Source organism: Strix uralensis, chromosome 28 (assembly GCF_047716275.1).
Source record: "Strix uralensis isolate ZFMK-TIS-50842 chromosome 28, bStrUra1, whole genome shotgun sequence".
Classification (NCBI taxonomy): Eukaryota; Metazoa; Chordata; class Aves; order Strigiformes; family Strigidae; genus Strix; species Strix uralensis.
The window spans coordinates 3160886-3232500 of record NC_133999.1 but is presented as its reverse complement, the minus strand read 5'-3'; the positions used below and the strand labels follow the sequence as shown (position 1 = coordinate 3232500).

Sequence of the window (71615 nt, the reverse complement as noted above, 5' to 3'; positions counted from 1 at the left end):
TGGAGTAAATGTCATTGCTGGGTTGTATCTCATTTTAGTTTAAAGTGGAAGTTTCTGTGTCTGAGAGAAAAAATAGCTGTCAGTAGGGTTGTATGTGGCTTTGAACTTGCTGGCTTGTCATTTATGGACTGAGATGTCTCATAATTTCAGATAGTTCTAGCTCAATAAATGAAGTTTATTACTCTTGACTACTGATTTGGAGACCCTTATTTGGGAAATGTCAAAGATTTTCTGAGTTTCTTGATGTGGCCTATATAGCAAATTTACTGCAGTTGCCCTTCGGGTGACATTCCCTAACTTTACAAATGTGTCTAGTACAACTGAGTTTTACAGCACTAATATATTTAAAGCGGTTTAATAAAATAATCAGATAAGTAAATAATCTTCTATTGCTTATAGAATATAATCTAAAATTGGTTAAACCAAATAATCAGTAAAATCAGAACCTGGTATTTAAATTCTTTCATTCAGTCCATCGACCTAAAAGGAAACCAGAGATCCAGGTGGTATTTCCTTATCTGGATCCCGGTTCAGACAAACCCTAATGAATTGGTGGAAGTGGTTCTAACTGTTCAGAACAGGTTTTTTAAGTTTTCTAGTATCATCAATTGCAGTAAATTCAGATCTCAATCTCTACTAAGAAAGACAAAACATTAGAAGGATAATTTGCAATCATGTTTTGTTAAGGAAATGAGTACATCTTATTCTTCCCCACCTATACCACCCTTAGCAGGAAATTAGCAAGGCACAGTTAGACTTACTGGATTCCAGTCTGCTTTGCCTTTTAAAGCTCTGCTCCTGCAAGTTGCTTGCCAAAACCTGCTCTGAAAGGGTGATAAGTTCTCACTCTATGCAGTCTGTCCTGCGCTGTTTCATCTTAACACATAATTTTGGCAACTTGGTTTCACAGAAAGCCAGTGAGACTTGAAGCATTTTGGTTAAGTTACTTTTGAACCAAGACTTGGAGCACAGGAGCTCGTTGTAACTGGGTAAGCGAAGATGTGGATTTTGCCACGTGCTGGGACAGGTGAATATGAGGTAGTTGGCAATGGGTGAAGGATGTCACTGTCTCCCAGAGGAGAGGCACTAGAAAGTACCTCCTACAACTTGCTTATGCATTTTTTGAACATGCATCCTGTTCCCTAAAATCAGCAGGACACTTGTCATTGACCTTAATGGGAGTCTGTCTCTTATCTGTATCGGTGCTGGGCCAAAGTGCGTCATAATGCAAATGTAAGGACCAAAAATCCAGGGCTTGATCTGGTAACTCAAGCCCTCATTCAGTGGCCTGGTCCTTTATTGCAGGTGTTTTTGCTGAAGATACCAGCATCTATGACAGCCCACTTTGTCAGGTATCAAGAGGAAAATGGTAAAAACCACCCAGAGGATCAATGACATGATGATTTAACACTGAGCACTCTGCTGCTCCCATGTATTTGCCCAAGCTGATGGCAAGACAGCTCGTAACCAGCTTGACAGGGAAGTCCAGTAGTGGTTTGACCCCAGCATAAACCATTAGCGTGTCTGACAGCAAACATCCATTTCAAACATAAAAAGTCAAAGGGCAGCTGCAAGTCCAGAAGTGACTGCAGGAGACAGACAATTGGGATCTCGATACCTGAGTGTCTCAGTGCAGAGTGTGTGTGCTGGCTGCCAAAGCAGATCTGATTTCCAGAGACCCAGGGAAGAAGGGGACCTGTACATTGCTGCTCTGCCAAGTTCAGTGTGTGCTGTCACAACGTCTGTGCAAGTCCGTACAACTGCATCACTCTGTTGTTGGCAGCACAGGTATTGCTTTGTGCTTATTGAAGTTCAACTGAGCTTTTTGCCCCTTGAGCGGGGAGGAGAGAGATCAATTCCCAGCTCTCTCATCAGCTTGTGACTTCTGTATGGCAGCAACTGTCATTTTCGGTGAGTCCGTGGAATTGCTTTGTGCAGCAGTCCCTTGCCAGGTCGCCTCTAGGCGTGACGCCAGTTTAAATGGTGAGGGAGACAGAAGACAGAGGCTTTTCTGTCTGGTTTGCTTTACCCTGGTCAGAGAGACAGAAACTTGGCACCTGAGGGCTCCTTGGCTCCACATCTCACGTGCATGCAGGGAAGATGTGACAGTGTCCAGTGCTAGTGCTTGACCCCCATTTGTATTTCTTGTAGTTTGTGAATTGTCTGGAAATAACTGGAGAGGGACTTGGAGGTTTTGTTAGTAATTCAGAATATGCTCCTATTTAAGGTGTATTTGGTAAATAAAGTTAATTTTGCCCTGAAACTACATAAGATCAACTGTTCATAGCATTTCTCATCCCAGTGAGTCCAGGAACGGTTAAGAGAAGGGGAAGAGGCCATCCCCTTTGGGGACACAAAGGCAAGCCAAGGGCAGCTAGAGCTGGTCCCACATGGAGCAGGTAAAAGGCAGAGCCAGAGGTGCAGTGGGGTTGTCTGCTTCAGCCTGATTGATTTTCCCACTTTACTGGGAAAATAGGTGATAATGGTAGTAGCTTTATAGCTTTATATATATAATTAAATAACATTATTGTGTATACATATATATATGTACATGAAAGAATACTTTCACAATGTATGCGGATCCACAGTGAAAAAGTCTTCTTAAAAATAAATTTAAACCTTAAAATTTGTAAACAATACCCCTTTTTATACAATCCAAACCATTGTCATAATGCGCCTTCCATGCTTATGTTTTCTCCCACACATCTTTCCATGCCTTTCAATGTCTTCAGTGTTGCAGCTTTTAATATATTCCTCATGAGCGTTTATTTTCAGTATAGTAAATATTGATGTAAATATGATGTGCACATGAAAGATGAAACAGGAAAGAAGTCTAATCTAGGAGGAAATATTTAGGTAGAGACTCAATGTGTAAAGATTTAATGAACACGCAGACACTCATTTTGGAATCGTGCCTTTTACAGCAAGTGAGACTAGACTGTACGGTTCTTGTAGAGCACTTTCATTTGGTAGGACCCCAGGCCCTGCACAGAGGGGTGATGATGTTCAATCCCTACTTAGAGAAGAGCATTTAGAAGGTAAATGTTGATTTTTGTCCTGTAGACCTCACTGTCTGTTCTCCAGCTTTCTGGAGTATATAGTACAGCTGATTCATGAACTTTAAAATATTTTTGTGTATTTTTCAGAATTAATACTTGGTTGTTCATAATTGACCTCTAATTAAAATGCGTTGTTTCTAAATCCCATTAAGAATATTATTAATTAAATGAACAGGTGGAGTGGGCTGCCTGGAGTTGCAGGCAGCAATGTAATGAGTTATAGCAAGGATTCAACTGCAGTGCAGAAGAAAGAAAATTCAGTGGTGGAGGAAAATCCATGATTCATGATATATTATTCAGAATTAATTTACATCTGTATCTTCCTCTATAAAGCAGAGTATTTTATATTAATGCATGATTTGACATCAGTAGGTTTCTTTCCCCCCCGCCCTGGGAGAAGGAAATGCTGTTCTAGGTATTTGAGAATATTAAGTAGTTTAGGACGGTCAGGCACTGAAAATTATGTCATTTGTCTTATTGCTATGAGACAAATACTGATGCCATCGTTTAGCTGGTGCTTTTCTATCTCTGCATTGCTGAGATGGAGTAGGAGAAATGCAGTAAGATGAGGAGTATCTGAGGGTGGGTGAGGCAAGATACTGGTTAATTAAAAGCTGAATCCATGCTAAGATACTACACTGACTCTAGAAGTTTCAATTTAAGACTAAACTGACCTCAGTCTGTTTTCAAGGTTAGGATGTGGTCAGGAGAGAACCAGAGAGCCCAAGGAAAAGGGTGTCTTCAAAGAGTCAGTTAGCATTAAGAATGAATCGCACTGTCAAGCATTTTCAGGGAACTGGGACAATATTCACCACCAGTGCTTTGGATTTACAAGCCCAACACAGGTAAAGCCCTAATCACCTCTGGTGGAGAGTGAAGTTAGGCCGGGTATTTCTCATGGCCTAGGCAAGGAAAAGCACGTGTCATTCAGCAAGTGACTTGTTTCCAGTCCCCTGCACTCTGCTCTAGAGTCCCATGAGTTTCTGCATCGGGCCCTTTTGTTTTACTGCCCTGTGCTGCCACGTTGGATAAACGTGTTCCCAGTGGATCAGCCTGGGCAGGCTGCCCTCTGCTTGCAGGCCCTGCTTACGGGACACAGGTGCCCATTTAGGGGGGAAAATGAGGTCCCACTGTCTTAAAAGAGACGAGGAGGCAGTTCCAGGGCAGGGGGAAGCAATTCCAGACCATTCATATACTACAGGTTACCGTTATGTTGTAAACAAAGAAGCAAGTGGCTTTTAAATTGTGGCTCAGTTGAAAGAGGTTTGCAGTAAAATTGCTGCCAATTAAGTATGTCTTTTAAATAGAAATGTTGGGAAACATTTCCATTTGTCAGCTGAGTGTCCACATGCTTTTGATTAATGCATAAAACAAAACAAATATTATGGGAAAATAAGCCTGCTGTGTTTATCTGTGTAATTCTTCATCTATCACTCTGCACTGTGAAGTCAAGTACCATAAATTCTCTAAATGAAGTAATTGGAGTGTGGTTCCATTTAATCCATCCATTATTTTTAACCTTGACATGAAGTTTCTTGATGCTGCTTTTCTCCCTTTTTCTGTTAGTTTTTCTTAATTGCTTGTCTTGGCAGCAGGACATTTCAGCTGTCCCAGTGTAATCTACAATACCCTCTGGGAATGTTTCAACAAAGGTTTCTGCAGAGTCAGCCTTTCTGAAAATAAAGCAGATACTGAGGTTAACATAAGAGGTGCATGCCTTGAGGTCACATTGTAATTTTTCTTTCTTTTTTTTTTTTTTTTTTTACTGCATATAGGAAGGACAAGATTGCCTTGAAATCCTGTCTCTCCCTGGGTGCCTTGAAAAGAAAATTATCTTAGATGGCCTTAAAGGGTTGCTTGGTTATTTGGACCCTACTTTTTGTTTCTGAAGTTATAATACTCATGTAATCTTGTAAAATGATCAAAGATTTCACCTTAAGTCTTGAATTATATGCCAAGAAGAAATACTTTTGTCCTATTTGTTGCATATCACTCTTTCTTGTAAAAAATCCTGTTTAAAAGGTAAAACTGTTTTTAAGAGGAATGAGGGGTGAACCACATAACCTTTGAGCAGCACAAACATCTTCAGCTTTGACACACAACATGATAAATTTCAGAAAGATTCATTCTTTGAAGCAGCTGCTGTTCTCAATGGTTTCCAATCCCTGCTGTGGAAGGATTCTCATCAATCATGCTGTTTTGAGACATTAATAAAGAGGCTTAAGGTGCTGGATTTAAGCAGGGGACATTTCATCTCAGACCTGGAGCAGCCTAAGGTGTACACATGCCCCTTCTGCAGCCGGCATTTCATTAAAGACAAACCTTCTTATTAAGATTTATAGGGCATACACTCAGCCTATTTGTTACAGATGTACTTGTAAGATAATAGCAATTACTCTATCTCCTTGTTTCACTGAAGCACTGAGAATTAGCTCTAGTATATCTCCACTTTAACATCTCTGGCTTTGCCAACGCTGAAGTTCTTTATGTGTAGGATTTATTCGGCATCAATTTTGCTTCTACTGAGATTTGCCACGAGATATTGTAGAGATCAAGAGCTGCTTGTAGAATGGACATTTATTTTAAATAATGAACATACCTGGAATTAAAATAATACGAAGATTTTAAGTTTGGAGTGCTGCTTGGAATTTAAACCCATGTGTGTTGGCTGCAAACCAGTCAGGAACTGGAAGAGGTTTTTTCTTTGTCAGCGTGTTACTCCATCGCTGCCTGCAGCAGGGCTCCTTGCTGCTTCTGGAGATGCAGGGCTTGGCCATTGCACGTGGCAACATTCCAGGCTGGATAATTTGATCGAGGTAGCGGCTCCCACCACACCGACACACTGAGAGTGACACTGAGATGGGTGGGTGGAACATCATGTCAGACAAAGCACTGTGTTTTAAATTCTGTGTAGGGAAGCTGTGGGATTCACTGCTGTGTGAAATTAAACACACTTGTTTTCCTGAGTGTGATCGATCATGCTATGTATGATAATTGAATGCTTCAGGAAGTTTAGGAATTCTTTGCAGTGAAATGACCCCTCGTTATCCCCATGCACAGCTTCATAGAGGTTTCTAATTTACCAGATTTAATATTTCTCTCTGACTGACCTGATGTTTATAGTATTTTTGGCTACAACCTCCTTCGAGGATTGAGACTCGATCTACGTTGACAAACCTTATATTTCTAAACCATCTGTTTGGAGCCTTTTCCTTCCTGCTGTGACTGATGTGTTATTTCTGTAGAAGTTGAAACATCTGCCAGGAGAGAGGTGTAAGGCTGCCTGTGAAACCTCTATTTTGAGGTGTCCCTGAGCTAAGTGCTTTTCGCTGGAGCAACCCCCTCATCCCAGGATTGTTTCGCTACTCGTACTCCTCTTTCTGACAATATAATCAGTGAAAAGGTGGAAGGAAGTTATATCAAATTATGCAGTAATGTAGTAAGGTTTTGCAAGCTGGGAAATAGATTCTGTAGTCAAGTGAGTCCTGTTATGCAAAGTAAAGTTGGCGTGTGCAGTCCCAAATTTGAATAACAGCAGGAGATTCATTTGGTCGGAGGCATTCAGAAATGGTTCAGGCTGCATCAGCGTGACCTGCTGCTGATTGACACGAGTGTCTTTGAGAGGATCTAGTCCTGTGCAGGCTGTAAGGCTGTTCCTGGGCATGATTACCAGACTGAATAAAGGCTGTAATAATCAGGGAGTTGCAGAAAAAGCTGGTGTCATGCTGGGACATCTCTCTATTGTCAGCAAAGCTCTTAAGCTTTGTGAACTGAGTCCATCCTCAAGTGCGCTGACAAACGGGGGTCACCAGGAGGGTGCCTCTGCACTTATTTTGGAAACATCCAAGGTTGGTTCCCTGCAGTGTGACACCCTCAGCTTAGCTCTGACTGCGGATAACGCCTGGGAGTTCAGTGCAATGGCACAGTATCTCCTTGGGCGCTGCAGAGCCTCTGCCCTTTTGTCCATATGGTGATATTTACAGCTTGAGCTTTACACGTATTTCCTTTACTTCCATTGCAAGAGCGGGCTGCAGAGCAAGAGGATGGCGGATGGCACGTTGTGTATTTTAATTTAAATACATCATTACTTAACTCATAACATTTACTAATGCCTGCAGATAAGATCATTTACTAATATCATACAAAATAAATGAATACCAGCAGCTCCCTAGGGTAACTGATTGGAAAACAATACTCATTCTGTTGCTCAGTTCCTTTTCTGTCAGACTCCGATCAAAAATCCACTGCAGCCTTTTCTACTGATTTAAATATTTTTTAGATCAGCTCCACAGTGAGACATAAATTCTTTTTTTCCAGGCAAGGAAATGCTGTTGATATCTTGTTCGAAAGCTGATGTCACAGAAAATTACCCCCTTAATTGACAGTATAGGCAGCCTGTTGGTGGTTTAACTGATGGCTTGAAAGGTCACGCCACTGCTACTGTGCAGTTCAGCATTTCTCCAAAGAGCTGACCTTACTGAAAAGCACCCTCTTGTCCTGTGCTTGCAGGTGAACACAACACCAGGCAAATACCCAACTCGGCATTTCTTTCTCGCAAAGTAAAGGTTTTTTCTCAGAGGCTAATGTTAATAGCTCTAAATCAAACTCAAAAAGCTAGCAGCAGCAAATAGCACCCTTCCTGCTCTTACCAGATGTGTAGATTTGGGAACAGACTCTAATTTCCCATGGGCCAAAGGACCAAGAATTTGGGATTGTGTATGAAAGAGGAGAGGAGATGGTCTTGTGAGCACGGATTTCATTGGCATTGAAAGGTTTCTTCCTCAGGTTGCACAGGGCATAGTTGTATAAACCTGGGTTTTAACAAGTCCCTATTTTGCCTTGAACAGCTGCTTCCTTTGTAATTTTGGAAAGATTGCATAAAGTTGCTGCCTAGCTTTCCCCATCTGGAAGACTAAACCACTAAACTCTTAACATGCTGACTATGCAGGCCTATTTGGAGGATTAGGTAATGTTTTTGAAGTGTTTTGTAAATCCCATGCACTAGTCAGTGCAAAAGCAAGCAGTAGTCTTGTGATTTCTTCAGTCTGTGCTACTCCATCCATTATTGAGTTGTTCTTTCATAACTTTTTACGTATGCCAAGATGCACAGTAGTTTCTACTTCTCTCTTCACACGCCCAGTTTACACTGATGTTTGTAGGATATAACAGTTCAGGACTAAGATGAGTTTTGATAGCTTCCTCTTCCTAAATCATCACTTAATTTCTGGAGTCTGCGGTCTTGATCGGGTTCCAGCTTGTGTGTGAAGAAGCCCATGTTGCTATCACATGTGACTGAGAAAAACAGTGCTGGGCCACTTTATTTCTTAGAGTGGAATAAGTTGAGGATCAGAAAATTGTGTGATAAAATCCTTGTGATACGGTTTTAATTGAATTTTTGTGGTGGGACTGGAACAGAACATCCCCTAGATAATAGCATCCTTCCTAAGAAGCCGTGCCTGGCAGACTGCAAGGGTTAATCTTAACCAAGCGGAGACACCCCTCCATATGCAGGGTCCAACAGGTTTTCTACATGCCATGGGGCCACACTTGCATCTTGCAGCAGGAACTGTCTCTCTTCCACAGACCAAGAAACAGCCTTGTACGATGGCTGCTGCTGCTGCATTAGTCAGCAACGGCTCCGTAAAGAGGGTTGGTTCACAAGTTCCCATGAAGACATCCCTGTTTTTAAACAGCAAATGTCTTGTCAAGTAAATCGAAGCTGGCACGGATTATCCTTATTCACTTACAAAACTGGTTTTCAGAGATTAAAAACTGTGAGATGAGTGTGAAGTGCTTTGAATTTTTGAGTTGCTGGGTTTGGATTTTTTTTTTTTGGCAAACTGACAGGAGAAAATGAGGGGATTGCTTTCTGCCAAAGAAGGAAATAAAATGTAATTTTGTAACAAAATCTGTCTTTTCTTTTTAACTAATAGTCTTAAACAATACAAAGCAAAGCATCAGTGAAAAGAGATTGATGCTATTTAATTGCATTTTCTGAATGGAGATATTTTCCTGAAGATCAGTCTGTAGTCACAAGTGCAATTACTGGCTCACGCAGCAAATGCTGAAATTTATGGGCAGGCGAACCTTCGTGTGTGTCAGATGTGGACAAACTCGGGTAGGGGCAAGCTCTTTTGCCCAGGCAACAAGTCATCGAAATACGGAGCGGCTCTGTTCTCAGAATTGTATCTCTGAGTTAAAATGACAGAGAATAGATTCTGCTCCTTAGACTTGTGTTATATCAGTGCATTTGTGATTTTCAGATTGAATCCAGCCGGTGTGAAGCTCAGTGCCGTCCCATCTCCCTGCACCCCTTGAAGCAGCCATCAGCTAGTGAAATTCCCATGGTTGCTCCAAGTCAAACGCTGAAAATTTGGAGTGGTGGCATGTACATGTTGCCTAGAGGTCAGTCCTGAGATCATTCAGGTGACATCCACATGCAGAGTGTTTCCTTCCTGGTAAAGCCCCAGTGCTGCAGGAGGGCTCTGCAGCACAGCCCCAGTTCCCTGACTCTGGGAATTATGTGCTCCACTGATTCACAGCACCAGTGTGAGGGACTGAGGTCTCCCAAGGCTCCGTGTGAGGCAGGAGTGGCAGAGAGGACACGCTGGCTTGTGCAGAGAAAGCAGCTGTCCTCAGGATGCTGCAGCTTGTGTTCTTCTCTTCCAAGCTGGGGTTAGATCAGGTGCTTGCAGAGAGATGTTACCTTACCCGCACCGAAGGCTTTTAACTTGAACGTAAACATGCAGAATTTAAAGCTGCACAGGAAAAACTAAATAAAGCTTTGGACTAGTCTTAATGTCTTAAAGCCAAGTGTCTGCCTATGCCTATGGGAGCTCGGGAGTGGAAGGTCAGGTTTCTCCTAATCTCTCTCCTGTCTTTCCCTCTACGTGGACAGACTAACAACCATGCAGACGTGGGCAGTTTGAAGCTGTAAGAAGTCAGGTTTTAGCTTTTGGAGTCACAAAGGCATGTAGAAAATGATCTATGTGATTCAGGAGGAGTTTCTATTGCTTGAACACCCTTAACCCCAGCCAAAGTGTTTCAGATCAGTAGCATCTCTGAAGCCTTGAAAACTGTGCCTTTGTATGTCCCAAAATGAAACGCTCAAAACAGGACTATAGTCTGAGGTCATCAAAACTTTTTATTTTCTCTATGCCCCAACCACGGCTCGTAAAGCTGGCATAGCATGGCGAGGGTAGGTGAATTTTTGGTGCAGCCATCCGTTTCGCTCAACTCATGTAGCTGTCCTGAGAAATTCTGGGGGCCTGTTGATGCGCAGTAGTTTGTGGAGTTGGAAGCTGCTTATAACCAGTGTGCTGTGGTCAGATATTCAGACATCTAATGTTTAACTGTCATATTCACCTAAATACCTTTGATTTGGGTTTTGTAAGACTTTATAGTTTTGGGGTTTTTTTGCTAAAATAGGTCATTTCTTCTTACTCTTTTCACAATAATCCCCCCACATGCTTTGAATTATTAATTTCTCTTCATTTTGCATGTCCTTTTGAGATCCTTTTTACAGAGGGTTTTTGAACATTTTTTTTTTTCAGGAGTCTGTGTCCCCACCTGCTAACGTGATTAATATAAATTCACTGTCTGTCCTTGCAGATTACATTATGCAGTCTGGGGTTGATGGACTTTTTAACAAAGTGAATATTGGAGACAGATTTGATAAAAGACATGCCACATCTAATGATGTTTAATGAAAATAAAAGCTTTTGGGTTTGGTGTCCTGCCCATTAACTTAAGTGTGATTATATTTATTGTCTGTCAGGCAGCTCAACACAAGCTCAGTCAGAAAATGGAATTTTAGTGTTACAGTAAAAATAGAAAACAGGAGGAATGCTTTGGTTGGGGAACAAAGAGGGTTTATGAAGGTCACGGTAAATCTATGGAAACATTGCCACTGACATCAACAGGGATCGAACTGGGTTGCAAATTTGGCCAGGGAAGAAACAGGAATAACACTGCAAATACTTCTGATTGTGGTTGAAGTTGTATGTTTGATGTGTTCTTTGCCTTTTCCAGTGACTGTTTCTGGAGATACTGGAGTATCTGAACATGGCTTGTTCCACTTCTCATGTAGCTTTCCTGGCTGTGAAGACCACCATGGGCTTGGCAGGATACAGTCCCAGCTGAAGGTGCTCTGCAAAACAAGCAAAAAGAAGTAAGACAAGTGAAAGCAATGATACTATAGAGAATGAGAAGACTTTCTTATAAGATCTAAGTATGTGCTCAAAACTACACATATATTAAGATGCAAGGGCATTGGCTTCATTGGAGTCCCCGTAACGTGGGGCAGGGATGGACACCCTGTGCTGGTTTTCTACTAGTGGGTTTGTGCTTTAATGCCAGATCAAGTTTCCTCCCTGATCTCTGCTTTCCTGTTAATAATGTGAAACCAGACCTGTGTTAGACAGTTTCTAGAGCTGGTTGCAAAAGCATAAAAGACTTAGGAAATGTAGTTTTTAGGAACTTCAGCACAAAAATATTTATGGAGTTTTCCAACTGATCTAATGAAAAGTGATCATTTTGGGGAGGAGGTAAGAGTTCTATTTTTTTTCTTTCCTCCCTTCTACTTTCATTCTCTGTGTAAAAGATATAATAAAGCAGAAATACAGACACCAAGGAAAGGGAAATAGAGGAGCCTGGGAAACTGGGACTAAAACTGTTCTTGTTCTCCCCTCAAAATAGAGAAAATCTGCAATAGTTGAAAAAAAATTTTTCACTGGACAAAAATCAGTAGCCATATTAATTTCAGAAATACCACAAGATGAAGTAAGATTTGTCCAGCTGAATACAGTGAGCCAAAGCATACACACAGGGAAGATAAGTAAAGAAAACCTTCTGACCATTTTCTATTAAGTGTAACAATTACTTCAGTTGTTCATCAGGTTTAGAACTGATTATAGATCTTGTTTTTCAGACAATTCAAATGCAGAATAATTTAAAATAAATTCTATTGAAGAGTTTTTATAAAAAGTCATGTGCAAAACGCACCAGGTCCCACTGGCCAGATTTCGAAGGCTGGAAGAAATAGTAGCTGGTTGTAAAGGAGGAATTAACGACTTGAATAATACATGTGATCAAAATAAATAAGGTTGACACAAAACCATAGCACTATAAAAACATCCTGAAATGAAGATTTCCGTGTTATGTTAAATATTTTCTAAATTATCTTCTATAGATAGCGATGGCATTAAATACCCGGTGTGCTGTACTTTCATGTGCAGTTCCATATGGTTTATAGAGGCGTGTTTGTGTCTGTAGCAGTTGTACATGTGTATGTCACAGTTAACACATGCAGCAGCTTTTATCTTCCTGTACCAAAGTGTTCTCTGAGTGAACACAGCGTTCTTTTCATGGTCTGCACATTCATACATAAATATGAATATGTATTCCACGGGAATATGTAAAGCACCTTTGAACCTTTCGAACCTTGGGCATACACAGCACCCTCCAGAACAGAGTAATACTTATGAATAACAAGAGCAGCACTTCTTGCTTTATTCCCGGAGCAGAGACAGCAGCCAGCATCTCTGGGTGTGTTCTAGCCCTTGGGTGAGCTGAGCTGGTACCTCAGGGCAGGCAGGTCCCGGTGGAGGGATGAAGTTCCCCCAGAGGTGCCCAGGAAGGAGAGGAGACGGGAGCTGGGGACTGGCACCGGCAGCCTGCTCAGCTGGGGCTGCCTCCTGCCACCCCATTTTGGGGAATACCACAGCTCGTGGGGAGCCCTGTGCTGTTCAATGCTTCGTGTATCACAGCGTGTCAGCTTAAAGCTCACTTGTGTGCAGGGAGGGCACAGCATGGTCAAAGGTTGAATCCTGCACAGGGAGAGGAAAACTTGCCGGAGAATGGACAGGCATTTATTTCTCTTTTGTCACTACCGATTTCAGCTAGGAAGATGGGTCATGTCAAAGTCTTAGATTAGAACTGTTCCAAAATTGGGTGGATTTGCAAAACCCCGGCTGGAGGGGATGGGATCTGCCCTTAGTGGTAGCCACAGCTCCCTGGAAAGTGAGCAGTGTTGGCATTGCCAGCTGGGGTTTCTTTCTTCTGAGATTCGCAGTGACAGGACCCACTGCACCACCCACACTTCACAGCAGGGTCAAGCACCAGCAGCTCTCACTTTACAGAGCAAGGGTGGTCCAAATCCCCAGCTTTTGCAAAACCTCCCACTATCTGCCTTCCTCTGCAGCTCCTGAGATACGGTTTGCATAAATACAGTTTGCTAAACATGTCAGAATCAATCCAAACGAACGATGCTATGCAACTTGGAGACAGTTTCCTCTACCCAGGGTCATATCATGACTTTTCTAACAAGACATGATGTATAAACTCAGCAGGCCAAATATTACCACCTTTTTTTTTTTTATTCTGAGTAACACTTACTAACAGGTTTATTTCTGGTGTAGAGAAGCAACTGCTGGCCCATGAATTTTTTTTAAACTAATATTGAAGCTTCTATGCTACTCCTACGAGCCAGGGGGTACTCTGCAGATGCTCAGAAGTTGTATATATGTAACTGTTTTTTTTTTTCCTTTTCCTTTGGGCATAATTTGGCATGTATTTCACATGAGTCTATGCTGCTTGGCACACTTTAAATAAGTAATGAGAAGGCACAATTCTTCTGATTGCAGCATTCCTAATGATGGCAGTGATTAAATAAATGACTCTAACCCCATGGCAGGATGGCTTTTAAGGCAAGGAAATGGTGACATGAATAAGGAATAGGTGTGAAATTAGTAACATAATCATTCAAGGGAAACAAAAAACATGATGTTGGGATGAATTAGAGCTCTTGCTTGTTTCTGACAGAGGTCTTGTGTTTCCACTGGTTAAATTTACAGAGTTTTGGGTCAGGTCTTATCAGTGAGAGAGGGAGGTCAGTCTGCTGGTTTATAGTGTCTAGACAGCTGCTGAGATATATTGATAAGTGCACAATTGGATCCCTCTCCCCTTCCCCTTTTCTGTGGGCTTTGTCTGCCTTGTGACTTGTGCTGCTCAGGCCCCTGGTTAGGAAGGAGACTTCTGGCACACAGGGTGCTAATCCAGGCCAAACCATGGTTGAGAAGCTCCGGTGACAACCCAGAAGATTTAGCTAACGTGGGTTCCTGTTGTGGCACAGAAACCAACTGCAGAACACCCCAAAACCTGGAATCCAGCAGTGGTCTTCCCAGTGCCTCTGGGACGGTGCGTGTTTGTTTTAACCCACCTGTGTTTTGGACAAAAAGGGAGCAATTCCACCAGGCTATCTAAGGTTCCCTGTCCTCATTTGTAGATCTTTTCTTTCCTGCACTCCGCAGTGGATCATTAATATTTCAGGTTTATTTTCCATTCGGCTACGTGCCTGCAGCACACAGCTGATTCTAGCATGAAAAATTCATAGCAACTTACAGTTATCCGGAGGTCCGGTAGTTGCCGGAGGAGCCAGGCCCAGGGTCCCACTGAGGTTTCTCCCTCTCCCCTCTTTTTGGGTGCTGGGCTGCTGCAGTGTACTTGGACATGTACAGGGTTATTTGTTTTTCTTTGCAGGGCTTCAGCATAGGGATTGTCAAACTAAGGTCAATCCCAGCAGAGCAGTGCATTGGGAGATTGTGTGTTAAGAGAGGCAGTGGCATCAGAAGCTTTTAATATATGCTTTAGTGTTGTTACTGCAAATTGTTCTTGCTATTATAGCCTAGAAAAGGCCAACACAGGCCCCTTTGGGTGGGCTACCTTAAACACACAAAAAAGAGTGGGGATCCGGGAAGGTACACAGAGTGTGGAGGTTAGATAACTGGTCCCAAAGGGCTCAGCCCAGAAGTGGGGCTGGGCATCCCCCCTGCAGCCAACAGAGGCACGTGAGGGCCCCTGAGTTTTGAGAGATGGGGCAGATGGGGAGAGGAGAGAGGAGCTAGCGTCTTTAGTTTGAACATAAGGCTGGAATCGCGTTTCCAGGTGAGTGAGCTTAACGTGCTGGGTGTGTGGAAAATGCTAAACTCTTCTAAAAAGCCAATCCTTGATTGCAGCTGCTAAGTGGCAAGAAATCTGACCACTGGTGTGGGAGTCAGTCCTGTAGCACCATCTGAGAATCAAAGAGGGACTGTTGCCTTGAAATCTGGCTCAAAGCTGCATGAGCAGTGTCACCTAGGCAGTGGGAATTTTCTTGCTCTTCTCAGGTGTGTGTGTCGGGAGCAAAGGTGTCAGAAGCAGGGAATGGGGAGGGGTGGACTCGTAACAGAGTTAGATGCCTGCAGCAAAGCAGTAGGCGCTCAGTCGGCGTCTCTGAAGGGGGTGAATCACATCCATCTGTTTCAGTACCTTGACGGGGAGACTACACTATGTTTTTTTGGTTTTCTCCTCTCCAAGTCATCCCATGGGTTTTCTACTGTTAGGAAGTCTCATCACAGAATAGGGCTGGGTAGCAGGGATTTTTGGATGAGCTGATTTATAAAACATGTTCAGCAATTCACTGCAGCACTTTAACAGGACGTACCCACTGATGGGATTCAGGGACTCTCAGTGATAGCTTCAAAAAGTAACATGGAAAATACATTACTCCAGTGCACTTAAGGACAGGAAAAAATAGATTCAGTGCATGGCAGAGAGAAGCTCATTTCTCTCTCCATGCATGAACAGATGTAAGAGAGAGTGCTCTGCTGTATCTGCAGCACGGAGTAAGTGCACCTGAGCTTGGTCCTCACCCGTACTGAGGCCTGCTAGAAAAGTGCTCCAGACTTTCACAGTGGTTTCTGCCTGCTGAAGGGGGATGCCTCCATTTCTGAAGTCCTGCTGAAGTTGTGTTATTCTTTTCATTTCTCCTGTTGCTTGGTGCTGTGCGCTCGGATCGATTTTGTCAGGCATGTGACCAAGGCTTCCCTCTAGTCCTGGGTGCGGTGGCTTAGACCAGTCCCATGGAGACTGCTTTCCCTTTTTTAATAGCTTTAGCAGACACATCTATCAATATCTTAGCCTCTACTTTTTTTTCCTCTAGACCTTCTAAAGGCCGGGGCTATGCATTATGTGGAATTATTTATGGATCTAATGTCAGTAACAGCCTGTTAATATCTGTGCCACTTTTCTGAAGATTGCTTTAAAGTGATCTGGGGGCCAGGGCAATTGCTGGCAACCTGAGAGCCACCCCTGCTCCCTTCCCAGGGCCTCCCATTTCCTCAGCACCAGAGGAAGATTAGAAGCATCCAGCAATGCTGTATGCAGGAAGTCATCAATAAACTGATGATTAAAGACTGGCACATCTCAGCCACTGGTAAATAACACTAAATAGCTGATGTCTGAGGTTCACATTTACCGATATTATCAGCCAGTGGCAAGGGCTATCATAGTAAAAGCCATTTGTTTTGTAGCACTGGAGAGCCATTAGGCCCAGTTGGGTGGTAGACAGACAGTAAGGTCTGAATTCTTAGGGTCTGTCAGCTAGGAAATCTTAAGTATTTCCATGAGTTTTCACTGATTTGCACATCAGTGGATTCAACCTGCAGCCTTATATTCCCTTACTTGTTAAGATGGTAGTGAGTTATGCAGTACTAGGAGTCTATGAAAGATCTGCTGGCATAAAGAAAAAAAAAGGGGAAGAAAATTCTTAACTTCAAGTTCCAAGTGGCATTTATTATTCATTTTGATAAGGGCTGGTAGGACAACATTTTGCTTTCTGGTCAGTAAAACCTGAATCAATTAAGACTGCCTCTTGCTGTGTAGAGCTTAAAGCATGTACTGTCTGTGGTGTCATGTTTGAAGGGTTGGGTTTAGCCTATTTATTAGTTGTCTGGTGCCTCTGTGTCTGAAAATCTGAATGTGCTCCAACCTCCCCACTCTTCCCGGCTGAGGACGTCCTTGTTAATGTCTCCCGAATCTATAGCCCAAGGTCAGAGGATGCAGTAAATTCAGAATTGATTCGTTCGAGGTGATAGCAGTCATCTGATAGCAAGCAAAAGAAACTTCTTTTCCATGCCCCATTGCCCTCTAATGGCCAGTGTTGAATTTGCACAGCAAAGTGGACAATTCAGAGGGCCAGACGGGAACTACTGAGGAAATTGGTCTGTTGTGGTGGTCCAGTGTGTGCCTTATTTTCAAGAACCCCCCAAAAGTGTTCACAGTGAAGATTGGTTTGGGGGTGCATGGAGCAAAAGGTTTGCTCTCTCTTGGTAGCACCATCCCTTAGAGACAGACAGAGGGAGGGAAAAGAGGGGTGAAAGAGGGTGGTAAAGTCAGAGATCAACAAGAAATGAAAAAAGACATTTTTGTTTTGCACTGTGCCAAAATCCCTTCGTTATCTTACGATCTACTGGCAGCGGGTGAGCTTGCTGCTCCGCTGTACCGTGTGTGTGGCAAATCATGAGGAGCAAGGGACCCCGAACCAGCAATAAGGGAACAGCTGGACCCGGATCAAACTATCGCAACTCGGTGAAAAGTGTGAGACTAGAGGGAAGTGCGTGTGATGGTGTGTGCTAGCCCTCTGGGGCTACCTACTGCAGCTCTGGGCAGTTGGAGCACTGAAGATGTCTTCAGTTTTCTCGGGTTCCCTTTCCTCCTGCAGTAAAGGCTTTTGGGCAGTAGATGTCACGTTTGCATAACGGAACAATGGATTGTACCCACAGACGAGCCCTTTGTGCAAGGCCCGGCTGGACAGACAGACATGCTCCATCGCAGGAGATACCATCACCTGTCCTACGGATGTGGGGCCAAGAAAAGCTGTAAATCACGCACTGCTCTAGGGGTGTGTTCTTATATATTTTTCTTGGGTTTCTACAGCGAGTCACTGCTGAAGATGGATGCTTGCTCTCAGCACAGCCCTCGCACTCTGCCTGGGTGCTGGGGTGCAGGCTGTGCTTATCGAAAGTGTTCAGATATTAAGGAGGTTTGAGCCTGTACAGGTCAGACAGAATACTGACTTTCTCCTGCAGAAAACAAGCCCAAGCTCCGTGGTTTGGGAGCTGAATCTTAGAAAGGTAACTAACAATGTTAAAATGCAAGTGCCTAGACTTCAGCTTGCTTCAAATCTCTATATCCTTGGAAAATATCTTGAGTGCTCATGAAGTGGAAGAGGTTGGAAACCATGAAGAAATAGATTTCAAGGGGGCAGAAAAATTGTGATGTAGTAACTTTTCAACCCTTATTATAAATTTAATTCAGCTTTACTGGCTAAATTGGCAGGGTTTGACAATACCTGTGAATGATCTTTTTGGTCCAAATGGGGAGTTTTAGGGATTTGGCAATGTTATAAATAATCCCACTTTACACTATTGTCATGTGTTTCATGTGCAAATGATGACCTTTAAAAAACAAAATAACTACCTCCAGTTTAGATAGAATACTTCTAATACAGAAATCTTTGTAAATACATTAATTACAGTTAATAAAAAATAAATTCTGAATCTTTACACCATAGTCAAACACAGATAGATTAAAATCCATTTCTCACTCAAAGAAGCAGTTATGCAAAGTGGAAGAGAGCTATGCTCTTCCATTAAAAATCTATCCCAAAACAAAAAGCCCACCTCAAACTGAAGACTGTAATTTCATCACATCTGTGTTTTGCAGAGCACACAGTACTTGATTTGCAACCTCGAAGCAAGCCTAGCCCAAAAGAAGTGGGGTTTTGAGATGCGTTTCTGTATCGCAGACAATGGATCTGCAGCGTGCAGTGCAGTAACGGCCACCGAAATAACGGGCTCTGCATTTGAAAAGTGACTGTACAGTTACGTGTTCCGTACCCAAACAAGGTTTTGTGGATCAGGATTTCAGCAGGTGTGAGCTGGTTCACAAACTGGAGTAGAAGGCTTCAGGGCCTCTGAGGATCGGGCTTTTTAAAAGTCCTGATAGCGCTGGTCAGCCCCAAGTACAGGTAGAGGTTAGTACGCACGATGCTGGCCCCAGAGCTTGCTTTGGTTCTCTGGCAGCCACGTGGTCTTCTCTAGCAAAGCCACTATGCCCAAGGGCTGGAAACTGCCTTCCTGAGCCACAGCGTAATCGATTTGGATCTGTGTTCCGATGCTGATCCTGAGCCAAACCCAAATCCAGTTCAAACTGGAACCTCTATAAAATCTTGAGTACTTTGGGTCCAGGGCAATTTTGTTTCTCTCTCTCTCTCTTTTTCTTTTATTTTTTGTTTTCCTTCCCTGGTAAAATTTTTGTTCCTTGAAAAACACTTCTGTGTGCTTTAACTTAAAAATATTGATGCCAACCACATGAATAATATCAGTGCCAACGGTAACAATAGCATCAGTGCCAGCACCCTCACAGTATTATTACCATCAATGCCAACAGTATCATGCAGATCTATGCCAGCAGGCCAACAGTGTCAACAATGCTGGTGCCAACAGGCCAGAACGAATGAAGAACCCCTCAGTAATAAACCGGTGTGCAAAGCCTCATGCTGCGCTGCTGTCCCACAATAACAAACCCCTGTGCCCAGCCTAGTTCTCATTAGCAACTTTACAATAACACACCCCGGTGCAAGAGCAATTAAACAAAAACACCAAGGCGTGTATGTCCTGGAAGGGAGAAATACTCAGATATTTCTGGAGCTGAGGGGCAAATGAAATAAATGATTAAGGATTTTGTTGACTGTGCTTTTCTAAATTTTTCTGTCCAAGTGCAATGGTGGCAGCTGGAGCTCTTTTTAAACTGGCACAGCCTGAGCTCTGGGAGCACTTGCAAGCAGCAAGTGGTTTGACTTCTGTGTACTTTGCTTTTGAGTGTATCTCCAGTTCTACCTACTCAACAGAGGAATCTTGTTTAACAGGTAATCTAAGGATTAATGAGAGAATCCGATCCAAACGGATCTTTCCAGAATCAATGCATTTCCAGTGTGTCATCTTACTATTCCAAGGCTAGTTCAGGCCTTGAGGACACAAACTTTTCTCCAAAGGGCAGGAAGGATTTTTCTTTTTCCAGAATTTGCAACTTGCACATGAAGGAAAAGGTCTGGTCTGTTGCTGAAGAGAGGGGCTGGCAAAGATCCAGAAAGGGAACAGGAAGTTTACAATTTACAACCATGCAGTAGCCGTACTTCCCCTGATCTTCGCAGGTCTGCACCCAGAAAAGCAGAGCAGATGCAGGGCATCCCAGTGCAGCCACGTCTTATGGTGGTGGCCTAGGAGTTAGGATGTGTTAAGCAGCTTTCAAAACTTACTCCCAGCCTACACCTCAGTGCAAGTAGCGATTCTGCTTTGTTTCCTTTCGGGCAGTAGCTTGATGTCATCACCAAAGAGTTCCTTGCTGTTTGAAAACCAAACTTTTTCTTTCAAAGCAGCTGTCAGTTAGTTGCTCTTTTCTTAAAAAGAACAGGAAGACTATCTTGGTTGCCTTTGCCAAAAGTGGAGGAATCAAGGGACAAACAAATTGTCCCTGAAAATTTCAGGTGTCTCGATCAGCCCTACTTCAGAAGCTTCATACTCTGGGATTAACTGGAGGTTTTAAAGCCTACATGAAAAAGAAAGAGTTGAATCACAGTGTGCCTGGTGCAGTTTCAACGAGTTACATCCCAAAAGAATTGCTATTCACATTTGAACTCGGGTTACCTTTGGTGGAGGTGGAGGTTTGCCTTTGGGAACTGGGAAATGAGCAGGTTTTCTCTCTGGTGCCTATAACAAAAATGTAGTTTAAACGTCATTAGGCTTTCCTGTCTGAGCAGCTGCAGAACCTCCGCAGACCTCAGCTGCTGCTACTGTTATTTCATGTATTTACTACAGCATCTTCCTCATGGAAAAACCAGGCATGAATTAGATTAATCTGCCCCCATACAAGAAGGCACAATAACACAAACACACGAGGGTATAAATCTCCTGTTTCAGAAGAGCACTGAACTATTCTCAATGTTTAAATTCTTCTCTATCGAATATCCATGCTCAGGTAGACTGCTTAGGAAGCTAAAGCTGATCACATGCATCTTGAGGATGTAAGGACAGTGGGATTTAAGTGTGGTTTTTATAATCAAGCTGATAGGTGGGGGTTTGGTTTTGTTTTTTATTTAGTCCTGATCCCTCATTCTTTATGCAGGCAGTACCATGCACTTATGTTGCTAGCGTGAGGATGGTTTCTACACCCTTGTATCAGGGGGCTCAAGTGCTGAGATGGTAAATATTTGAGGGAGATACTTTCATTTAAGTAGGATGCTTTGGGTTTATTAATGGCAAATATTCCTACTCTTCTGGTTTCCAAAATTTTTTTAAGAATTCAAAATATATATTTATATGCACATGGGTGGAGATCCCCTCACAGGTGGCATCTTTAGAGACTGCCACACCTCCACAATGCAGGGACCATTGCAGACATCTGTAGTAGCGCATCATTTGCTTTGTGCTTACACCTGGAGTCCCCGTTGGTGTGGACTCCATGTACTATTGCTAATGAGATGTGCTTGTGATGGCTTACAGGGCTCCTTGGCACAGATTAAGAGTATTTTGTGCAGTGTAGGATTGCACAGCAAAAAAAAGGTGATTCCTACCCTACCGGGGTTTGAATCTCTTGATGTACTTTTTTTCAATCATAGCCAGAAACTGAAAATACTAATTGGCATCTGAGAGTCATTTGCAACTCAGATGAAGGATGTGAAAAGTTGCAGGGTTATACTTACAAAAATCTCTTCTCTGTGGGAAGAGACTGGTTTGATAGAAGGAACAGGCGGTGGGGGACCTTTTGGCCTTATGACAGGCTGTAAAAGAAGAGAATATAAACCATATTGACCCTATATACATACTATGTATGCATCCACATGTTCCCATGGGAACCTGCAGGCTTGTGTTCTATATATAAGGTGCATTAATAGGGGTAAAAGGATGCATTCATTTCAGAAGCAAGGATGCTTTATGCTGTCTGGTCCTGAGAAAACATGCAGGGCCTTATCTGGAGCACAGTCATTTCCCCAGCCTTTGGGATCAGATTGTCACTGCTGGTCTCCACCACGGTGTGAACTGGTCTGTGCTGTCTTCCCCAAAGCCAACATGAAAACAAAGAAATTATCTAGAAGTGCTTACGCTTTGAAACTGTGGTTTGTTCTCTTGCAGCGGAGGTACAGGAAGGAGAAGTTTCTTATCATTCATCTGAAAACAGGGAACAGTTAAATCAGATGGAGTCCTTGTGCATTTGTATGCCCCTTTACTGCAGACAGATTACACAGGGACTTAGTGCCATGTGCTTTCCCCACTCCCTCCCCATGCTGGGATTCGCAGCACTGTCCTCTCAGCTCCAGACAAGTGTTTTGAAAGCCCCGTGGAAGTGTAGTGCACTTTGGCTGGTGAATTTTATGTTTCCACCCCTCGGTTACAGTCTCAGGGAGACTGTAGCTGACCCAGCACCTCCCTGCTCTTACCTTCTGGGCAGGTGCCACCAGGACAGGGTGTTCTCTGTGTCTTTGTTCTTGATCCACAAAGACTTGGTTTGTGGCTCCAGGTCCCCTTCTGGTCTGGAGGCTGTGCAAATTTTAGATACAACTATAAATCTTACCCTGACTGCAGTAAAAAAAAAACTTGCTGAAGATAAATGCCTGCCTTACTCCTCTTGTTGTGTTACATAGCCATGTCCTTTATTTCTTTCTTTCTCCCCTTATTTTAATTTTTTAAGATTAATCCTGAGAGCTACAGTTTCAAGTCTTTAGTCCTCTCCCAACTATGGGATATCTGAAACAGCTCAACAAAGGTCATGGACCAACTTTCTTGGCTTTCCAGTGTCTGATTCCCTCCACCCCCTTTGAAAACCCCAGCTTAAAACCTATTTAGAAGTTGCTTTGCTTTAGGGGTAGTTTTTCCTCAATGGGGGTAAGAATTTTACCTCTTCTTGAATACTTGGAAGCGAATAAGCAACACTGCTGCAGTTGTGGTGACAGCGAGGACAACCAGCACACTGGCAACAATAGCGAAGCCTGTCAGGGAGAGAGAACACAAGTTGCTATTTCTTAAAAGATTCACTATTCCTAAGAAGTTTCTCATCACCACCATTGGCAAAGTAATTTTTTTCACAAGGTCTAGACCCTATTTGTTCTCACTATTGCTCAAGCTTATGGCTGCTTCTCCTGCCACAAATGGTGACGGAAAGGAATGTATTCCTGTCATTTTTGCCATCTTTGAAGACTGTGGTTATTGCCCGAGCTGTCCTTGGGCTAAACAAACCTAGCCCTTTCCTTCTATCCTCAAAGATCATTTCATTGTCATTCTTCTCCTCTTTCTCAAAGGGTGTTACCCAAAACTGGGTGCAGGCCTTTGGCATTGTATACAAGTAAGGCTTCATAATTTTCCTTCAACAAAGCTATTCTGAAGCCTCAACCAAGCCACAATGTTGAGAGCTGATGGTGCTCTAGTGAGTGTGGGAAGAGGACAGAAATATTTAATAACAAAGGCTTAAATTTTTTTTTTTCCCCCAAACACATGGAAATCTGTACACAAAGTATTTTCCCTCAGAGGTAGATCAGTTAAAGGCCAGCCTTGTGCAGATGAGAAAGAAATGAACTTGCCTGCCTCTCTCACATGAAAACCTCTGGGAGCTTGCCTCCACTCAAATTTGACAGTGAGCTAATAGGGTGTGCTCATTACCACAGGATGGAGAAAGGAAAAGCCTATTACTCTAAATAATCTCCTGGGTGCATCACTTCTGTCAGGTTAGAAAGAAAAATAGCTTGCTCTAGTCATTCATACAAGCTGCAGCGACTTAAAGGCGTGCAGAAATCCAAGACCTAGATATGCAATATTTGAAACACTCTGGCACCCGGTGCAAGTCGGGGCTGTTTCACTGGAGCTAAGGCACCCGTGTCCACCAGCGGGTGCCAGTGCCCAGTGTGTGGCCATGCAGCACTTACTGGTAAGTGCTGAGGAGCTGTCACAGGTCGGTGGTGCCCAGCCTTCTTCACACTGGCACTGCAACTCGTGGTCGCACACCTAGGGAAGCACAAAGCCGGGAATATCTTCAGGTTGGAAAAATGAGTGAAGCTGTGATGCCATAAAGTTTCAGCAGCTCTGGACCAGGGTCCTGATAAGCTTATTGAAGTCTGGTCGGGAAACCCTCTCTCATTTTACTTGGACAAAAATTTAGCAGAGTGAGGAGCAGTTTTGTACAGTAAAGGCCAGACCTGATTGTCTGCCATCGTGTGCCTTTTGCAGGTGTTTCTGCAGTGAAAGCTTCAGTACAAGGCACAAAGCAGCAGAGTTAGTCTTTACATCTGTAGGTCTCTGTTCAAATAAGATGAGCACAATTATCTTCCCAAAACAGGAGATGACCCGAAAGAGAATAGCTGTGATACTGTGGCTCAGAGGCAGGGCCAGACAGAATCTGTGTCCATCTCCTGTGACCTCCTTAGCAAAAATATGGATGCGATATCAGATTAGATTTACTTTCATAAAAATACAGGAAGCTTCTGACTCCACAGTTCCTGCAAATTCCTATCCCAATGACTTAAATACTGTCACCGATAAGGTCTGTAGCTGATATGCATAATTTTTTTTGAGTTAATAGTATCAAATGCTTGTGTCTTACAGCATGTCCAGTACACTTGGCAGAGCAGTTGGTTGATCTAAAGACATCTTCAGCATAGACACATTCTCCATTGCTGCACACCTGAAATGTACAGGGCAAATGTTAACAAAACATACAGGGCAAATGTTAACAAAGTGATTTACAAGCTTTCCAAGCGTGCAGAGCTTGCACACTATTGTGTAAAGGGATGAAGAGTAAAAGGAGACATAGAAACAGGTCTGCAAATCACTTAAACCTCCATTAGGAGTTTGATATGTGGGTATAATTTTTCATTCGACCTTTGGGTATTTTATAGCAAAGGGGAATGACAAAGATGTACAGACATGACTCCTTTCCGCTCCTCTTCAATCCTCCATCCTTCTCTCCCCCCCCAGGTAGAAATATATAGCAAAGAAATTGGAAATAGCACTCCGTGATGCCTAGCACATCCATTATGGAAATAATTAAAAATAGTAATATATGTATGATCTTTTAACCCTTCATATGAAGGTAAGTTTCCATTGCCACATATAAAAAATAGTAAGACAGCAGTCAAGCATAAGGAAATCGGAACGATAGCTGTTTGTGTTTGCTTTGCTACTGCTTTGTAATAAGTGTAAGGCAGAAGGTATGGCAAATCAGATCAGCGGAAGTTTAGTGTCAAGTTCAGTTTCTCTGGTTTAAAATCTTGCTTGTCTGGTGAAAGAACTAACGGTATAAACAAGACTGAAAGGGGGGAAAAAATGAGAAAAGCTGTTCTCTACTAACCATCCCATTCCCGCACTTGGTTCCATTGAGAATCATCCCTGGGTCTGCTCCTCCATTTCTAGGAAAACTCGCTTTGCAGGACTCAAAAGTCACCAGGCTCCCCTCCCGAGGCATCTCCTTCCCCCCAGTACAGAACAACTTCCCGCACATGATATCTCTGGAAGGAGAACAAGAGCTGCTAGAACAATGGCACGGCACAGCAAAGCGATCTGAGCTGCTCTGTCCTCCAGCTTGAATTTGTTGTGTACAGGAACTCCAAAGAAAAGGATTTTTGGTTTGTGGTGTTTTCAGGGTTTGTGAGTAGAAGATGTCAGGTTCTTAATTTCTCTTGAGCTTATTAGGGAACCCACAGATATGTGCAGAAATTAGTATTTAACTGACGTGCCTTCAACTTCTGAGGTTCACCTGAGGTTCAAGTTCCCTATCCAAAAATCCCTTCCCTGTACTTACCTGCACATGCATGCATGCACACGCAGTCATCCTCACAAGCAGGCTTGCACATATATATGTACACACTTGCTCTTTCTCAGACTCATCTCATAGTTTGGAAGCTAGTTTTCTTAGAATTGGCTTTACCACAACATTCAGACTGAACAAGAAGGGACACATGGAGCTATGGGCCATCTAAAAAAGTGTGCTCTTTGCTTCTCTCTCTTAATTTGAATAGGAATGGTCTCTCTTCCCAAATCCCAGGAAATTCTGTAACACAGTGCTTACTTTTTTTTACACGGGACGTGACTACCTTTTTCTGTTCTGCAGTATCCATAATATACCCCTTTCTCGTTCATCCGGTAACAGGAAGCTGGACCTTCAGTAGCCTCTGTGAAAGAGAAAAATGCAACGGGATTAGTTTAGATTCTCTGCCTGTGAGAACTCACAATATTCCGTTTCCTTTACCTATTTAGGAAATGGCCTTTCCCAGTGAAGTTACCCGTGGGCCTAAATGATTCTCTCTGACACTTCATGAATTAATTCTGCAATGTCACTGTGTACACCCAGCAGAACCTATCCTGTGTGTTCTCTCTATCCAGTACAAACCAGTAGACCTTGCCTAAGAGAAGGGATATAATCAGGAATGGAGATGGTTTAGGACTGGGAAGAGGATAAGCCATCACACACATTCAGAAACATGAAGGCATGCTACATCTGGACATTAATTTGAAATACAGACACTTCCTCTTGCTATCAAATAAATAATACTCACCCAGCTCCATTTCAAAGTTATCTTAAAAGCATTGTGCAAAAGAGGAACACACTTACCACTTCCCATTTTTCTAGAAATATATTGCCTTGTGTGCTCTGAGCTTCAGCTTGCACGATCATAATCACAGTGTAAATATAAAAATAATCAAATGTATGCTACAAGCTAGAACTCACTCATATAGATATTCTGTTCATGATTTACAAAAGGTCTTTGATTTTCTAGCAGACCAAGTCTGCCTCTGCCTCTCTCCTTCGTCATAGGCAACTTTATTTTGTCAATGCCAACTTGTACTCACGTGGTCCAAAAGCAGCTTTGCACTGGTTTTCTCGGGTGGGACAGCTTCCCATGTAGCAGTAGCCTTCCCCGTAGTTGCAGGGATATCCGTTCACCCGGAATCGATCCGCTGGACAATTCGCAGAAAAGCCGGTGCACATCTCGGCCAGGTCACAGTCATGCTTAACTGCTCGGCAAATAGCTCCTGATTTTTTATACTGAAGTGGGGGGAAAGCAATGCCACACTTAGCACACCGCTCCTCCATGCCATTTAAAAATCACTCTGAACTAGAGAGCTAAAGGTAGGGGAGACAAATCCCATCCTCACTGTACAAGTTGCAGGAGGGGCCAGATCGGTATCGAATTTAAAGTTGATTTTGTCAATTGACAAGATTTTGGCCTGGTTGTGTCTCAGCTTTTTTTTCCAGGAGGAAATGGGTAATCAAAATGTTCGTTTCTCCAGGATGTTGAAAGATTGAGTGAATTGGTAGTTGTGCTGTAGTTTGGGAGGGACAAAGTGCGCTTGTCATTACAGTGCCGTGTCAGTAATTACAAGGAAAGAGGGATGGTTCTTTGGAAAGGTGTATTACTGCTTTTTCACAGGCAAAAAAAGATATACCCCAGAAAATGAGAAGCTAGAGATTAAAAGGAGTCTTACTTGGCAGTTTTCACAGCACTCTCCGTGGGCACAGGTGGAACCCTCTGTCAGTTTGCAGGTCTCGGGGTCGCAGCAGTCGTTGGTGCACTCCTGGGACAGAAGCGGCAATCAGAGCTGTGGTGCTGCCTGCGGCCTCACCCCGCCGCCCTGCACTGGGTTATCGAGGGACAGAGGGATGTCTTGGACCTGCACTTTGCCTTTCTGAAAACCATTTTCACTAGAAGCCATGCAGCCGGTGTGAGTGAGGGCATACAGGACACAAAGTGTGTTTGATTATGAAAGCGCTGATAGAAGTTGTGCGGGAACTCACTTATTTCTCTGCTGAGATGGTTTTGTACTTATGGCTCTTCCCCATTCCCAGTTCTCTGTCAGCACAGCATGACAAACCATCCAGTCCTCTTTCCCACCATCTGACATGCACTTTATAGAGGTGACTATATTTCAGATCAGCAATTTGATGACCACAGTTTCCACAGAAATATTTCAGCTACCTTTGAACTGGCCACCTCAGACACTAACAGAAACCAGATACTGTAAAGCCTGAATAAAACTCTTTGCCTCTTCCAAGTATTGTTTATTCCCACTTATGCAGATACCTCAGGAGTACCACAGTCGCATTCCTCTCCTTTTTCCACAAAGCCGTTTCCACAGGATGGAGGTGCAATGATGCTGCTTATATCTGGGATGTTTGTTAAGCATTTTGGCATGTCACTCAACATGTATTTCTCAAAACTCTGGAGGCTGCAAGAGCTGAATTTTTTGGGGACGATAGAACTGTTTGAGAAAACAGGAGGATTTACGTGAGGATTGGCATAGGCAAGGAGAAGCAATACCCTTTACAGGTGACCACCCCCCAAACTATTGGATGCAACCATTTTTCCAAATACATATATTAATAAATACAATGGCTATCTCCTACTTATAGCAGAAAAAAAAAAATAGTGGAAACAAACAGATCAGAAAAAATTAATGTACTAAATGTAAACACTGCATATAATACATCCCACATCTCAAAGATTTAAGCCTGGTCTACACGATTTCTGCCTGGATGCTTCAGGCATTAGGGCTTTTCCACTGGGCTGTCCAGCAGAGACTCAGGGTGTTCAACTAGAGATGAAAATGGAACTAAATTCCTATCTAATGGGTGTTTATTGAAAGTGTGAGCACTTTGTGTGCTTTTCACAGGATACATCTTCAGGGTAGAGAACAAAAATATACTTTAGGTAAATCTTGGTGGGGAAGCTCTCTCATCTGAGATACCACGGCAGTTCCATGCTGTTGTCATTGTAAGGAAGAAGTTATGGTTTAATGTGATAGCCCCCACCAGACATGCAAAGCTGATGTTATGCAAAAGTGAATAAAGTGGGGTTTTTTGTTTGGTTTGGGGTGGTTTTTGGGGGGGGTGGACATCTGGGTGTGCATGTATCTGTCTGAGAATATCTTACAAGGGCCTGGAATTTCTCCATTTTTCTCTTCTTTATCTATAATTTGAATGGAATAATTTCAGAGAACAAAAATAATTCCTACTCCATTTTGGACACTGACAGCTTATCCAAAGCCCATCCTTAACTGCCCCGTGCATTAACGCTCTCACCTTTTTATCTAAACTCCTACCTGACAGTATCTGTCATGATACAGACTTCAGCGTTACACGTGCAGGCTTCGGTGTCATGACTCATGCCAAGGTTGTGTCCCATCTCATGTGCCATGGTGGCTGCAACTGCAATTTCATTTCTGTTATGGTCCTGTAGAGGTAAGAACAGGTTATTAATTCTATGAGTATTTTAGAACAAGTAAGAACATCAGAGGAGCCATGTGGCTAAGAAATAGAACAATTTTTCTTCTAGAGAAATGATCCTCACTGCCATGTAAGGATTGATATGTTGTTCAATCCATGCATGCATCTATTCCACAGTTTATGTTGGATTATATTATAATAGCAATGAGATGATGCCACTAACGAACATGAGTAAATTGCTATAATTAGTTTTTAAATAAACATGAGGAAGTTAGGCTGCCAAGTAACAACTGAGCGTTAAGGGGAACTGAACATCTGAAACTCTTAATCCTTTCTCTGGATAGCTGTCTCTGTGCTTAGGGTAATTACGTGGGTGCGATATAATTATTACTCATTACACCAAGGTAACTATTGTGTAGTGTTGTACGTGCACAGAAAGGAAAGGCAGATGCTGTGCTCCATCTTCATTCTTAGCTGGATGGTTTGTGCTGCTTGGTGGGAGGGAGGAAAAGTCCTGCTCTTTGGAGTGAAATCCAGATGGATAAATAGCAGGTGGTAGTGGAAATGCATGAAGCATGAGACACAGCGTACTGGTCATACTCTTCCAGCACAGCATTGCAAATTCTGCTGGTACAAAATGCATCCCCCCACCTCGAAAAGCATTCTGGTTTTACGATCATCCTCGGATTTCCTTGTGGTGTGGGAAAGCTGGAATAACGTGGGTTATTCCTCTTACCAACAAGCCCGGCCTCTGAAGCTGGATGTTTTTTTGTTTTGTTCCTGGTGTTGTTGGTAAAGCTTTGGATCTGTGTTCCTCTTTAGGCTGAAGTTTAAGTACAGTAGTTTAGACAGCTATGGCTAAACTGATGATATGTGTTATGACAGAACCAATTCCCTGCTCGAAACAGGGAACTTTATGATACTTATCACTCATTTCTCTCTTTTTGACTCTGTTGGGGCCTGGTACTCCAAATACAGGTGTCAGAGTTTGATGTTGGCATTTAGATAACACAGATAACATGCTTTGTGTGTGCTTTCTTTACCCTCTGCACTTCATTTAAACTAAAATCTCTGACTGTGAATTTCTACAGTCTAATAAAATAATGATATGAACCAGACAGAGAACTGAAAGTGTCGTACACCCCAAAATTTTCATAAATCTTCTTTGCTAGTTGAGTAAAAAATATAGCAAAGCCTTTAAAAAATAAAATAAATCAGACCTGAATAATACCTGCAGAATATGTATCACTGCATATGGATTTTAGGAAGGCTAATCCAATCGTTGTCCCCTGAAAGTCGTAGCCTCTGCAAGGAAGAAGAAAGGCACAGTGAAACGCAATGATGTGACCAGGAAGGAGACCTGAGTTCAAGTCTGCTTTATGAACCGGGCTGAGGGCTTTAAGCATATACTCATTTCCAGCTCTGGTTTGCATCCCTGATTTAATATTTGAGGACATGCTGAAGATCACCGCAAATCAGAAAACAATTGAATACACTTTTCATTTTAAATTTTTATGTAAATTATGTTGCGGTTCATCAGACTTAAAGCATCTGTTGCAGCGTAAAGAGCTTGATGAAGTGCTCTGAAGGTAGCAAAGTGCTTGGATGAATCGGGGCCATTGAACGTGAGCCAGAATAGCGAAGTGAGTGCTGGTTTACTTTGGCAACGGGCATTTCCCAGCTGTTAAATGTCATGTCATGGCTCCTTAGGTTGTTAGACTGTCCTGCAGTCTTCAGGACACTCAACTGTTCTCTGACCAGAGCAGGGAAAAGAGATGTAGCAAAAGTTTACATTGCCTGTTTTTGCAGGGATTCAGATAGAAAGATTAGATACTATGTCCTAGCAGGTAGTTGGCTCCATGAAGAAAATAAAAGCAAGAGAAGAGACCCTGCATTTATCTTCTTATCCTAGAATTAGTACAACCTGCTATTGGAAAGCATGAAATCTAGTTCAGTACAGACAGCATCTCTGACTGGTTGGTGACCAGTTTTTAAAGAACGAATTCCTTGAACATATTTGGAAATGCAAATACAAAAGAGAACGATACACACGTGATTAGCTGAGCATTGTCGTTTCTTTTCCTCTTTGATAAATCTGATAGACGCCACTTTGAGAAACTGTCCAGAGTGAACCCTGCAGCACTACTCAGGAGGCATTTATCCCCATCTGTCCAGATTTCTAGGCCAACTAAAGCCACGTAGATATTTATGGCCTTATAAACCTGCAGCAGAGGAACAGTGTTGTTGTAAAAATGTAGTTACACGGACTTCTGAAACGAACACTTGTCCTGGTACTTGGTTCACTTTTGTCACTTGCCATATAGTCCACTCCAGACCCAATTTAAGCTTTTCTGCACTTTGAAGTTGCAACAAAAAGACAACAAACAAAACACGAACTGTTGTATTCCCCCACATTTTAAACAACTATCAAAACGGTTTTAAAATATGTGAAAATTCCAGCAGTATTTTTGCCTTGCAAAAGAAATCAAGAATCACTTCATTCTTTTCAAAGGATTTCAGTCATTCGCTGTAATAAGTGTTAAGAAAATACAGTCTAAATCTTCCTTTACAGAAATCTCATATCTGAAGGCAAAGAACAGGATAATATCAACAGTGTTAAATTTGTTTCATAAATTACAATGAAGTTCAGTTTTCATTCTTTCCTACATGTAATAATGACAATTCATGATGTTTGCAGAAGAAAAAAAATATTAATCTCTTCTATTTGAATTTCACTTCGCTGTATTTGCTCTTACCTTGTTGATGTAATTGACTATTCCAAATATCCTTTGTCTTACAGTTTTAACATCTTCCTCATACTTCTTATACTAAAAAAGTAAATATAGTACGTTAGGAAAAAGAGATTTATCAGAAAAGAAATATCCCACGGAAGATGGCATTGCAAACCACACCGTGCCTGGTCTACTTATTATTATCTTTTTGATGTGCTGTTTTATCAGACAATGTGTTTCAACATCAGGCCCTTTTAAAATGTGTATCTATGCAGAAGAGGACAGGCACTGTACGGTGTTTTCTGAATTCTCATCATCTCCAGGTGGGATTTTTAAAATCAGTCGGCATTAGGAAATCCTATTCCAAGCCAAAGTCAGTAGCACTGTAATTGTGGTAGGAGCCCAGGGGTAAGAGCAGTACCTGCTTTGGAAAGCTCGCCTCTAGCTGGTTAAATGAGAAAAAATTGTTTCAATACTCACCAAAGTATTGTCTGCAACTATGTAAACTTCCAGATACTTTTTTGCTTTCAGGTAGGCTTTCATCTAAAGACAAGATACATTTAAATGACTTCTAAGGCCTGTTTCAGCCTCAACCTTTGCAATTTCAAAGCCATGTATTAGTTATGAGGGTATTTCTTTAGCTGAGTCATTTAGAATGGGACAGCCTTGTTTTAAGATGCTGAAAGGTAGGCTAGGTTTGTATGTTTAAAGATGCACATGGGCACCTACTAGTACATGCAGGAGGGCTTAACTCAGCTGCTGACTGAAGTCTCAGATCTGTGAGATTTCACACTGGTTCTTTAAGGTCTGATTATGCTTCACTGTTTGCGATTGCTGCTTTTCTGGAGGTGCCACCAGCCAAAGTGGGACTTGTGCTACTCACAGAGGCTGCAGTTTCTTTTCTGACATGTGCTACTTACTGGACTGTTGCTTAACTATGTACCTACTTCGGGACTGTTGCTGGATTTGAAGATGTCATTGATGGGGTCATTTGAATCCTCTTCCCAGGTATTGTTGATTAGACCACAGGTTTTTATGGACTTCTGTTGGAGTTTCTCATACTTATAGACGGCATGTTCGTCTCTGTCTGAAGCTCCCAAAGGTTCAATGAGGTACTTCTGACCACGGGTCTCAAAATAGCCACTAAGAAAATGAGTTAGACTGTGATCTTTTGAATCCACAGGACTGAGTGAAGATAGCAACATGACCTCTAACAGCATTTAGCTGAAGCGTACAGACCACTGCACACACTGATGCAATGGGACAGTTTGGCAGCATGCAGGCAGAGTGTACAACAGTTTAAAAACAGAAATCCAAGCTTCTGAGTCAATTGGAAGATCTGGCTGGTCAGTGAAGTCTCCGAGTAGGAGACTGTAAGTCAAAAAGAAACTGATTTAGGAATGAATTAGATTTAAATTTCAGGGGTTTGTGCTAACAGCGCTGTTTGAAAAGTGAATTTCAGTTCAGTGGGGAATTCAAAGATATGTTTTTATCTTTAGTTGAGATGAAAAGCTGAAATATTGAAAGGAATTAAGAGTTTTGAATAATTTTGAGCAGCAAATGTCAAAATAAGTGTTCTGTATTAATATGGAAACTCAACCAGATATGTAAGAAGTGTTCATAAAGAAAGTCTGGGTTTTGGTCAAACTCCACTAACACTAGGAAAATGTTCTGCTGCAGCTTCTCAGACTCAAGAGCCATCCTTTTGCCTTTTTATCTTATGCCACTGTGTCTTTGGTGATTAGAAATGAGCAGACTCTTTCAACTGAGCTTTTCATACAGAAGCTTGAACTTCCCAACCCTGTAACTGCTGTAGCACTGAACATAATGTAGCTTTCTCTTGAAGCGTCAGTGGAGCTTCCTACAGCTTAGAAGCATAAGCCCCAAATGTTTACTGTAAACACCATCAAATGCTATGGTATGGAATTAGTCATACACATTTACTGATATAGATGTTTCTTTAGCTTCCAATTTATAAACTCTGAAACTGAAGTAGAAAGGTAACCTTTTTCTCCCTTCTTTCCCTTTTTTTGGTAAACTAGTTTCCTTGTAAGCATGAATAAAAGATAACACCACTTATTTACATCTTGATACTTTTTATATTGGAGAAATTTATCCTCGTAGAGTATGTGTATTCTGCCATTGGTACCCTTTGGGAACCAAACCTCCACCTTACCTTAGACCTTTGCAAGCACTGATGCTTGCTGTGGAATCAACATCATTCTGAATGTAACCTTCATAATAACAGTGATCCTGGTTAGAAAGAAAAAATACATCGTCAAATTGGGCCATGTCTCATTGACAATTGGCCTAGATCCAGTGACTTCAGAAGTCAAACTGCACTAGCTACAAGCTACCACAAACTACAGTGTCTGAGGAAATCTCCCGGTAGAGATGAGTCTTAAAATGGAAGAAGCTGGTGACCATTTCCATGTGTCCTACGGTGCTGTTACTGCCACCCTTCAACACAGAACGACCCAGCTTGTGACAAATGCAATCGTGGTGGTACAACAGTGCATGAAAATAAGAATATGCATACTTAGTGCTCAAAATCAAGCATATACTGATGTGCTCTGCTGAATTAAGGTCCGTACTGAATGATTTTATTGTGGCCAAATTTCAAGGAAACACCCTTTAATATTAACCCAACAATTAAATGCATTAACTTCAATGAGATTAAAATGCATGTATTATATTAAAACATATGATTAGGGGAAAAATTTTCATGACTTAATTGACTTAAGGATCTAAGGTCTAATGAACACTTCTGTGTTCAAAGAGACTTCAAAGTCACTGAGGTATTGTGGAAAATTTTACCCATAGCATTTCCTTAACAGATTTCTTAAGAGAGACCTATAACACATGTGTTGGGCAGTATTCAAACCTGCATGGCTTGTGCCTTTTGTTTTCTCATAGATGCTCGATTTCACTTCACTGTTTATTTGTCTTCCTTCCATCACAACATGCTAACTTCCTTACAGTGAAAAATACATCAACAAAGTGAAAACTACTGGAGAAAGAAGGGGAAAATTACTCTTCATCTTTTGAGGATGCAAGAGAAACAGCTCCTGAGATCACAACAAAGTATCCAAAATGTAGGAATTCCTTACTCAGCAAGCTGCACAGGTAGGCCTGTTTGAGATTGTCTTTAACCAGGCGTGGGTGCTATTTGCTTTTCACAGGATCCATTCAGGGAGTGAAAGTAATTCGAGCAATCAGAAATGGCATTTTTCTCCACAAAAAAAAAAAAAAAGAAATTGTTTATGCACGTTTATTTCACTCAAGATCCTCCTGTTCCTGCTAATCGCTCCATGACAAAGAATATTAGGCTTTGTATTCCAAATTACATGTGTTTAAAACACATAGCATGACACTGGACAAAAAGCTTCAGGTGAGAGCTTTGTTGAGGATAAGACCCATGGGTAGACAGTTAATTAAAAAACCTTCCACAGTGACTTCCTTTGTGTCTGGATCTGAATAACTGATTTGTCATGGCTCAGAGAAACCACCTGGGGTAACCTGCAGTGCATTTGCTGTGAGCGTGGGTGGTAATTTGAGCCAGTGAGGAAATGTGTCTTTATCAGAATCTATGATCTCACTGAGATCAGGGTGTAAAAGCAAGTCACGGAGTTGCGCAAAGTCAGGAGGGCAAAGTCAGGCAGTGGAATGGCTCTGGCTCCGCTCCCTTTCCTGACAAAAGAGAGAAATTCAGCTCAGGTAATGTGTTCATCAGCCACTAAGGTGAAAAGGGGTCACCTTTCTGAAAGACAAACTATGTTGGATTCTCAACAGGTGCAAATCAGTGTAGCGCTGCCAAAGTCATGAGTCACCTCTTCCCTGTCCCTTCAGAGGCATCCTAAATTACAGTGCTTAGAACCTTGATTTAAAATCTCTTCTTTCTGTCTGATACATCTGCTATTTCACAGACCCGTGAATCTCATACAGACTTCCGCAAGACTGCAAGTATGAGGGGAGGAAACCTTTTTTTATTACCTTGATTTGAGGACTTGTTGTTATTTGTCGACCGTCATCAGAATACACTGTTTCAGTGTAGTCTCTAGCTAATAGATGCCTGCAAAGAGTCAAGTGCAAGTGTTATTCAAAATAAATTGTAGTCATCTAGAAATGAGGCAATTGCATAACGCGCAAAGTATGTAGGGAATTCAAATGATTACTCAGGTTATTATTAGTATCGAAAAACTAGGGAAGCAAAGCTACTGGGTGGGGAATTCTGCCCGTTTGTAATCTTTACTCAAACAAAGGGACATTTCTAAAATAAGAAAGCAATTAAAGTCTACTTATTTCACTGGTATAAGATAACCTCCTAGTAGATCTGAAAGTAAATGTATAATTACATGTGCAGGATTGATCCTCTTTTGTCCTCCAATTTGTGTAGGCATTTCCACCACTCCACAGTGTGTGTGAAATGGTACCGTTCTGTTCTCTTCCCTGTTCACCCCCACTGATGATAAATAACAAAGATCTAGGTCAATGGAACAGCTGCCTCACCTGTTTCACATGTGCCTGTGCATACATGTATGTGTACATGTGCATACGTGTATGTGTGCATGTGCACACACTCAGAGATTCTCTCTATTCTTTTGCTCACAGCTTTTTTATAACTTTGCTAGAGCAAGTTCTCATCTTTGTAATCATTCTGTCTGAACTTGATTTTTCTTTTTTGCCTAAATAAACTCTATTTTTGTACACATACATGTTCCTGAACCTTTGAAGGAGGACATCATGACTATGGAATAAATGACTGTGTTTCTGCCACCACTGGGCAAGGTGCCTTTGGGTTTCTGGTTGGTGTACACGTGATCTGCTGTGGAAGGCCAAATCCTGCAAGGCTCTGTGCGCTCAGGCTCCTATGCAGCAGAGCACTAAGCAGATGCTTAACTTTAAGCCAGGGCTGTAGTCTTACTAAAGCTAGCAGCAAAACAAGTCTACATTCACTTCAGTTTGGGTAATTACCCCAAACTGCCACAATCCTATTGTTTTTCAAAGAGTGGGATTTAGTACAATATAAATTCCCTTCCCCTCTCCAAATATTTAGATTAGATTAATACAGGGGCAAAGAGTTAATTATAGTCTATATTTAACAGGAACTGATTATAGTACAATTGTATTTACACAGCCATTAGAAAAGCACCTATTAAAGCAGATTTGTTTGATCTCATGTTAAATATTGTGGTGGAGTCAGCAAGCAGAAAGTCACAGCTGTGCTTTATTTTGTGTTGTTCTGTACGGTTTGGGACTTTCCTTTGTATGCTTTGTTCTGTACCAAAGCCTGCTGCTTCTCCGTACCCTCTGCGTGGCTGGTTTAAATGCTGTTAATCTCTTCAGCCAAGGAGGCGAGCTCTCCTGCTTTCAATTTCCATAAAGCATTTTGTCAATGCCAGTATATATTAGACCACTCAAAGTCCAACAGCAGTAGTGTCAAGGTAGGGAGTGCTGGAAGCCGAAGCATTTCTTACTACTATTTTCCATTTTTGAAAAGCAAACAGAGCCAACGGCCCCGTTTCATGGATATTTCTCTTGTTCTTCTCTGTAGTTTCTACCAGCATGGAACAAATAAATATAACCCAGAGACTATCCATGGACACAGAAAACTTGTGAATAATATGAAAACATTGAACATTTAGTGGATTTAGGCATTTAGAAATGAATGGGTGAACAGTTAGCAGTATAGACAAGTCATTCCATCATAGTAATGTCATATGTGTGTGTAGTTATTTTACGTTACCAAAATACTGACATGATGCTATCTCTCCCCTCTTCTCTCATTGGAGTTGAAAGGTTGTATTTACCAAAATACCTCTGTCTTACAGGAGCCTAAGTCCTGCTTCATAGTATCCTGAATGCCCTACAGAGCTGCTTACAGTGAGGAATAAGGCTCAAGGAAAAACTGAACTGAACCTACTTATTTTTTTGTAGGTGCAGTATGACTTCCTCTCCATTGGCTTTGATTCCATACTCCATTGTGTCATCGTATTTTGTCTGTAAACAGATTTAAGTGTTAGAATATGGACTGTTATGATTTCTGGCCTCACTATGAGCTGCCTGTTACTGAGTTGCCAACTGCATTCTTTTCCTTCTCTTCCCACCAAAAATAAGTATTCTGGCAGTTACAGAATAAGCAGGAGGTCACTCTGTTTCATATTTTTTAATTAGAGGAAGAAATTTAACTTTGCGAATGTATTTCTACGATCATAAACACATACCCTGCATATTCAGGAAAGTGCCGAAGCGGATGCTTAAATTCAAACCTTTTCATAACTCTCTTGAAATATGTAAGAGCCTGCTTAGTTTTAAGGATTTGATTTAATTTACTTCAAATTAAAATGTCCACAGGTTATTCAAAGTCTGAGTAGTATCAAAACCTACATCCCTGCAGAGATACAAGTACAGAAGACCCACTGATAGCGTACGGGTACGTCATTGCATACCGAGTAACACCTCACAGCCCGTCTTTACCACACATGGACTCACTCTGCCACGTTTTCTCTTTCATTTCATTTTGCAAGATCAAGTGTCTGGCTCCAAAGACTCTTACCCCTGAAAACCAAGGCTACTCTGACTCCAGAAAACCTTCCCCATCTCCCAGCAAAAAAAAAAAAAAAAGTTATCTCTTTTAATACCTCTTTGTTTGTTTCTACATCTCTTTTTTGTACTGTGTGCAATTTCCGTGGATAAACTATTTCATATTGCTCAACTCCAGGTAATTTCTTGCCCATGCTCCCTAGGGAGAAACAGATGTATATTTATGAAAACACAGTATTAACTTATTAAACACTATATTTCATGTCTGTCAAGACGGATTCTGGTCGGCTGTGTAGTCCTTCATCTGTTGCACCACTCATTTCTCATGTAGTCTTTGCTCTGGCATGAGCTCATCTGGTCTGCTAAGCAGTCACCCTCATTATGTGACCTAACTCGAGGTTTGTTACAGTCTGGATTTCAGATGACTTGACATACCTGGCTATTTCCAGGTGTCAAAATATTTTATGCAATTCGCCTTGTATTTCTTTCCCCAGCACCAACCAGTAGTTTCGAGTACCAACATGCTAGACCAGCTTTGTCTTCACATTTTGCAGATGACGTGAATCAAGTTATACAGTTCTGTGAAACTGGTGACCTCCAAACCTTATCACATGTTGGCATGCAAGTTAAGGCTGCCTCTAGGTAAGCCAATAAACTCATACAGTTCACCACAAGTCTGGACCAGGCCTAGATTTTTCCTTTTCAGCTGGTCTTCTCACATAAGAACTTGTCACAATGCTTTAATAAGTACACTCTTACCTATTGAATCGTGATTGGGGGTGGTTGCATACTTATGACAGTGGAAGGACTGGAGAAGGCATTTGAACAAGGCTAGGTAAAAATAACAGGTGATAGACAACAAAGCAAGAAAATCTTGAAGGTGGTAAGGAATTCAGATGATTCCTTAACTCACATAACCCTTCTTACTGGTCTTGTAAGTTGTGTTGTGTGTCTGCAGTGGCTATAAAGAACTTGTTGAGGAAATGCAGTGCTGATGAAAAGTATTTCTTTTAGTTTTCTGCTTCTGAGCCTGAGTGAATCTTGACAAAAGTTAATTTGTGGCATGACTTGCAGGGGTGGTCAGCATTCATTGCATCATTTAAAGTTAATAATAGCAGCTGACATACAGCATTTGAGGGTAGTACAAGGGATGTGTTAGCTTCCAACAAGGCGACAGCAAGTTTTACATGCCTCCTAAGCTTTTTAATTTCCTGGAAAAGGTCATTTCACCTGAATGGGCAAATTCTTGAGGGCTCAGCACTAAGCACAAGAGCCTGTATTTGAAAAAAAAACCCCAAACCACAAACAACAAAGGGAGAGTGCAACTCCCAGTTTAATTGTCCGCCTGAAGGCCAGATTTTTACAAGAGTGGGGCATCCAATTACTGTAATTTTCTGTATCTGGAACAACAGAGCACATCCTCATGCAAATTGTTCCAGTAAAATAAACAGATTAATTCTTCATAATTGGTTTATTTGATTAAACCCTTTCCAAAAATTATTACAGAATAAACTAGGTTGTATCTTGACAAAGCTGAGGGCTGTAGAGAAAGGCGTGATGGTATAATGGTAGTAAGTCCTAAGTAAGTAGTATCTTGCGTCAGCTGAGCCATGACACTGACACAGTAACTATCCATGCACATGCTGTTAACAGACACCAAGTGCATGTTTGTTACTGTTACGACGATGTTTTATATTTTATTTTAAGCAACTAATTAAGTTTACTTTAAAAAAATCTTTTGCTTTGCAGACTTAGTCTTTGCATGAGCTTAAAGTATGTTCCTATGTAACAATCACAGTAATATTTTAGGCCTCTCGGAACAGAGATCTGTGCTCCAGTTTTATCTATCCACTCCCTGTTGCAGACTCTTTTTACAAGGCCAACTGTAGCCCAGATGGTTCAAGTTTAGGCTAGATTTGAATGGAGACTCGGAACTAAACTTGTCCTTTTCCCGCAGTGTGATACAAAGAGCATTTCGAGGAAAACGGGTTAGTTTTTTTCTGGAACAAGTAGTTTCTTAGAGGTAGGGTTTTTTTTAGTCAACTCAGTATATTGTCTTTGTCTTGCTTCAGGCATTGTCTTGAGTCAGTAGCTTTAAGGAGGAAAGAAATTTCTTGGGCTTTGTACAACAGCTAGAAAAAGTACCAATAAAGAACAAATAATGATGTACTTTTCCAAGAGCCTATACCAGGAAGAAAAATCATTAGTGAGGATTTCATTGACAATGAAGGTTTGGTTTTGTCAAGAAACAAAATCTGTAACACCTCAAGCATTAGTACTGTACACGTTTTCAGATATTCTGTGCAACTAATGAAATTGTAAAGATACCTGCCTGAATACAAATTACATGTCTAATTACGTCTATAAACCCTGTGCATGCTTGTGCATGCCAAGCTCCGAAAAAATCTGTTCTCTTTTGACATGAATTGAAAGAAACAATGCACGTGGAAAAAAGTGTGGTCTGTTAAGGTTAAGTCATATGAATACTCATAACCTGAAGTATCACACAGATAATAAGGGTGGTAACTATTTTAATTCAGGTAATGTCATCATCTGAATTCAAATAAAAGTTTGGGGTTTTTTTTTACAGCCAAAATGCTGTCAGTTTAATAAGTTGGCCCAACTGGATAAATCGTCTGCTCCCTTACAGGGGAAGTACTTTCTTAATTGGCTCAAAAAACTAACCAGTTCTAGGTCTTTAGGCAATCTATGGCCAGTTTTCACACAAGTAAATAATTCTCTAACTAGAGAACTTTAGATAATCGCTTTGAACAGAAAGAGAAAAAACCAAACATCCCTGACTTCAGCAAGACCATTTTTTCAATGGCTTTAATTCACTGTTCTTCAGTATTATCTACATGTTAATAATTAAAAATTCATAAAAGCTCTGCAAAGTTATCCATAGCAACCACTGATAAAGGATTAAAAAAAAAAAAAAAAAAAGCCGTACCTTGTTGGAGAAAATGTAGCAAAACAACAGAAACAAGAAGTATGTTAGTCATCTCAGTTGTGCTTGTCTAGCAGTGGTCTCTGTGGGTTCCAGGCTGGCTCTGCTTTGAGCAGTCCTCTCTTGTGCAGTGAATGAGACCGAATGAGTTGTTCTGCTTTATTCTTCCTATATGAGGAAGTGTTTACTAAAGGTGTTGCACAACATTCAAGTCACAGAGCGTTACAGCAAGCGGAAGTTCCTGCTGGTTAGTTAATGTCACACGAATTGTGATATATTGATTACTTCTTTGAAATAAATTCCCTAAAACTGTTCATGAGGGAAAATAGAAATAAATAAATAACGAGGGAGATTGGAGTGGTTCTACTGTTGTCTTGTCATAGTCTGGCTGGTAAAAAGCTACAATAGAAACAGTGGGTACTACTGGTGACTCAAGGAATGGGAAAGTTTTCAAGTTTAGAATAAAACAGGTACACGGGACTGGTGTTAAAGCTGTGTTTCAGTTCTTGCTGCTTACCATTTAACCTGTACAGAAAGGGAAGGCTTGGAGCACCAGCAAAGGCATGTGTAGGTCTGTATCTGTGAATCATATCTACTCTATAAACACTGAGTAGGTCCTTTTCTGCCCCCTCTATCCATATTAGTAATGTTTGCTTGAGTTTCATGTCTAAATAAAAGGGGATGCAGACAAGTGAGTAATCATGGTGATACCTGTTGAATAATATTCTAAAAATCTAAACTAGAAGCCTATCACATTGACTTAGCCAGTTGTTATAAAATAGTACTGTGTGCTTCTTAAGGCCACAGCGATCCATATAGAGCCTCTTCACAGAAGTTTAACTTTTCGTTCGTTAGAAGAGGTATTATAGAGTAGGTAGAACTAGAATGGATTGTGCTCTATACTGCAGTATATGAATATAAATTTGTATTAGCAATACACATTACACTGACATATATCCATTTATTAAATTCATTTACAAATAAATAAACATAAATCTACATAATTTTTACTGCCGTAACTAACAAAAGTTCACACTTTTAATGTAAGTGTTATTGGATAACTATTTCTGTCTCAGATATGTGTTGAAAAGTTCTGAGTTTTTGACCATTGAAATCTGAAATTGTCAATGGAAACTCTCCCCTTGGATTTTGCTAGATCTCCAGACATTCTGGGACAGATTGGGAGCCACCAACAAATGGGCTTTGAGCTTTCTTTAAGGATAGCACGGTACTAATTAATAACAATTTATGTGCAATGCTGATTGCGATAATCAACTTATGTGTAGAACTGACAATTTAATAGTAAAACTTGACTCTAAGACAAAAGCCTGATTATCTGTATGTCTTTCTTTTGTTAGCCATTTACAGTGGGGCAAAGTGATTTTAAAATGGGTGTAAAGTGCTGCTGAAGAGAAGCAGGAGAGCTTCACACCACATCACTTTGCAGTGGTGTAGGGGATGGAGGCTGGGTGCGGCGTCACTTCTATCATCCCCTGTGCCAGTATTGCACCCCAAGCACGCTGCTTTGGCCTCAGTTGCTCTGAGAGGTACATGCATGTACAAACCCTTTGGGCAGCTTTTCTTGCCGTTTAGCTCTAGGGTCTTCCTTCAGCATTTGCATTTTACAGTCATTTATTCTGCTCTGTGGAAGGGTATGCTCTGGTTTGGCAGTAGCACGACATTTTTACAGGGGATATGGAAGTGTAAAATATTTCTTCACAGGAGTAAATGTAGACCAGACACATTGTCTGGCCTCCAAACCAACTCTGAGTTGTGCTACTGCGAACACTGTGTTCTTTATGAGTAACGTTGGGTTTGAATGGTCTCTGCAAGTGTTTGAGAGCCCCTGGAGCAGGATTTAGGTAGGAAAGGGGCTGAGAGAGGAAAAGGGCACCTGCCTGCCACAGACCTGATAACAACTCTCAAACCTCTTCTCTGCTGTAGGTCTGGAACCCAGGAGTTCTGGTGAGCTCAGCAACTCTATCATAACTCAGGTCAGTATTAATCTCTCACCTGCTGCTGTAACAACACTAATTGTAGCTAGTTCTAGATGAACCTTCTATCTCCTCCAAGTGCCTTGGGAGCTGAGCCTTCCCAGGGCAGAGCTGCAACCTCTGGGACAGGAATTCTTTTTGGTGGCAACTTCTTTGGGACACTATAGCTTGGAGACAGAGCGAGCTTACCTTCTGTAAGAAAAGTCACGTACCACACTAAACCGCGTCGCCATCCCAGGTTATGAAATGGCGCTTCAGGCAAAGAATTCATGAAGCGTCGTGAAGGATTTGGACATACCCCTGGCTCAGGTGTTCATTTTGGTCATAGCGAGCATCAGAGAGGAGCGTGCAATTTTATTTATGTCTTTTTAGTTCTGTAAAGATAAAGCTTAGTCTAAAAGGTAGACTATTTAGTATTTTAAATGTTATATGAATGGAAACAAGCACTGCATTCTTGGACTACATTTTTGCCCTACAAAAATAATTAAGAAAAATAACTGAACTGGTTTTAAAAATGAGTGGCTGCTATCCAAGCATTTATCTCAGCTCATTCTCTCTGCGTGACGCACTTGAAAACCATGTACTGACCCCACCAATCTCCTAAGCTAATTCTTAATAAGCTGTGCTTTCGAACAGTATGTAAAGGAGAGTTACTTTATGAATAGACACAACATCCCAACAAAGGGCTGGCATTAAGAAGGGAATGTGATGTGGTGAAGGTCTTGGGTAGACTTGAAAGGGAATTGGATGCAATTTCCTTTTGTGAGTTGAGAAGCATTTGATGTTTCTGCCCTTGCTTCAGCGATTCCGTAATAGTCTGATTGTAGCTTCTTCCTCCGGAGGTGGTCAAAGAGGTGTCTGCGAGGTCTCAGCTGACAGGAAAAGCTGCTTCTGACTTTTTGAAACCCCTTAACAATTGTGCAATGTCTAAGTGAGCAGTTTTCATATTCGTGGGGGTGTAGAATTGGATGACAAGTTAGTCTCAACATTTAGTAACTAGAATAGTGGTATTTTTAACTCAAGTGCTATCTGCTTAACTAACAGAAGGAAAAAGAAAAGGGTGAAATTTACCCCTACACTGAGGGTCTGCACAAATCGTGCCCATGTGAGATTAAACTGAGTATTAAAACTAAAATGATGGTTGTATGCTGGGGCACTAGACAGCTCAGGAAAAATCAGGGTTCGAATCACTTCTCAGTTTCTGCCTTGTCCTAAAGTTCACTTTGAACTGGGTTTGCAAAGATACTAATGCACCTAACAGGAATTTTCAGGAGTGTATAAACAACACAGGTGTCTGTTTCCCCTGCACTGCAGTAGATACGTGTGCACCCACACCAGTAAGGACACCCGTACTACAGACAGAGATAAGGAGTTGAGAGAGATAATTGTGTCCTTCCATGTATCTCCATTTGTTCCCTTCTGCTTTCCCCCCATCTAACCCTGAGTCAGCTTCAGCAAACAGCTCAGCAGCTCTGCCTCTCAGCACAGTGTCCACATCCTGTTCCTCCTGGGAGCATGTTCAGGGAAAGAATGTGGTATTTCACACACAGCTGCCACCAGACCAACTGTGGGTCTATTGGTTCAGCTCAAATAGTAACCTGCCTTCCGCCTTCCTCCATTTTCTTTTCTCCAAACTTCAACCCAAGCCAGCCTCCAGGTTATTTTTCTCTGACATACAAACAAAACCCCGTGGCTTTTGCATCTCTGTTCCAGCCCTATGCTCCTCTTTGCTTCCTCCGTCTATTCGCAGCTGCATTCCAGTCTCCCCACAACCTGCCTCTCTGTGCCAGCCCCAGGCCCTTCCCCTCCATTTCCAGAGCTGATCCAAAAGCCATTGAAGTCAACAGAAGACCTACTATTGCCTTCCAGGGCCCTTGGATCAGCTCTACAGTTCCTCTTTAAAACCTACTCTTTACATAAAGCTTTTTCTTGTGCTTGCCTCTGTTGTCTCACACATTCCCAAAGTGAATTATCCTTTTCCTCAGCTACCAGTCTTCAGTGCTTTGTCCTTCTTATTTTCTGGGTTTCTGTTGAAGGATATAATCAGATGACTGCTTCAGACATATTCAGAGTGTTTGGAAAAGTTACCTCCCTTCTAGCTATTAGTTACCTGCTCCTCAGCTTATGTGCAGAACTTGGCTATGTTTCTATTACCAAGGTTTAATATAAACTAAAATGCTTTCATCTAAACTGTGATTGAAGCTAACTCAGTGAGCACCAGTGGAGTTACTTCTGCTGTGGATCTAACTGGATCACACACTGTCATCTGTTTCTGACTAATGAAACCTCATTACAAACTTCATCTGTCACCCCTTTTGCCTTGGAGAACATCATAGACATATATGGTATGTTACAAGTATCTTACTTCCTTCTTTCCTTCCTTTTCTTTTTTCAAAATATAGGACAAAAAATGGTTACTTCATCTTTCTTTTATATCCCTCTTTGTTATCTGCATTTTGCTTGATTCTCCTGCACCAATGGAATGTGGTATATACAGCAGCAATTTAATGCAGACTGAAGGTATGGGACCTTTCGATATATTTCTCAAGAACCACTAACTTCTCATAACTTCTTAACACAGTTAAGGTGATTTTTTGAAGGTTAATGCTTCCCAGAAAACACATGCAACCCCACTTCTGGCTGTGCCGTGTGTTGTGCAATTGTGTGCACACGTACAAGCTGTTTAATGTTCTCCATCTGTGCAGCATGAGTGACAATGCAGATCATTGTGAATTAAGCACTGTGGGCTTAGTTCCTTTTTTTGAAGGTGTTGCTTATTGTATTGTTTATAGCTGTAGTACGTGAGGTCTGGCTCCATTTTGCCAGGGGATGGGGGAATTCTGCGTGCTACAACATGTTATCTATCACAGGTCTTTGCTGGCTGGCATCCATCTGGGGCTCTGCTTGCTATGCACAAGGGCAAAGAGTGGCTCAATTCTTGGAGCTGGGTTTTAGGAGGGAGAAGGCTCCACCCAAGGCTGTGAGTAGACCTACTAGGCTGTGTTAGAGCTGTGCGAGGCAATGTGCTTGCATGACAAAGAACGGATCCACACCTTAGACCTCCACGAACTGAAGCTCATCTCTGCCCATCCTCTCCCTCCTTCACCCCCGCATTGCCCATGGAATGTCTTGCACCTGCCTGCCCTGCCTGCTTTCCTGACGGCTCTGCCACAATCAGGCCTTTCAGCTCAACTCCTTTCCCTTGTGGGGAATTTGGAGAGAGCTGGCAAGACATGCAACTTTTTTCTGGCAAACAAGAAAGGGGAAGCAGAACTATTTTACCTGGATGACCTGTCATAGTGTCTCCAGTCTGATGGACTCCAGTTGCTTCCCACACACATAGAGTATATAGAGAACATTTTATTGAGTCATCTTACCTCTGTGCTTGAGGCAAGAACATGAACAAAGAAGTAACTGTCCAACCTGAGCTACCTCTGCAGCAGGAGATTTTTCCTGGCGTAGGAAACTTGATGCAGTTACTGACAAAGAGCTCCCAGTGTAGACAGGGCTATCCACCAGCCAAACTGTGCTTTGGACCAGCAGAGTAAAGGTGCCTTCCGCTTGAGGAAAACAAACCCTGCAGGTACGATTGTGTCTACGTCAGGATGCCATGCCTAGCACAGCGGTAATTTCTTTACCCCATTCAACGTCCTTACGTGGTACAGACTTCATACTGCAAACAGCCTGGGCTTTTACAGCACTGCAGCTCCTCTGTCTCTAGCCTAAGAGTTCTTCTTGGCCCATTCTACAGCCTCAAAAGGTGTGTGGGTTTTACTGTTCACTTTCAGTAGCTGCCTTTTGCTTTTTAAGGCCTTGATCCTGTCAAAGAACAACTCCCCCCAAACCCCTTCAGATGGCTCTGGCCTCCAACATGCAGATTTTGTGTTCTGATGACTATGAGAAATATCTTCAAAAGATATAAAGCACTCAAAAATCAAACACGTTAATGACTTCTCTGAAATTAGCCTGGTCTCCATGATCTCAGCAACATACCAGTGAGCAGTTAGGCATGTACCCACTCCACACGAATGCGGGGTAGCTGAAGCCATTTCCCAACCCTCTTAATCCACACAAAAAGAAGAGCTGTGCAGATGCGAGTGTGTGGCAGGTACTCTGCAGTGAACCCCAGTCACGTGTTACTGGACAGTGAGAGACACCTTGACCTTCAGTGAACAAGCACATTCCTTCACACTGAGATGAAGCACGTGTGCTGAGGAGGGGGTGAGCTGCAGGTTTACTCCTTCCTTTACCTTGCAATAACTCAGTCATAGGTGCATGCTTTTCAGACCACTGAGCAGGGAGGCTAGTGAGAAGGAGCTGCCACCGGCTAAGCTGCACGCCATCTTCTGCTGACTGCCTCGTGGAAATGCTTGCTGTGATGCATGTATCCCACAGTGACGTTTGCCTTTTGTTTCCTACTTTAACCGCTTCCTCCTTTTCCTTCCAGCTACTTGTGAGTCTCAACCCAGGAGAACAACAACAATGGCTTTGTGCTACTCCCGCAGTTACCTCTGGAGCCTCTGGAAAGGCTCTCTGCTCAGAGATGTTCTCTACCCACTCCCTCTCAACTGCAGCCTTCTATAATTATCTGTGGTTCAGTAAAGCCTGTCTCTGAAGCAACAGACATGGCTGTGAGTGACCCCAGATATTCTTTGACACCATCCTTTCAAGATCAAATGGCCACTGAGCAGCTGCAAATGCAGTTAAGACCATCCTACACCTTCTTCTTATTGATAAGAATCAGACCTCAACAGTCTAATAATTAATTCCTAGCTTTTATATAATACTTTTCATGAGTAGATCTTAAAACACTTTCACAGTAAGGGTAATATTTCCCCATCTTACAGATTGGGAAACCTGGGATCTACAAATTGGGTGCAAGCGTCCATCCAGTCTGATGGCAACCTTCTGGAGCAGATGTGTATCTTTGGGTTTGTATGAAAGTGAGCTCACAACGAGCTATCACAGCTTGAGAGAGGACATGGACAGTCTTCACACTCAAGGCAAGATGTTGGTCATCTAGTTTTTCATATTGTTTTGATGTGAGCAATTATAACAAAAGCAAAAAAGCAAAAAACCACTCCACTGATGAGCTGGAGCATCTGTGGATACTTTGGCTACAGGGGATTGCAACACTTGAGCATGTTTTGTTACTTCTTGTGTTGTCTTCATTAAATAGGCCTTGAAAGTGCTTGTTTGGTATTGCTGACAACAGGCAACCCCCAGCCAGTGTAACAGGAGAGGTCAAGGGATTGAACGACACTGGTTCCTTAAAGATGGGTATCTGTTCTGCCTTTGCACTTATTCAAATCATCTCATTTTACTTCTCTGAACTGCTCTGCATACTTCAGCTGCTCTCAGGCTGTACCTGAGCCTTTTCTTAGGTACAAGCAAGTTAATGATGCATGTGAAATGCTGTACTGTTGGAGATTTTTGGTGCCTTTTCATTTCTAGTGGGGTGTGTGAAGCGTGTTGCTTCCAATCCTGGTACTGAACAGTCAAATGTGCCTTTCGATGATATTGATGCTGGGCTGAGTCCACTGGAGCCATAACAAACTCGGGGGACCACGCAGCTGGGGACTGAAAACCGTTGCTCCTCAATGTATGTACAGCACAGGCCGTGAGGACAGTGCCAGAAGTCCTCTGTGATATATGAAGATGCTTCTTCTGAGAAGGGAGGACCACTTTTAACAACAGCAAGATAGAAATTATAAATGGCTCTGTTTACTGGGGCCTCATCCTGGTAGACATGAGGCACAGAGTGCCTGCCAACTCCCATGGCTTTATGATGAGTCTCAGTACATTTATTGCTTTCCCTAAAGTCTTGATCCCTGGAGTCATGTGAATAGTTCGCAGTCTCAGCTTTCAGTTATTAGTATTATTATTATTAATTTGAAAAAAAGCAGTTTTCTAGGTCTCGGGGATCTAGAAAAATGCTTGAAAACATGAACCTGAGCAATGTAAAACTGAGAAAACAAATAAAAGAACTCCAAATGCATTATTATTTTTTTAAAATGTCCTGGTCTCTTCGTTATTTGTTTAGGCCTGGCTGATGGTTTTGAATGCTTAGAGTTGGCAGTCCTGAGTCCTGATCTGAGCCATTCCCTTTTCCAAAGAGGCTGCAAGCTGTCAAAAGACAAAAGGTGAATTAAAGCATGTATTTAATCCTGCTTTACAGATGTAGAACTTTGAAGAGTTTGGGACTAAGGACTCAAGATCTCATAGGAAGTCTAGTGGCATAAAGAACCTATTTCAAATCTCCTAGGTCTCAGTGTCCTCTGCAGAAAAGTAGCCTAGAACCTCCACTAATGATGGTGTGTTGCTTCTGAGCAGCTCAGAGTAAGTTATTTCTAAAATTTAAGAAAAAATAATTGCAAATGGTCCTTGAATGGGTATAAATGAGCAGAGCTTCCGTGATTTGGTCATGGATGGCTCAGTTCTAAAAGGAGAGCTCCTGGACCCAAAATACATTTCAGTAAAAAGAGTGATCTCTGCCTACCAGCTCCCCTCATCTTGTGATCAGGAGCTTAGTTTGTGTGATCATGTTTCTCCTGCCACCTTCCACAAGCCCTGTGAGAAGGACAGGCACTGAGCACAGAGGAGAAGGAACAAAGGCCAGGCCCAGGGTGGCTGTTTACTCACTCCACGCACTGTTGTCTTTGATCAGATAAGCCTGTGGCCATATGGTGGAATATTTCCAGATTCAAATCAGCCAGAAAAAAAGTGAGACTACGAGACAAACACCAGACCTCTCGAGTTTCATGTGTCCCAGGTATGTACCTGCCCCATCAAGTCATATGATAGGGAACTGGCTGTGATTCCCATGCAGAGAGTGCCTTCTAGTTCCATCCTGCTCTAAGGTGTGCCTCTTGCTGCAGGTATATTTTCCTGCACTGGGATTTTACCCACCCAATAGGGCAAACTGGTGAGGAGGGATGAAGTAGTCGGGTATTGGGAAGAAAAACTGCACCTGCCATATAGTAGGTAGGTTGTTGCTCTAAAGCTGCCAAGACATGAGCTACAGGAGGGCTGCAAGAGACAGGAGCTGACCCTGTGAATGACACTTTTGGTGGCTGGGCCTGGCAGGTTGGCAAACTCCTGTGTTCGCTCTCCACAACCGCGTGTCCAAACAGAGGCAGCAGGTTACTCCGTGGTCCCAACCTGTCCGTGCTCAGTCTGTAAGCGTTAGCTAATTCAGAATTGACTGACTTGCATTTATTTTTCTTTCTAAGCTGGAACACGGCCAGGATTTAATTGATGTCATTCAGCCAAAACTTATTTACCATCTTTTCCTGGTTTCCGTGTGACTTTTGGCCTGTTTGAGTATTTTAATTGCAGGCAAAGTAAAGACTGCTTTAAAATTACGTTTGTACGGGAGAAGTTTTTAACCATCCTGTTTAAAGAGTACATTTGCTGAGTGCCAACCCAAACGTACACAGGTACATTAAATAGAAAATGTCCGTTCAAATTATTACCTGCAAAAGGTAAAATTCTGAAAATTAAATCAAGTAAAACAAACTTCCAAATGCATTTAATTGAAAGTTAGTCAATTTTGCAGAATACCATACGTTTATTAGCTGACTATTTCTGAGCTGCTAATCCACGCTTTCCTGTTATTGTTGCTGTTTTAATCCTGAGAAAACAATGAAAACTATTTTTAAAGAACAGACTTAGCAAAATATTTCACGGAGAAGATAGCAAACAGCAGTACCATGCGCTCCAGGTTAGCAGAGCTCAGCAGCACTGTATGAAATATTTCGTATGCACAGTGGCAGTAGTTCCAAGGTTAATGCTGATAGGCAGTTGCCATAGGGTGGCTCTTGTTGTGGTCCTTCCTTGTATTAGTACAGCTCTTGGCTTTGGTTGACTTTTTATAAGCTACCACTCTTCCTCAGCTCATTTATTTGAGGCTCTGACAGCACTGATTGTATCACTAAAGATTCCCCAAATCCCTGCACTGTATTAATGTGCTGTTAGCAATTACTTAGGTTAGCAAACAGTGGCAGAGATACTTAGGTATTTGCTAATACCATTCAAATACAGGCATAAAAGCATTAATAAAAATGAGAGATAAGACCTCAACAATTCCTTTTCCACTGCCCCAACTCCATTCAAAAGGTGTGATGGCTTTAAATTTGTACCACTTTAAAGAAGTAATGGGAGAATGACTCATGCATTTTGCACAAGAGTTATACCTGTTCCCTGTGTGCGACCAGCTACAGGCACCCCTGTCCCTAAACTCAGGCATTTAACAGCTTCGTGCTGCCAAGGATGCACATCCAGCACTCATCTTCCACATGCAGCCCATGGATTATTCATGTCGGTGTCACAGCCTTCACGTGTAGAACTATGGGCTTTGACTCATGTGCTCGAATGCAAGAAGAAATATTAAAACAAAACAAAAAACCCCTTAAATTCTGCTGTGCATCAGAACACGTGGCCCCTCACCTGAGTCTTCATTATGTTACCATTTCGAGTCTTGATTTGTGTGTCGATAAGAGAGGAGGAGAACGTGCATAGGCACAGAGGAGATTACAAAATCTTTAAGTAAATACCCCATGTAACCACTGCTTTTGTGTGTGTGGCAATTTCTCTAGGGGGTTTAGTTAAACATTTCCAAGTTCCTTTCTTAAAATAAATCTGGTAGATATTTTTGAGCTCTGATCTGATGCCTAGGAAAATTAATGTTTTCTCTCTCTTTTTGTTTTCAATCGTAAAAATTTGGGAAGGGCACAGTAACCTTGGAAGCTTGCTGGAGCCAGACTTTTTTTTTTTTTAAGTTTCATAAAACTTCGGAGAAACGTGTTTGTTTTTTTTTTTTTTTTTAATTTTTGTTTTCTTCTGAGCATCCTGGCCTTGGTCAGTTCTGTGCAAAAAGTGCCAGAATGCCCCAAGGAAGGCTGATTTTGCAGTATTTCCAAGCTCACTAGTGCCATGAAGTAGTAAAACAAAATTCATGAGAAAAAAACATTACAAGATTTCAGGAATAAAATATTTGGGAATACAATTGCCCAAGTATTCTATTAAATGAACACTGTAACATTTAAGGACTTTTGTCAGCTATAGAACAGTAAAAAATTGAATAAAAAAACTTTATAATGTTTATTCATGTTGAAGGCACCCAATTTTACAAAAGATTCTAGGGTGAATCCAATAGGAACATGAATAAAAGTGGAAAAATATAAAATGAAATTATGTTTTATTGAATTGCAACGGATTCTTATGCTACTACATAAATAACTTCTATGACCTTACTTAATCAGAATACCTTTTCATTTATATTGCATTTAAAAAGAAAAAAAATCCACTTTTTTGTTTTCCAAAGTCTCTTCATATTCTGCCATATGTGATGAGACAGTGTTGGCCAAAGCTAAGTCACGCTGTGTGTTTAATCATTGTGACTGTCCATGTCCGTGAGAATTTGCCATCAAGGGTGTAGATTTTGTTACTGTAATCCCTGGGAAACGAGGGCTGCGGGTTTGGTCTCCTCCGAGGAGGTTGAGCTAAGAGTGGGCCGAGGTGTCAGGAGCTGTTTCTCAGCCCCGTTGCAAACCAGCTACCACTGAGTCCAGCTCGACACCTGAGGAGGGGTCAGACCAGAGGAGCTGGAGTGGGTAAAGCAAAGGGTCCTGTGGGAAAGAGAAGATCTTCCCCGGGTAATTTATATCCATACTGTGAAAGATCCTAGGATTTTTAAGTACCCAACCTGCCATTTCTTTCTGTGAAAGCCAGATATGTAGTTCACATATGGCTCTCTAAAAGTCCCCGCTTTCTACTTTTTGGAGGTTTTTTTATTGCTGCTAAGAGAAGGAGTTTGGTGTGGTAGACAGCTCCTGCAGCAGCGTCTGTCTGGTTCAAACCAGAGCTCACAGGACATTGCTGCTTCAAGGGAGCAGTTCCAAGTTGAATTAAGAGTTGACTTTTCTGTGCCATTATTCTTTGACCGTGCAAGAACATACAGGGGCGGGGAAGAGCCCAGGGCTAGTCATCAACTTTTAATCTCACATAATACGCTTTTTGTTGGTGTCACTGCCTAATTCTATATAATCTTGTACCCTGGCAACCCACCTTTATCCTGAGGAAAGGATAGCCCTCTTCTTAGAAGAATGGGTACGCTAAGGCCCAATGGAAAATGCTGTGTTCAATATCTCCATTAATAGCTGCAAAATTTAAACAAAAGCTTTTCTGTGATGTGTGTGAGAAAACCTTGTGCTTGTGGTGACATTTGAATAGTAAATATATGGTGGCTTACCCCATAAACAAAGCAGGAACATCCCTGGAGTGAGATCGTCTGCTCCTTGTCCTTTTTACACTGATTAGGGCAGAAATACCACCTGTGGATCATGACTTGGTTTGCACTATGGATCGTTTTCACCTACTTGCCCTCTTGTGAAGCTGGAACTGGCATCTCAGGGGATGCTGGAGCATTCCCTCCCCTCCCTGCAAGGCCATTCCTGCCCACGAGCATGTGCTGTACTGGCAGGCACCAGTTACACATCCCTCAGGAGCTGTCTGAAGGTGGCATGGGACAGTGGAGAGGCAGGACCTGGAGCTCACCAGAGCTGTAGCTGTTCTAGAGACCTCTCTCCCACCGCAGGGTAGGCTTTATATCCATTCTCAGAGACAAAAACCCCTTGGACTGGCAGCCAGCTTCTGATGGGAGGAAGTCGAGAGCCAGGTCACTAAGACAACTGCCAAGATAACAGCTTATCCAAACAAGACTGTTTATTCTGCAATTTATTCAGTAAATTGCCCTGTCTGAATGAAATTTGATGGGAAATTATTCCAGGCATGGAACATAACTTACAATATGTCCACAGCTACTGTGTATCTCCCTATTTGAATGAGAGCAAAGCTCATCCTCAGAAGATGTTATTTTAAAAATTTGAAATCTATTTACCACATTTCAGAAAATCTGTCCTGCTTGTGAATGCCGTGAAAGCAAATTTCTACAATGTCAGTATTTGCCAAAAATTCAGGCTATGACATCTCTGCCACGTCATTGTTATTTGCTCTCATTAGAGTCTCATTAGATTCATATTTCCTTCAAAAGGTTCTGTCAGGAAATTAAAATCTTGCCATAGAGGTCGATTCAAAGAATCTATCATTCTTTCTGTTAAAATCTTAAACTTCAGTTTAATCCCCAGTACTGTGCCCTTTTAAAAATAAACCTGGTGACTTTATACTTCTAAAGGTTTAGATAACAGGTGGAATGAGTGTAGGGGGTGAAGCCATAAAAGAGCTTCTTGTTGCAGTTCGGTAGCCTGTGCTTGCTGACTTGTCCTCATAAATGCTGCCCGGAGATACACCTGCCTGTACGGTAACAGCAGCTCCGGCGCAAGTAAGGCAGCTTTGCACTTGGAAATCCATTTTTGGTCAGGATGCATTTCCTGGACATCTCCGATGGACTTCTTGCTCACACACAGTGCAGGCACACATCCACACATTCACTCCCTCATTCACACAGTGTTCCACTGCTCATGCAAACTAAACCTTTTTGCATCAAGAGAAAATAAAGTGCCTGTGATTTACAAGAAATTCTTCCTTAGCTCAGGCTGGGTTACAGGAGCTGTAGCGTGAGCGCGCTTTGGGGACGGATGGAGAAACACACACACACGCTTGTAGGTGCACAGAGACAAGTCGGTTTCTGTGTGTGTGTACGCAGAGGAGGTGTTCACCATCTTCATACAGAAAGCTCTAATTTCTAGGATGAAAAAGAATAAATAGGGCTTTTCTTATGTTCATCAATGTATGTTTAATCCTTTGTCCTATGATCATTTTCTGTGAGCATTTCTGAACTTCTCACTCATGGGACCAGATTTTTTAGCCAAGAGCATTCAGCCGAGGACCTAACTCATTGTTTTACCCAGGAGACTCCAAGGCTGAGCCTTTCTTACCACACTGCACCTTTCAAAGACATGCTTGCTTTTGCTGTAACACCAAAACGCTCACGCTGAGCTTCTTAAATTAGTAGTTTAGTAAATGTACCTCTGTGATTAATTGCATGAGCTTGTCCAAGCGTTTTGAAAAGCTGCACAAATATTATTAGATCTTTTTCACCAGGTGGAGAACAGAAGAGCAAAGCTATTACCTGAGTTGTTAGCAGTGCTATTGTCAGGGCTGGGGATGGACTGCAGGGCATGCCAGTGCTGGGATGGGTAATGAAACCCAGAGGCAGGTGCGAGGGGTGATTTGGGAGTGAAGATGAGCAGGGATCATTCTCCCAGCTCCCTGCGGTTTTGGTTTCGTTGGTACCCAAGTTGATGAGGTTGAAGGTGGCATCGAGGTTTCTAACTGCACTTTGCACTCAAGTCTGCCGAGTAGGCTCAGGCACCTCAGTAAAGCTTTTCCATTCAGGTGGTTCAAAGAGCCCACGTGAAGACAGTGCCTAAATGCCAAGTTGTAATGATTGGGGAGGAGGGAAGAGGGGGAACATTTATGAGTGATTTAGAGGCCACATCATCCTTCTCTTTCACCAAAGTGACAGCAGAATTTTAGGCTTCTCGGTCACACCGCACTATTAGAAATGTTACCCTTCAAAACTGTTGTTATTCAGGAATTTCAATGATACTCAAGCCCTTCAGAGAAGAACAGTTTTGCAAAAATGAAATTTACCCTCTAAAATATTTTGAGACTTTTGAAAGGCGCTCCAGACTGCCCCTTTCCTTTCATATATGATTTTGTTCAACATGTACCGCGACAAACAGAGGAAATGTGGGGAGTAAGATGCAGAAGTGATTAAAGAGTGTGAATAAAGTCAGTTCCCTGCTCTCTATAGCTCTAAACATTTTTTAAAAGTACTTAAGATAAGGATTTATTGCTGAAGTCTGTCAGTATTTTGCCAGGTTTCACATCGCTGACTAATGCCGCTCAGTTGTTACAAGCCAATGACTCTCTATTTGCGTCATCAAAGCACTCAGCCCAAATAAGTGTGTAGGAATTCATGTCTGCAAAATTCAATGGAAGACCTTACGGAAGGGAAAGGAGACTTTTATTTTACTTAGCTTTTCAAAGTTGTATCTACCTATTCACGTTCTCATACCTGCAGAGTCAAAACCAGCAATAGGTGTGTGTCCCAGTAGTCTGGGCAGGATTACTTGGGGTGACATGGAGAGGAAGGGATGCCAGCTACTGTGTCCTCGTCACGTCTGCTGTGTTCTCTGGAATGGTGACAATGAATTGGGTTTTGAATAGGTCTTTTAATACCCTTTTGAAGTCAGCAGTTATTATGGCAAGAAGAATCTTGTTTACTTTACCCTCCCCACATCTTAGTCTCTTATTTCCTCATTTTGGGTATCTTACAGCTACACCCTGTTTTCCCGTTAGGGTGGCAGGAAAGAGGTACGGCACATACAATTCTCTTTATTGCCATCCTCCTGTCCTTCAATAAGAAACACAGGTTTTCTGCAGACAATTTGTGTTCTTGATGCAGAAAATACTGTCCTTGATGTCTGCCAGCATAACTGCGTTCAATTGTATCCTTAGTTCTCTGTGGATGCCAGTTTTTTAACCCTTGCTTACTATTTTTTTCCGGTGCTTTTGCAAAAGCACGTTTACACCTTGCTCTTACCTATCTCAAAATTTCTGACACTAAACTCTACAAGTGTTACGTATCGCAAGGCTGAAAGAGTATAAGGAGCACCAGGAAATGCTCTGTGACTCCTGAAAATAGAAGAGTCAGGAGAGAGGAAGGATGTGGGAGGAGAAGAAATATGCAAGAGAGACTTTCTCAAAGCTTTTCCTAAGAATTTTGAGCATTATCTGTAAAAATCCTGCTAAGCAAAAGATAATAACACCTACTCAGGTCTGTAGCAACATTTCTGTTTAATCCAAGATGAGTCACTCTGAAAGTGATATTTGTGCCCTCAGGTTTAGAGACAAGTGATTCAGTTCTGTTCAAAAAAAAAAAAAAAAAAAAAATAGTAGTACTGTGGGCCCTTCCAGTCCTACTTGTTGTGACAGCTTGGAGCCGACTACATTTTGGAAACTAAGCAAGTGCTACTGATGTTAGATAAGTTTCTTCTCAACTTTCCAGTGAGCTCCTGGGTTTCACATTACTGAGGAAGATTTAAAGCTCTCTTAAAAGGTCACTTCTCATTAAGATAGTTCAAGCAAGGAGAGATGGATTCATTTGCTAAGGACAAAATTTCGACCGTTACATAAGAGCAGAACTTAAATAGTTTTGTGGAGAGTGGGTTTTACCTTAAAGCCAGCTAAGCATATCAGAGAGCTTTGATATAAACTTTACCACAGTGTAACGGGAGTTTATCCTCATTGGAGACATTACAGTTATTTCATTTCTTACTCAGTTTTTATTACCTGAGGTTTGTGACCAGAGCTAGATAGAAGACTGCTGACTACTTGTAATCCCGTGTTATATAAGCCTTCCCAGAAACAGTTGTTGAACTATGTTTGAAAAACATGTGTGGAAAGCGCACACACGCAAAAAAATTATAAATTAGTCATATTTGGTTCAACTGCTTTGAGGAACGGAGCATGTTAAAGCAGAGACTATTCCTTTTGAGCAATTAGTGCTGTGATTGTAGCACAAGACCCTTGCATGTTAGTGTTCAGTTTTATTTAATAGGTTGGGGACGGGTGATGTGGTTGGAAGGTGAGATTTGGAGCTTGTACTTTTAGACGTGGCTTGAAAATTGCTTCTTTTGTAGGATAGTGGCTGTGCAATGCAGGTGTGAGGTACACGCTGCCTCATGCTAGACGGGGCTGCTTTTGATAGTGTATGCAGTAAGTTAATGAGTGGTGGGAAAATTAGTCTCTCCGTTGCCCCTTTAGGTGCCATTTCTCATAACACTAGAGAGGTTGTTCAGGGAGTGCCAAACCACCAGGAATCGCAGCGGCAAGGCACAGCTGTCCTTCGGTTGGGCTCACGCTGGGGTACCTGTCCCCGTACTCCCGCAAAGGATGCGGATTTACACCTGCAGCACTGGGGCCAATGCTTCTATGTTGTGTGTTGCTGCCATCCAGAGCTCACTGGAGTGAGGTGCATTTGAAGATTTTCTGCTTGTTCTACACATAAAGGCAATAAATAATAAATGCCATAAATAAGGAATGATGTTCCAAAATAGCTTCAGTTTCCAGCGAGAACTGGAAGCTGCATCCGCCACATCTGAAGAAAGTCTGTTTTCATTTCATATTCAATCTGTTCTCTCTTCCCCCAGACACTGGCTTCAATGAGAAGAACGTGATCTCTTCAAAAGAACCTGCAGGAGACCAGTGTTCATAGATAAGCATTTCTATAACCTTATTCAGTTACTCTTAAGGGACTCTTGATAGTTCTGTATGAAAAAATACGTGTAACTTTGGCTGCTCATTATTACAGTGGTACATGTCAAAAGTGAAGGGTACAGAGCTCCCATTTGCATTATTGCACGAGGCCTTCTGACTTCTTGTTCCAAAGAGAACAGAGGCTTGAGAATTGTATTCCTGGGAAAATTGCTGTGGTGTCAGACATAGATACTAGAAGCTAAGGATGTAGCACTGGGGCCCTCACTTCAGACACCAACAGCTCCGTGAAACATGGTCGTACTGTCAGGATATCCTTCTGCCGTGGAGAGAGGCTGAGGAAAACCACCCCAGGGAAGTTTGTGGCCAGTGAACTGCTGCACTTCAGGGCATCTCTGTGGGCTCTTGTAACGTCAAGCATTGTTGGAAGAAACCAGCTTCTGGTCAGAAGCTCCAAGTTTTCAGGAGGGGTATTAATGTAGCTTCTTCTTTGCTCATTTTTTCAAGCGCTGTTTTTAAATCAAGGGAGTGAGGGTCATGCTCTTACCAATTCCTATACACCCAGCACACTTAAATTCATGTTCTGTTCTGCTGCTTCTCCCCACCCCATCCACATGAAAGAACTGGCTTCTGTGGAGGGGCAGATCCTTGGCTGGCATCAGGCAGCACAGCTCTGTTGAAATCAGCGCAAATGACCCAAGGATATTGCCTGGAGTGTTTACTGTAGCATTACCTGATTATACCTGCACAAAGAGGCACTTGTGACCCACAGTGTGACTGAGGCTTGCTGGTTATTTTTAAAACTACTGATCTGGTTGTAAGAGAAAGTTCAGCCGTTTTGCTGGAGAGCAAGACTTGGTTGCGAGATCGTGCATGAGGAATGGGGAGCAGAGGCAGTGCAAGAAAACAAATACCGAGAAAATGAGTCATCAGCTCTTTACTTGAAAGCTCCATACTCCCCCTCTAGCAATATTCCAGCTCAAATCCAGACTGTAAATCACTACCTGCATGAACTTGTGAATTACTCATTTGTCATGTGTCCGGCCAAGTCATGCCAGGCTCCAGTGTTTGAAGTGCTTAACCCCCTCGCCCAGGGTCGGTGCGGGGCTGCTGGAGAGCCCCGTGGAAGCTGCCGTGGTTGCTCTGCTTGGACACAAGGGAACTGCACGGAGAGCCTTGGCCTTCGGTTAGTCTGAGCAAGGCAAAACAGAGCCCTAACAGCGGGGAAAGTCACTGGAGAGGTCTGGCTGTGTTGTAGCTTTACAGTAGGTGTCTTTTTAGTGACAGGTCAGTAATTCACAACTCAGGTGACCGATGAATTGGCAGAGCACTAACTTGGTTCGCAGCACGGCAAGACGGGCTGGCTTTCTGCTTCACTTGCAATTTTATAGTGATCAGCCTTGTCTCATCTCATTTCCGTTTAAACTGGAGGGAATGCAATAGGAGGGACTGTCTGAGTGTCGTAAGGAGCAGACCTCTCACAGCTTGTCTGGGAGATTCAGATTCACTCCAAATCTGATTCCCTGAACTGTCCATGAGTTCAAAGAGGGATCTAGAGCTGTGCAGAGCAGAGCGTGGGTACTTCAGCATGGTAGGACAGCAGTGGAGACACAAAGCCTTACTGGACTGTTAGGCAAGACTTGAAGGACCTGCTTTCCTTCCCCTCTCCAAAGACTCTGAGGTAGAGGCAGGTCAGCTTCCCACCCCCATAAAATCACAGAAATCAGACAAGGCTGTGGATTCGGGTGTTGTGTTGTAAGCGGAATGGTGCAGGCGTGGGTGGTGGCTTTGCACCGAGACACGAGTGGCATTGGTAACCCGAGAGGCTGATCCGCACACACTCAGGCTTGTTTTGGCAGTGAAGGGACGGGAGAGGGCAGCAGTGATAGTCCTGTCCTGGAGCACAGTCCCCCACGAGCCTTCCCAGCTTTGCGGGGTCCCAGGACCTCTCTCAGCTGGGGTGTTCACCTGGAGTTGGTCCTTCTCTGCGTTTCCCCAGCTGCTCAGGCTCTGCTGCCTGTTCTGCCTGGGTACTTTCTGTTCTCTGTTCCCCATCTCAGGGGCAAAACCCCACATTTTTGAGGCAGGGATCAAAAAGCTTCCTAACTGCTGCAGGGACCAAGTTTTACAGGGGGCCAGAGCAGTGCAAGCTGCTGCAAACGTGCTCTCTTGGACCCGCTTTCCAGCGTGACGATGTGGGTGAGGTAGGGGGGAGGCTAATGTGTGCTCTGGGTGCCTGTTGGGCTGCGTTCGTGGTGATGTGCAGTGCCATAGCAGTGCTGCAGCTCGGGAGGGATCTCAGCATTTTCCATCTTCTGAGTTTCCTGGTTGAGGTTGTCCCCACTGGAGCTCTTGTTCTGAGCCTCCCGGAGTCAACAGAGCTTCTTCAGCAGAAGGTTGTTAAAGTGTTTATCTATGAGCAAATGGTTATGTGATGCAGATGATGACTTCAGTCAGTTTGTGAGAGGAAACTAATGAGCAGGGAAGAAAATTTACTGAGCTTTCACAGTCATCCCTCATTTCTTCCCCAGAAACCACTGCAGACTGCTGTTTCTTAGAGTTTCACAGTATTATGGAGGCATGGTCTGGGAAAACTTGCAAGAGGAGAATAGGTCCCCACTTCCCTCCTTCCTCAGCTCCCCCAGACGCAGACGAAGCCTCTAAGCTTTTCTTGAATAAAAATCTTGGGCCTGCCCTTTCATCTCTTTCTGAGAGAGACTGCTCAGGTGAGACTTAGCTGTCCACACAAAGATAGGTAATGCTATCCAAGATGTCACAGGAAACCTCCACGAAATGCTGTTTCAGTTCCCATTCCAGAAGGTTGTGACTCTGTAGGGGCTGAATTTCCCAGCCTTATTCAAATATCCTAGAACCTCAAATCATTAGCTATCTGTGTCTTGGCAAGTGTTCTTCTAAGTGAAATATTCTATAAAACAATGCTTATTATACCTCATATACACCCCAAATTCCCTTTGTGGCTATAGAAACCACGAACCTGGAACTGGGCACGTTCTGTCTCCTATAACAAATTACTGACATAGAAGAAAAGGGATGAGGCTTGGAGGAAACTCTCCAGAGAAGCCTGAGGGAGAGCTATCTAAATCACATGGCAAATGCTCTTCACCTGCACACTCATTATTTTTGTGCTTGCAAAGAAACTGGCTGGCAACTAAAACAGCTCAAGCAACTAATCCTGGAAAAAAGGAACATTTTTAAGGATTCAGCAATAGAGAGACAGCGTTAAGTTGATTTTTACGGTTTGCACGATACATTATTATCCTTGCAGTGGTCTAGAGTTTTTGCTCTGTGGGATGTTTTCAGAGGAGGAACAGGACAGAAACTTCAATTTCTAGTTCTGGGGAGAGGAGCTCCCTTTCCCAGCTGAGCTGGTGGTGTTGGTTTGCACCCACATCAAGAACATCCAGGCTGAGTTCTGAAGAACTTGCACATATTCCTGATTTTTTTGTTGAAGTTATTAGTAAGGACAGCTAACAAGCAAGGAGTTAAAACTTCCCGAGTTTATTCCATTCAGTAGTTGGATCCTGAATAGGAAATAATCCTGCAAGGTACTGAGTTGAACTCACACTGAGGGGTGATAGAAAACTACACAGTAACATTTGAAGCCAGTAAACTGCTTACCTGCATTCACCCAGGCAATATAGCATCCAGCCACCTCTCATATACTTTAAACAGAAGAATTTACACGCTTTGGTTTGTTCCTGCACAGTTGTCTTGTTTTAAAACTGCTGTGTACCATTTGCACATTTCTATGGCATTGCTGGTAATGCTTAAGCTTAGGAAAATCTTTGTTGGCCAAGTGAGCGCAGGACTCTGCCAGGGGAAGGGTGGATTCAGCTGTAGCATTAGCTGGTATTACTGTCCTGTTTAAATCAGATGTTTTGGGAGATTAGCAACGCTGATGACCACAGGAGGGAGCCAAATACATAGCTCTCAAGAAAGAAACCAAGCACCTTTGTCTCCAGTGTCTTCATCAGATGCTCATATGTAAAAAGGAGTAAAAGCCAATGGCAACCTCTAAATATACCAGTGGAGCCTCAACCACCATCTCAAAAGGGAACTCAGACTTATCCAGGGGATTATCTGAAATTATTCAGGGAAAAAAGCATCACGTTGAGATAGATCTCAAAGCTGTGATATCTACTTTTAATGATGGAGGTCTCTCACAAAGAGAACAGTCTTTTCTCTGACCTGAGCAGCAGTAGATGCACTGGAAAGAAATGTCTGCTGCAAATTTGCCATGCTCTCCCATTGAGAGGGAGTGGGGTGGGCTGAGACTCTCTCTCGTCTCCCTCTTGCTCCACTCCTGGGCACATCTGGATAAAAAGCCCCAAGAATGTTTGCAACTAGGGTGGGCTTGTTCCCTGCAACCCTTATCACAGACCTATCCACCATCGCAGAGCCTGGGGAGAGGGGAGGCAACAGTTTGGGAGCCAAAAAAAAACCCTCTTGAAGGACGCCGAGTCCTTTGCTGAGCGGCTGCAGGAGGGCTGTGTCAGAGGCAGTGCTCTTGCAGGGAAAGTAGCCTGAGATCTGTGAACCTCTTCCTGTGCTTGTTTTTATTTTTCCCTCTAAACAAAACTTCAGCTTTGGTATGTGGCCTGTTGCTGAATGAGAAAAATATAAAGAAAAGAAAGCTTTCAACTGACTAAAAATAAACAGTGTTTTTATGAATATGCTGGCAAATTTCACAGAAGGATGGGATTTCTTCATCTTCAGCTTCATTAGAGACGCTGGGGGTAACTTTTCCATGTTAAAAGGAATTCATTATTATTTTTTTTGGTATTTGCTAGATTCCGTGAGTTTTTGAGCTGTTTGCTGACATCTGACATTGTTTTGTGATTGCACTTGGAGATGAGGTAGTGCACACATTTGCTTTTGCTTTGAGATGAAGTGACCTTTCTCAGCTCACTGAGGGCTGCAGCCTGGTTCCTTTTATCTGCATCCCAAAATGATAACACCACTAGACAAGACATCCTGCCAATCCACAGCCGGGCTAACCGCTATCGTGCAAGTAATGACCTGTTGCTGTTTGTTGTCGCCATAACAGAGGTGCTTGGGACTGGAAGTTGGCAAAGCTGATTCTTTCCTTCCTAAGTCATCTGGAGGGCTATGAGGGATATTTCTAACATCTCTTCTCCCTGAGCCGCCTGTGTAATGCTAGCAGGAGCTAATTCAAAATGCCATTTTTCTTTAAGTTGGATGATAAACGGGTTTGTGCCTCTTGTGTGGATGATGCTGGTTAACAGCAAAACCCTATCTCTGAGCTCTCACTGGCAGTGTATCAGTGGTACAGGAACACGGTGCTACCATGGGATTCTGGAGACAAAACAAATGGTGTTTCATACAATTACTTGATCGATGATAAAGAAAAAATTTAGAACAGCCAAAGTACCACCCCACACAAAAAGGCACAAGAACAAACAACGATTAAATATGCTGTATATAATTCATAACAGCTACGGGACTGAAAAGAAAATAGACATGTCATGCACAATGTTTTTTCATATGTTAAAAGAATACATTCCTTTCCTCTGTGCTGTAGTTATGAATTTGTCAGGGTTCACGTTTTTCCTCTTATTATTTCTCATCATTAAAGGTCATTGGGCTTTAAAAATATGGATAGCCTGCATCTTTGCTTTAATCCATCTAATGCACTGTATCCAAAGATTAAATCCCTGACAGAATAGTGCCAGATGAATCCTTCTCCTCTACCTCCAAGTTCTTGTGTGAGTGGCAGAATGGATTCTGGTAACAATAGGGCCAAGACTTGATGAAATACACGTTATCGTTCACAGTAAATGATCGTGACGCTTGCAAGGAACAGAAGTGTTTGCTGAGGTACTGCTGTGGCAGGGGCTGTCTTGGGCAAAACAGCGGAGACCGAAAAGCAATCCAAGCTGGGAGGTAGAGCTACTGGCAGGACCCTGTAGCCTCAGGGGTAAAAGACAGTTGTCTTAAACCCAGTCCTTACTGATGGCAGCAGATGGCTTCATGGGAAATGCCATGAGCTGACTAGATGGTACCAACTCAGAGGTGGCCGATACAGGATCTCTCTCCATCGTGCTGTAGATGACGTACCTTTGCTGCGACTGATAAGAACTTCAGTCTGCAAGGCCCCGTCCTTGCCCCAAATATCGTAATCCTACAGACCATCATAAACCAGGATTTCTTGTCAAGATCATGTCAGGGATGGCTTTGCCCTAGGGCTGGTTCTCCACAGTCTGACACCAGCACTCTTCCATTGATTTATTTTTTTTTAAACAGTCCCAATGGGTGTTAAGACAATGATTTTAAAGAAAATGTAGGCCCTTTGGGGCACCTCAGTGCAGGCCAGACTTTCCAATGTGCTCAGGTCCCACTGTGTACACATCATACTGATTCTATTTGTAGCCCTAGTCTGGAGTAAACTCTGTTTAGTAAATCTCTTGTGCCATGAGTCCCAGAAGTCCTCCTCTCTGACTGCAAGGAAGAAAAAGGTGTATTCAGACTTCTATGTGGTTTGGGTGGACTTTTTTTTTCTAAGCTAGCGTAAATTTATTTTGCTTTCAGGTAGCATCTCCCTATTAAAAACTCTTCTGCGCTGTGGTTGACACCACAACAGTTAAGGTTGGTCCGCAGATAATTCCCAGCCTGAGCACAGGGACACCTACACCAATGTAATGTCCATTCCTGTGCTCACCGTATCAAACGTTGCTCGGGTTTGATCTGAGCTTGCCTGTGGTGGTGGAGGGGGATACTGTATTCTCCAGCGTGGTCTGAATACGCCCTCTGGGACCCTGGCATCTTACTCTGTTTGCTAAATGGAGTCTGCCTAATGAAATCTGTGCTGTACTGTCCTTCACTTGTTATTAATAAGCTGTCTGACTCAGAGCTTGTAACTTTGAGTCTTTACTATGACAACAGATAAAGTGACAAGCTTTAAAAGAAAGAGCTTGTGTAAGAGGAGGAGGGATTTGAGAACCTTTTGGCCAGGCTGTTTGTTGATTTGTCCAAATAACTGTTTTATACCAGCAAGTTTCAGGGAAATGTTACCTTCTGGCCCATGTCTCTTGAAAGGCTGGTTATGCACAGATACCTCAACTGAAAGCTAAAGCCAATACAAGTACCAGCGCTGAAATCACATCTTACACTGTGGAGTAGCTGAATGCAGGTTTCATTGCAAATCTACAGGTCCAGGAGTCTCCATCTTGTTATGATTTACATACCAGGGAAATACTTACAAACTTGGAGAGGGAATCATATTCATACGAATGGGGTCATGTTTGTTATTTGAAGGCAGCTAAAGTATGCTGTAATTCATTTGCTTTATTGTTCTGTTTTTTGTTTGACTTTTTTTCCCTCCCCCCAAAGAAAAAGCAAACACTTGCACTGCTGTGTATGGAAATGAGAACGCCCTGTCCCCTGAAGGCACAAATACGACCAAGATTAATTTTGTACTAACTCGGTAGAGGCATCGTCCTGCAAGACGTGTTTGGTTGGGGAGCCACGTTGTAGCCGCACAGGCTTTTTTCCCATCTTAAGGCTTAGCAAGGTGTGTCCAAGCCTAAAATAACTATTTTACTGGAGTTCTAAAACTGTGCGATCTTCCGTGTGCTAGAGCAAGAAAACGAGTTCGACACCCTCTTTGCTTTGGGATTGACTAGATGCTCTCCCAGTGCACTAACGGTAGGACTGGCCCAGGCTGAGATATTGGACAGTGCAGTGAACTAAAAATTTTGGGGGACTCTTGTATAGTTATTCTGTGCTTCCTGGGCACTCCAGAGAGCCATGTGAAACAGTCCACATCCAGAGCTTCTTTCTTGCTTTGTTCCTAATCACAAACCCTTGTGTGAAGGGGTTAGAAATTGGTCCATAATTTAGTACAAATAGAAATTGCTAAAGTAAAACCCTGTGCTTGCTGCTCCTAAGCTGTCCCATCCCCTTTAAGCAAATGCCCCACAGAGAGAGCGCCTGGCCCAGCTTTCACATAAACTGCCAATTTTTCATTTAACATCCCCAGTGTAAGCAGTATGGATGGTAAAGAATATCGAAGCCAACTTTTGGTTGATGGCAAAATGCCTGTAGTCTTCAATAGCTCAAGAATTGGCCCTAAACTGGTCACAGCTGAAGAAGAGATTTGAGTTGTAGTTACACGGGGAAAGAAGTTGGCTGAATCTTAGTGGTAGCATTCACGGGTGCTGGCAGAGCTGCTGAAAATGTGTGCTTTTCTGCAGCGTGCTTTCAGAAACGGGGTATCTGTTCCTGTGTTGGTCTTGGGAAGCTCAGGTGTTTGCAGCGATATGGGGGAGGAAGGCAGGGACAGAGAGATAAGCTTCTGGTCCCGTGTCGTGTGTTGGTAGACTGGGGAGGCTTTGGCTCAAGGCTCCTTAGGCTTTCCCTCTTCCTCTGTGCTTCTGCCCTGGGACCCTGCTCTGCTTTAAACTCTGCTGCAGAGTTGGTTTAGCTAGTGTGGCATTCATACTGCAAGGTTTCTGTAAGCTCACGGCTCAAGATATGCTGTAGTTTTCTCTCCTCAGGCCAGAGAAATACATCTCATTGTATGTTTTCCACTCTGGCAGCTCCTGATCTACACCTGCTAATACAGGGACCTCATAACTTTGAGGAATAAAAAAATCTTGTGCCTAAGGATCTTTACCACTCAACCCAGTATATTTAGACTGACAAGGACAAAGCATTCCCATTCCCAATGGACCTTGAAGCGCGGGTAAGATGACTTAGCCAAAGTCACACAGAAAATTAGTGGCAGCAACTAGATTCTGGTACATTTTTTCCCCTTCAAATACTGGTTTAAAACTGGTAGAGCTCTTCAGAAGTTTCTCTTCTGCTTTAGAATTTGGGATTGGGAGTGGGTGAAAAATGGGAAGTAAATGAGGAGAGGAAAGGGTAGTTCTGTCTAAATCCCCCAGTATAATTTTTATACTTCTCTGTGGGTTTTAAGTACTTAGTTAAAACAAAAAGCTTTTATACTAGAGGCCATAATGTAAGATATAAAGATGATCCAAAACATAAAATAAGAGGATGGATTCAATGGAGAATAAAAAGAAAAATAAATGAAGAACTTTTGTGGTTAAGTGCTAGGAGCTTTGGAAAATAATGCTCAAATTAGAAGCATGTGCTCTAGAAAGTTACAACATAGGTATTGCAAAAAATGCATTCTTCCCAGAGGATGGGGATGAATTAGGATTCAAAATTATGAAATGAGCTGGGGAAGAGATCTAGCCTCTGCATAGGAAAACAAAATCTAGATGTAGAGCAAATGTAGCTTACATAGGTAATTGTCAAGCACAATACATGAAAGAAGAGCACTTGGGGAACTCCAGTGGGTAATGTGGTATTCGCTTATATGAAATATGAAAGGACTGGAATAGAGAAGGCCTCGATGTCAGGACTCAAGGGGGCAATTTCTTGGCTAACTAAATTTGCACAGCTTAGAGGTTAAGAGACATCCCCAACTTCTGGTAGCTGGAAGACGTCTGGCTAAAGATGGGAGCGGGCACTTTTACGCTGCTGACTCAAATGAAGTTTAAATGATTGTGGGTACTCTTGTGGTTATTCCTTTGGTCTACTGTTTTCAGTAAACTTCCTGCATGTGGACAGAGGAGGTGCATTACTGGGACAAGAGAGAGAGTTTATGGCTTATGGATCCAGACATCCCATGTCTGGGAAGGGGGCCCTCTTCCTACTTGTCAAAGAAATGGCCAAAATCATTATATCTAGATCCGGGACAAATTCTTTGCTAAAATTTTCAGTGAGCTGCAGCAATTTCCCAGCTGGAGAATTAAGGAAGGAGAAGAGAATTCAGAGCTGGGGTCTGGAGATTAAAAACATTAATTACAAACCTCTGCATGTGGCTCTCTCATCCCTGTCCCTATATGTAGAGCTCAAACGGATGCAGAAGCTTTTTTCTGTGTCTCTGTCCAGCACTTCTCTCACAGCACAGATATTCTTGCTGTGCTTTAACAACCAGGCTTCTGAGATGCTTTTTGTTGTTAACTGGTCTGTTCCTGCACTCTGAAGCCTTCAACAACTCACCCATCGTGCTGTAATATATAACCTTGGAGTGTAATCTTCCTGCACAGCGGACGGTGCACGTTCCAACTGGCTCATTTAGGAGAGACACAACCCAGAAGGGAGACGAGCGCTATTCCCAACCTGGCTGGCTGAGTTTGAATGAATGAGGAATGGAAGGTTGAAAGTATCATGGACAGATTTTCTGGATAAATATACACTTAAATATATACAACCAGATCATCAGCTCATGTAAATCAGCATTGCCCCAGTGAAGCCAGCAAAACCAGATTTACACCAGCTGAAAACCAGGCCATGGGCTCTCGTTTAAACTAAGTCTCAAAAACGGAGGTTTGTTGAGGAAGTGACAGAGAGGAAAATGGAGAGGGATTCTACACAGACAGCAGTAGGGGGGTAAAAAGAACAAAGGAAACAGGCAGAAACCAAAGTGAAAGGGTGAGAAGAGTGGGAAATTCTCAGAGCCTGACCGTTGCTTCAAAGTGTTACGTCTGTCTGCAATTGCAACAGCACGCGCGGGGCATTGCCTCTCCCTCAGTGGAGCTGATGCCACGAGAAAGCAAAATAATGTAGCGTGCCCAACTTTCCATTACACAGTGTTAATGTAAATCAAAATTAGGAGAAATGAATAGGAAGGCTGTTCACTTCATTTGCACATTCAAAGCTGTTCTTAGAGTGAATTATGCACACGGGCTCCGCCATGAGACGCGGCCGCGCAGACTCAGCGTCGTGGCTGAGGGCTGGCACTCAGGTATTGGTGGTATAATCATTGAAGATTTTCCAGCTTCATCTCGGAGAGCAGATCTATCTGTGATGTAGCTTGTCAGTGACTGTCAGACCTCTGAGTCCTAGAGGAAGAAAGGGGCTGGGAAATCGCTGTGATGGCTGTTACTAACACTGACTGCAGGATTCATCCCACCAAGTACAAGTCCTAGGCTGCATATAGGTCTTTCTAATTTTATCCCTGTGGAATTCCTAGAAGCCAGACAAAATTGACTTTCACACAAGAATCTCCATTGTTTACACACCAGAGTACTCCGTTCAGTCAGCGAAACATGTTTTTTATTAGATTTCCCTTGGAAAAAAAGAGACATTTTAAATTAAGGGAAAAAATGTTTGTTTTGGGGTTTTTGATGAAATTTGGGGGTGGGATGCTGGTGAGCAGAGGACGCTCATGCAAGACCAAAGCTTTCTTTTTTTTACAATTCAAAGGTTGTCAAGTGCCTCAGAGCATCCTCAGCTGAGAATCACAGAGTAATTCAGGTGGGAAGGGACCCGTGCAGGTCTCTAGTCCCACGCTCTGCACAAAGAGGGACAAGCTGCAAACTTCGTCAGGTTGAAGTTCAAACTTCGAATTGAATTTCCCTTGGTTTTGGACGTGACTGGTGTGACTTGTGCTATAGCTTTAACTTATAGTGGAGTCACTAGCTTCAAGTTAATGTACTGATTTCTCTCTCTAAATCCATATTCAACAGCGGGGTATTTCTGTGGCTGTTTACAGATGTTTAAAAAGGAAGGCTAGAAGGTAATTTTCAAGGATATGCCTGGTTATATAAACCAGCACAAAATGAACATGAGGAAAGTGCATTTGAATCCTATTACACCCGTGTAAACGAGCACAGAAGACAGAGCCATGGGGGCATCTAGTTCATTAGTCCCGTAAGGAGCAAGACAAGAGGAAAAAGCCTAATGAACCCACGAGGTTATGAATGCCGTGTCCTGGCCTGATGCTGGAATCAGTGTTGCTGTTCCTAACAATCTAGGGTATGGATTTGCTGTTGCCAGCTTCCCTTGTGGAAGCAAAATGAACTTGGTCGCTGCTGTGCTGAAACTGGAAGCAAATACTTATATCGCGTAGCAGGTAAAATATGTGGGTGGAAGGGAGGAAGGAAATAAAATAATACTACTCTAGTAGTAGATTTAAAATCTAGATAAAGAAAATACAGTTTGCTTTAAATGTCTACCTTGGTGGTTCCTATCTGGGCTGCTGGAACATTACCCTCATTAAGGCTTCGTTATGGGAGAGTCAAAAATGTCACTTTTCTGACATTAGAACCCAGGCAACTAAAGATCAATTACCTGGGTATGTCTAATTGCTGGGGTCATAGTCAACTCTGTGTTTTAATTTTCCACCGAGTTGTTATTTCTGTCTCTCTCTTTTTTTCCTTTTCTCCTTTAGCAATGGCATTTGCATTCCTTTTAGCAAAATACCAAGGTTAAACTAAAAATACTTCTGCCCATCAGTTTTAGATTAGGACTAGAGCAGGCACAGATTTACTGTAAACGTGTATGTAATGATTGCTGCTTACACTGCCAGGAAATTGCTACAGTCAGACATTTGAAGAATTAGATTAATGTTTTTTAACATAATCTGAAGTTAGTTTTGATCGCCAAGTGGTAACTGCTATTAATATCTGCGTGAATCCACCTTCTTTCATGAGAAATGAAGATACACAGAAATGGTTTCCTTTCCTGAAACTGAGGAGGGTTTGGAACTTGTACCATTCTCATTGGCAGTACTCTGGAAAAAGGAGCAGCACACCCCTGGATCCCAGTACCCTTGAAATAAATGAGCTAACAGTTATTAAACCGCTTTGTGTTCACGAGGTTTTTATCTCTGGTTGTGAATCTGAGTTACCTAATGCAGTTTTATAAATATGCCCTTGCTTTTTCCTAGCGAAAGTACAGATTTGGTGTTTTGTAAGTTCAGTTTGTGGGTTTGCAGGGCTGGACACAGGAGACTATGTAAGGAAGTGTTAATCCTCTCTCTTCCAAAATGCAGAGACTTAATGGAAGATGTTACAATATGTAGTCCCACATTGTTAATTAGAACCAGATCTAATTATGAAATCAGGTTCTCCTTCAAAGGTGTATTACCCCGGAAGGTCAAAGTCTATGGCCAGTAATCGATTTCTCTGTTACCCTTTCAAAAGGTCTCAACATCCAAAGTATAAGACTGTTT

The 71615-nt window shown here is 42.4% G+C and overlaps 1 protein-coding gene across 2 annotated transcripts; it reads right to left on the bottom strand.

Moving 5' to 3' along the window:
• Positions 1–18310: 18310 nt before the first annotated feature.
• Positions 18311–41489, bottom strand: LOC141935721 (disintegrin and metalloproteinase domain-containing protein 28-like). 2 transcript variants are annotated; one of them, XM_074852210.1, is made up of 24 exons: positions 41373–41489; positions 38521–38621; positions 37803–37879; positions 35873–35951; positions 34056–34132; positions 32827–33022; positions 32360–32422; positions 31904–31975; positions 31200–31369; positions 30368–30452; positions 29024–29154; positions 28006–28183; positions 27410–27499; positions 26774–26969; positions 25992–26094; positions 25275–25431; positions 24528–24608; positions 23854–23932; positions 22833–22923; positions 22375–22474; positions 22040–22105; positions 21640–21717; positions 20585–20647; positions 18311–20486 (listed from the first exon to the last, which is right to left on the bottom strand). In XM_074852210.1, the coding sequence occupies exons 1-24, from the start codon at positions 41422–41424 to the stop codon at positions 20454–20456; spliced, it is 2418 nt and encodes an 805-aa protein (XP_074708311.1). In that variant the 5' UTR covers positions 41425–41489; the 3' UTR covers positions 18311–20453. The 2 variants fall into 2 exon arrangements, with proteins under 2 accessions (XP_074708311.1, XP_074708312.1); XM_074852211.1 differs by lacking the exons at positions 18311–20486; positions 20585–20647; positions 21640–21717; positions 22040–22105 and having other exon boundaries at positions 22394–22495.
• Positions 41490–71615: the final 30126 nt, after the last annotated feature.

What these genes read in the sequence shown, in the direction of transcription:
- LOC141935721 (XM_074852210.1), bottom strand. Translation starts at nt 41,424, where the DNA reads ATGACTAACATACTTCTTGTTTCTGTTGTTTTGCTACATTTTCTCCAA. An exon ending in CCCACAGAGAAGAGATTTTT is followed by an intron (nt 20,648 to 21,639) that starts GTAAGTATAACC and finishes TTTTTGTTATAG; the next exon opens with GCACCAGAGAGAAAACCTGC. An exon ending in AACCTCCACCTCCACCAAAG is followed by an intron (nt 20,487 to 20,584) that starts GTAACCCGAGTT and finishes TTTTTCATGTAG; the next exon opens with GCTTTAAAACCTCCAGTTAA.